This window comes from Bufo gargarizans, chromosome 2 (assembly GCF_014858855.1).
Source record: "Bufo gargarizans isolate SCDJY-AF-19 chromosome 2, ASM1485885v1, whole genome shotgun sequence".
NCBI lineage: Eukaryota > Metazoa > Chordata > Amphibia > Anura > Bufonidae > Bufo > Bufo gargarizans.
Window position 1 is genome coordinate 571,333,281 of NC_058081.1, and position 72,089 is coordinate 571,405,369.

At 45.2% G+C, this 72,089-nt stretch overlaps 1 protein-coding gene across 2 annotated transcripts; it reads left to right on the plus strand.

The window, feature by feature from the left end:
• The first annotated feature begins 1,023 nt into the window (after positions 1 to 1,023).
• On the plus strand, positions 1,024 to 55,424 carry IGSF9B (immunoglobulin superfamily member 9B). 2 transcript variants are annotated; one of them, XM_044278208.1, is made up of 20 exons: positions 1,024 to 1,239; positions 10,373 to 10,564; positions 10,650 to 10,796; positions 11,484 to 11,635; positions 17,816 to 17,933; positions 18,019 to 18,160; positions 18,378 to 18,523; positions 19,386 to 19,528; positions 20,088 to 20,228; positions 21,410 to 21,526; positions 24,459 to 24,609; positions 26,504 to 26,627; positions 27,449 to 27,624; positions 27,731 to 27,957; positions 31,810 to 31,894; positions 36,524 to 36,685; positions 43,264 to 43,309; positions 45,846 to 47,336; positions 52,834 to 52,940; positions 54,173 to 55,424. In XM_044278208.1, the coding sequence occupies exons 1-20, from the start codon at positions 1,176 to 1,178 to the stop codon at positions 54,388 to 54,390; spliced, it is 4,149 nt and encodes a 1,382-aa protein (XP_044134143.1). In that variant the 5' UTR covers positions 1,024 to 1,175; the 3' UTR covers positions 54,391 to 55,424. The 2 variants fall into 2 exon arrangements, with proteins under 2 accessions (XP_044134143.1, XP_044134144.1); XM_044278209.1 differs by having other exon boundaries at positions 26,504 to 26,615.
• Positions 55,425 to 72,089: the final 16,665 nt, after the last annotated feature.

The window sequence follows — 72,089 nt, forward strand, 5'->3', positions numbered from 1 at the left end:
CAAGGGGTAATGACAGGTGCCTGGCGGGTGGATGGGTAATGACAGAAACCCAGGTTGGGGGGATGGGACAGGGGGCCCAACTAGTGATAGTAACAAGGGGTAATGACAGGTGCCTGGTGGGTGGATGGGTAATGACAGGAGGCCTGGGAAGGGTTAATGTCAGAGGCCTGAGGGGAAAGGTAATGTGACAAGAGCCAGGAGTTTAGAGGGCTATGACGGGAGCCTAGAGAGGTGGGGCAATGCCAGGACATTGGGGGGGGGGGGGGGGGGGGGGGGGGACAGTAACCAGGAGAGTAGGGGACTGTAATGACAGGAGCCCAGAGTAATGACAGGAGGAGGTTATTGGGGGGGGGGGGGGGGAGCTGGTAATGAGGGTCATGACAGGAGGAGTTTGGTAATGAAAGGAGGGGAGGGGGGGGGGGGTGTAATGACAGGACCTTTATTTTTTTTTTATTTTTTTTTGGGGGGACAGGAGTTAGGGGAGTAGGGGACGGTTGCAATGACAGGAGCCCGGGTTGTCCAGGGGAAGGGGGAGGGGTGTGATGACAGGACCCTGCGGGATTCAGGAGTAAGATACAGTTGTAACGTTAGGAGCCCCGGGTGTATTGCTAGGAGGTAAGGAGCCGTGTGACGTCCGGGCGCTGTCCACCACAGTTGGTGCTGAAGCTCCGTCCCGGCTCCGGCGCTCTACCCCGAGTCACCCTTCTTCGGGACCGGTCTCTGTTCCAGGCTCCGCGGTTGCTATGCTAGCTCCTTGCGCATGATACTGCGGCTCTGCGTTCTCTACACGGCAACTCACCTTGAAACGGGAGCTCACGACGTCCACAGGTACCTCCCCGTCCACTGCCCGCCCACCATTTACAGCGTAGCAAATCATCTTCCATATTTCCAGGGTGCTGCCAATCAGATGTGACCTTTCCGGGGTGCAGCCAATCAACCCAGTCCGTGGGCGGTGCGAGAATGTAAAGAGCCGGGTTAGGCTGTGGCGCGGTCCTGGCTGTCCTGACCGTACTGCTGGGAGCGGAGAGGGGCTGGGATGGAGAACAGGCAGCGGGCCGGCGCCGAGGTATGATCCGGGGACCGGCAGGACGAGCGAGCAGTGGCGGACACGGCAGTGCGGGGCAGACGGAACGTGTGAGATATGAGGCGGCTCCCGAGCGGCGCTCTGCTCTACTATGATTCGCTATGTGCTCGCTCTGATGGCGAGTGTGACCGGCGCCGGGGGACTCGCTGCTCAAGGTGAGTGCAGCCCCGGGATGAGGCTGATGTGCCCGCACCGTCCCCGCTCTCCCCCTCTCTCTACCGCTGATTGTCTCCATTAGAAGGGAGGTGATGACCGGGGAGCCGTGACCGATAACCGGGGTTATGGAGGGGTCACCGGGTATAACCGGCAGAGGCAAGGTCATCACTGGCTCTTTCTGCAAACTGTCATCGTCCCAGAGAGCGGGGGAGGGGTCCGGGGTTCCCGGCGTCCCCATCACCCTGTGTCACCTCGATCAGTGCCAAAGAGGAGTCATCCCAGGTGTGATGGTGGAGGATGATTGGAGGTGATTGTAGTGATGATGGTGGCGGAAACTGAACAAGTGATGAAGGTGGACGAAGTTGATAATGAGGATGAAGGTGGAGGAGGTAGATAATGGGTGATCAGGATGGTGGTGATAGGGATGAAGGTGGAGGAGGTTGATGATGGTAGAGATGAAGGTGGAAGAGGTTAATAATGAATGATGCTGGAGGTAGTGATTATGTTGGAGGAGTTTGGTAATGAGTGATGGTGGTGAATGATAGTTGCAGTGATGATGAGGGAGAGGAATGATGAAGGATTACAATGATGGTGGCAGAGGATGCTGCTAATGATGGTAGTTGAGGACTACAGGTAATGGGTGATGATTATGTAGGAGGATGTTCCCAGTGGCAGATGATGGCGGACATATATTATCTTGGATGATGGTGGATGATGATGAGTGGTGGCGGAGGATGTTATGATAGCAGGGAGTGATGATGGTTGAGGTTCTCTGTAAGAAATGATGGTTCATGATGAGAGATGAGATGGGAACAGTGAGTGTGGATGATGTCATTACCATGTGTAACTTCACAAGAGCTTGAATCTGCAGAATGTCCCACTGACCCTGTGAGGGGCCTCTGTCAGTGTCACCTGACATCTACCAGTATTCAGCCAGAGGTGAGTGTGAGGAACATGTTGGGTGACATATGATAGGTGATGTGCCACCTGTCAGTGCAGGACATCCTTGTGAATGTCACATTTTCATGTCCTTGAGCCCAGATGTTAACTGTACTTGTCCCAGCTTGTCCTGGCACACAGCTGCTTCAGCCTTCTGACTTGTGATGTTGAGGTCTCTGTGAGGCGCAAAACAAATGTAACATAATGACAATGATCTAAGTTTTCAGAGCGGCATGTCACTGGATGTCACATCCGCGAGTATGTGCTGAGCTGGTGTTACAAAGTGCTAAGCTGAGGGTGCAGGATGGTGTGAAGCTGCGGTCACAGGGTGGATCTAATCTGGAGTCACAGAGTGGTTTGAAGCCGAGGTCAAAGGGTGGAACTGAGCTATGGTTGTGGGGATGGTGTAGAGCTGAGGTCACAGGTGGCACGGAGCTAAGGTTGTGGGGTGGTTTAGAGCTGAGGTCACAGGTGGCACGGAGATAGGGTTGTGGGGTGGTGTAGAGCTGAGGTCACAGGTGGCACGGAGTTAAGGTTGTGGGGTGGTGTAGAGCTGAGGTCACAGGTGGCACGGAGCTAAGGTTGTGGGGTGGTGTAGAGCTGAGGTCACAGGTGGCACGGAGCTAAGGTTGTGGGGTGGTGTAGAGCTGAGGTCACAGGTGGCACGGAGCTAAGATTGTGGGGTGGTGTAGAGCTGAGGTCACAGGTGGCACGGAGCTAAGGTTGTGGGGTGGTGAAGAGCTGAGGTCACAGGTGGCACACATCTGAGGTTACAAAGTGGTGTGAATCTGAGGTCACAGGGTGTCACAGAGCTGAGGTTGTGGCGTGGTGTAGAGCTGAGGTCACGGTGGCACCGTGCTAAGGTTGTGGGTTGGATCTAAACTGAGTTTGCAGGGTGGTTTGAAGTTGAGGTTACAGGATAGCAATTAGCTAAGGTTGCAGGGTAGTATAGAAATGAGGTGGCTGTTGAATAACTACCCCTTCTAGTAGTCTCTGATGTACATAATTTCTAGTGGGTTGCCCTTACCACATTATGTTCCCAACCATGGAGCTCAGATATTTGGCCCAGTGTGCAGAGGACTGAAGACTTTTATTGTCCAGTTGTGAGTTTCTTCCCAGGGACTTTTTATGTTTAGCCGCTTGTAGACACTTGTGAGGACTACTAGGTCTTATTAAAAGGAATTCCTTGCCCAAAGCTTGTACAGAAATGGGCAGTTCTGTCCCCTCAGTCCCGAGGCTTTATCCTGCAGAGTTTTGAAGGCCTCCACACTGTATCTTCACTGCCACCGGTGATGTGGACGCTGACACTCCCTTCCAGCCGCTTTCCCAGTTTCTGCCATCACTTTGTATCCGCTGCTTTTTAAACACCATTAAAATGTTCCCTGGCAGAGCAGCTCCCTGCAGCCTTCACCTCATTTCACCTCCTGTGAACACACTGACTGCTGCTTGCTTAAAGAGACAGAAAACTCATGATTCTGAAGATGGAGGATTAAAGTTCTTGTAGCAGTAATGTCTCTGTGACCTTGAGGATGGTTTGTGTGTGTCGAGTGTGAGCTCTGTAACATCATTTATCACTGTCAAAATCTTATGTGCCTTCTCTCTAAAAGCTCAAGTCTTAGTTTCTTAGTGCTGTGGGTCAAGGTTTCAAGGGCCTAGTAGGTTGGAGTGAGCCTCACAGTAGGAGACAGGAACATAGGATATTACAGAGGGTTTCTTCTTGAAGAACATGCCAGACATCATTTGTGTAATTTGAAAACTGGAAACCAGTAGGCTTTTCTAGCTGCTGTATTTAACTCCGATGGGACCACCACTACACACTCTAACCTGTGACTAGGAATGGCCATGTTTAGTAACAGCCAGGACCTACGGCTTGTCATAAAGACCTAGTAGCTAACCAGCCATTGCTAACCCACATTGACTGGTCCATTAGCACATCAGCGCCAAGTAGTGAACATGTAATACTCTACTGGCCTGGTGTCTACTGCTGACCTGCCAGAAATCATGTAGATTCAACCACCTGGTACTGAGGAGACTTTGCGTAACCTTTTTCTGATGTCCACTGGACCATGGGCTTCACTTGCTGTTTGCATTGTCCTTCTGTATCAGTCTCCTCATTCCTGGGATTTTAGAGGAATTATATCTCTTGTTTAACTCTGTTTTCAGTTATAGTAAACAACCTGGACTGGGTATGGCGGGTGTTTGGCAGATATTGAGGAGACACCACCCACACGACTGCCCACGCACACGCCTGTATTGATATGAAACATCTTGAAAGTTCTCACTAACACATTATCACTTTCCATCATGGGGCCAAGAATCAAGTGAGAAATTCTTCTCATTAAGTTATTGTTGTGACAGTGTTATCACTGAGGAATCTGAAACTGCAGACGTGAAGCTCCTTCAGAGTGTCTTATGTTACAGGAGGAATAAGGAGCCCCATTGTAGCCACAACCACTAAGGAGCAGCACAGGGTTAACACTGGGGGAGAATTAGCCGAGTCCATAGTATGAATGGCCCATATGTCATCACACAGCAGGCATTAAGAGTTGGGTACATACTGGTGATAAGTGTCCTCCTGCTTGAGAGCAGTAAGAGGGTTTACATTCAGCCCGGTCAGTGTCAGTCACTTTTCTCATCAGGCTGTGGGTTGTGCAGCTGTCTGGAGCATGCTGGTAGGCGGGCATGGGGCGCCAATTATTTACTACTGATGCCCAAATTTGGTCAGTTGGTTTGTAATGCATATCACATTTCACATATGTGTTATGTAGGGTAGCCTTATATTAGGACCTGTCTGTGGAGAGCTTTCAGGTGAGGCCAGTGAGGTTCAGCACCATAGACAGCTCCTAACTCATATCTGTGGATGAACCATGTATGGCTTCTGCAGAGTCTAGGCTTTTGGTCCTGGGTTCTACCATAGGCTATTTGTTTTCTCTCTGGATGTTTCCTTCATGGCTGACAATACCTTCTCTGGCACTGTGTGTGCTGGCTCATGTGCATGGAGAACTCATCTCTATTATAGGAAAGCTAGCATTGGAGGAGAACTGGATGTGCAGGTAATGTATTTTCTGCTGTGGTTTCCTGAAAACTGTGGCATCAGTGCCAATCCTGAGGAGAGCATCTGTGGGAGGTTGGGAGGTTCTTACACCTTCCTAGTAGAAGTGTCATACTTCTGCACTTGTGTGTTGTCCTGTGGTGGAATATGTGCAGACACACAACAGCCGCACATACACACCATATACAGGACCTACCCCAGCCGCACATACACACCATATACAGGACCTACCCCAGCCGCACATACACACCATATACAGGACCTACCCCAGCCGCACATACACACCATATACAGGACCTACCCAAGCTGCACATACACACCATATACAGGACCTACCCCAGCCACACATACACATCATATGCAGGACCTACCCCAGCCGCACATACATACCATATACAGGACCTACCCCAGTCGCACATACACACCATATACAGGACCTAACCCAGTTGCACATACACACCATATACAGGACCTACCCCAGCCGCACACACACCATATACAGGACCTACCCCAGCTTCACATACACACCATATACAGGACCTACCCCAGCCGCACACACACCATATACAGGACCTACCCCCAGCCCACATACACCCCAGCCACATACACACCATATACAGGACCTATCCCAGCCTTCACATACACACCATATACAGGACCTACCCCACCGCACATACACACCATATACAGGACCTACCTCAGTCGCACATACACACAATATACAGGACCTACCCCAGTCACACATACACACCATATACAGGACCTACCCCAGCCGCACACACACCATATACAGGACCTACCCCAGCTGCACATACACACCATATACAGGACCTACCCCGCTTCACATACACACCATATACAGGACCTACCCCAGCCACACATACACACCATATACAGGACCTACCCCAGCCACACATACACACCATATACAGGACCTATCCCCAGCCGCACATGCACACCATATACAGGACCTATCCCAGCCGCACATGCACACCATTATGCAGGACCTACCCCAGCCGCACATACCACCCATATACAGGACCTACCCCCAGCCACACATACACACCATATACAGGACCTACCCCAGCCGCACATACACACCATATACAGGACCTACCCCAGCCGCACATACACACCATATACAGGACCTACCCCAGCCGCACATACACACATATACAGGACCTACCCCAGCCGCACATACACACCATATACAGGACCTACCCCAGCCGCACATACACACCATATACAGGACCTACCCAAGCTGCACATACACACCATATACAGGACCTACCCCAGCCACACATACACATCATATGCAGGACCTACCCCAGCCGCACATACATACCATATACAGGACCTACCCCAGTCGCACATACACACCATATACAGGACCTAACCCAGTTGCACATACACAACATATACAGGACCTACCCCAGCCGCACACACACCATATACAGGACCTACCCCAGCTTCACATACACACCATATACAGGACCTACCCCAGCCGCACACACACCATATACAGGACCTACCCCAGCCACACATACACACCATATACAGGACCTACCCCAGCCGCACATACACACCATATACAGGACCTATCCCAGCTTCACATACACACCATATACAGGACCTACCCCAACCGCACATACACACCATATACAGGACCTACCTCAGTCGCACATACACACAATATACAGGACCTACCCCAGTCACACATACACACCATATACAGGACCTACCCCAGCCGCACACACACCATATACAGGACCTACCCCAGCTTCACATACACACCATATACAGGACCTACCCCAGCTTCACATACACACCATATACAGGACCTACCCCAGCCACACATACACACCATATACAGGACCTACCCCAGCCACACATACACACCATATACAGGACCTATCCCAGCCGCACATGCACACCATATACAGGACCTATCCCAGCCGCACATGCACACCATATGCAGGACCTACCCCAGCCGCACATACACACCATATACAGGACCTACCCCAGCCACACATACACACCATATACAGGACCTACCCCAGCCGCACATACACACCATATACAGGACCTACCCCAGCCGCAACATACCACACCATATACAGGACCTACCCCAGCCGCACATACACACCATATACAGGACCTACCCCAGCCGCACATACACACCATATACAGGACCTACCCCAGCCGCACATACACACCATATACAGGACCTACCCCAGCCGCACATACACCATATACAGGACCTACCCCAGCCGCACATACACCATATACAGGACCTACCCCAGGCGCACATACACACCATATACAGGACCTACCCCAGCCGCACATACACACCATATACAGTACAGATTCCACTCTGACACACACAGCTACATACAGTACATGGAGACCGGCAGCCACTCTCCCATAATGTGACAGCAGAGAACGCTGCTCTGGTGCTGACACAGGCTCCCACGATCTGGTTATGTCAGTGTTTGTCACTCGGGGTCACCCTACCTCCCCCATTGCTGCCTATTTCTTGTGTGTCAAAAATATCCGCTGATATCTCTCCCTAGAGCTAATGATGTCATCATCAGCCAATCAGATTGCTGGGAGACAGTGCAAGCTACAAACGCGGTGCTGTATGCAGGCTTCCTCATTAACATTAACCTCTTCATTGCTGCACATAGTCCACTGGATGTTAACTCCTTACCCCTCATGGAGGGGCTCTAATAAATGTTCCACTTTAATGCTCCGCATATTGCAGGCGTGCAGCGGAGGAGACGTTAGCTAATCCACCATTATCGCCTGCCGAGCATCACTTTAAGAAACAGGGGGAGAGCAGGAGGGTGCGCAGTCCATGGCTCTGCTGGGCTTTTTAACCATGTGTGTTCTAGGAACTATATAGAAGAAGGTCTGTGGTGGGTTGAGAGTGCCATGCCCTCCTGTATCCTGTTCTTTATGGAAAAGGTGGTGCAGGAGGCTGGACATTGCACCCTTATAATTTAACTGAGCCCCCAGAATCCTGCTTGTCATTACGGGGGGCATCTGGCTATGATTCTCTGATGACCAGAGCAACATACACGGGGGCCAGGACTGCACATAACCTGCCTCATACCATGGACCAGGTATGAGACAAGGTTTTAATATAGTTAACATAGAAGTATATGCCCCCTTCATTACTGGGTTCTGGGTTTCAGACCCCCCTCCCCCTTTACGACTGTTACATTGCATGGAAAGTAACATTTTATAAATGTTATTGCTATGTGTAAAGATATCTGTGTATATAAGTGTATGTGTATGTATGTGTGTTCCTGTGTATGTATGTGTGTGTGTGTGCATATACCTCTGTGTGTCTGCAGCTCTGTATACACATATGCGCATGTATATATTTCGATGTACAGTACAGACCAAAAGTTTGGACACACCGTCTCATTCAAAGAGTTTTCTTTATTTTCATGACTATTAAAATTGTAGATTCACACTGAAGGCATCAAAACTATGAATTAACGCATGTGGAATTATATACATAACAAAAAAGTGTGAGACAACTGAAAATATGTCATATTCTAGGTTCTTCAAAGTAGCCACCTTTTGCTTTGATTACTGCTTTGCACACTCTTGGCATTCTCTTGATGAGCTTCAAGAGGTAGTCACCTGAAATGGGTTTCACTTCACAGGCGTGCCCTGTCAGGTTTAATAAGTGGGATTTCTTGCCTTATAAATGGGGTTGGGACCTTCAGTTGTGTTGTGGAGAAGTCAGGTGGATACACAGCTGATAGTCCTACTGAATAGACTGTTAGAATTTGTATTATGGCAAGAAAAAAGCAGCTAAGAAAAACGAGTGGCCATCATTACTTTAAGAAATGAAGGCCAGTCAGTCCGAAAAATTGGGAAAACTTTGAAAGTGTCCCCAAGTGCAGTCACAAAAACCATCAAGCGCTACAAAGAAACTGGCTCACATGCGGACCGCCCCAGGAAAGGAAGACCAAGAGTCACCTCTGCTGCGGAGGATAAGTTCATCCGAGTCACCAGCCTCAGAAATCGCAGGTTAACAGCAGCTCAGATTAGAGACCAGGTCAATGCCACACAGAGTTCTAGCAGCAGACACATCTCTAGAACAACTGTTAAGAGGAGACTGTGTGAATCAGGCCTTCATGGAAGAATATCTGCTAGGAAACCACTGCTAAGGACAGGCAACAAGCAGAAGAGACTTGTTTGGGCTAAAGAACACAAGGAATGGACATTAGACCAGTGGAAATCTGTGCTTTGGTCTGATGAGTCCAAATTCGAGATCTTTGGTTCCAACCACCGTATCTTTGTGCGACGCAGAAAAGGTGAACGGATGGACTCTACATCCCTGGTTCCCACCGTGAAGCATGGAGGAGGAGGTGTGATGGTGTTTTGCTGGTGACACTGTTGGGGATTTATTCAAAATTGAAGGCATACTGAACCAGCATGGCTGCCACATCATCTTGCAGCGGCATGCTATTCCATCCGGTTTGCGTTTAGTTGGACCATCATTTATTTTTCAACAGGACAATGACCCCAAACACACCTCCAGGCTGTGTAAGGGCTATTTGACCATGAAGGAGAGTGATGGGGTGCTGCGCCAGATGACCTGGCCTCCACAGTCATCGGACCTGAACCCAATCGAGATGGTTTGGGGTGAGCTGGACCGCAGAGTGAAGGCAAAACGGCCAACAAGTGCTAAGCATCTCTGGGAACTCCTTCAAGACTGTTGGAAGACCATTTCAGGTGACTACCTCTTGAAGCTCATCAAGAGAATGCCAAGAGTGTGCAAAGCAGTAATCAAAGCAAAAGGTGGCTACTTTGAAGAACCTAGAATATAACATGTTTTCAGTTGTTTCACACTTTATTGTTATGTATATAACTCCACATGTGTTAATTCATAGTTTTGATGCCTTCAGTGTGAATCTACAATTTTCATAGTCATGAAAATAAAGAAAAATGTTTGAATGAGAAGGTGTGTCCAAACTTTTGGTCTGTACTGGAGGTTAGATTTGTGCTCTCCAGAAGGTAGACGTGCACAGTTATATCCTGTGTCCTTTCTGCTCCCGTTGTCTTCTGCTTGCTGTGGTCATCACTATGGGTGAAAATTCTTGGTTTCCATGTCTTTTCAGGTGGTTCAAGGGAAGAGCCACAGTTTGTGACAGCACGTGCTGGGGAGAGCGTGATCCTGGGGTGCAATGTCATCCACCCCCTCACTGCCCAGCCTCCTCCTTATGTGGTTGAATGGTTCAAGTTTGGTGTCCCCATCCCCATCTTCATAAAGTTTGGTTTCTACCCTCCTCACGTGGACCCAGAATATGCAGGTGAGTGAAGATAAAGTAGCTGAACCACCGCTGGTGACCTCATGTGACCCTCCAGTATTTGTGTCTCTTGTCTTTCTGCTGCCAGGCCGAGCCACCCTCCATGACAAGGCATCGCTGCGCATCGATCAGACTCGCTCGCAGGATCAGGGCTGGTACGAGTGCAAAGTGCTGATGCTGGAGCAGCAGTACGACACATTTCACAATGGCAGCTGGGTCCATCTCACGGTGAATGGTGAGGGAATATTGAGCCTTATCCTGCAGCTAGACCAAAGGTTCATGATGTTGGATCAAGTCATCTCGTGTACTGTTGGCATTTATCAGCCACCGCCATTGCGATGTGCACAGTGTCTCCTCGTTGTAGCGCTGTCAGCAGTCACTTGAGGTCTGGCCATTGAATAGGGGCAGTTAGGAGACTCAGGCTGGTCAGTCTTGAAAAGGATGACAGTTAAAGCCGCCCGGTACACCCGCTGTTTAGCTTTCCTGCTGTGTTCTTATGGCTGGTCATGTGCTCCCCACCCATCTGAACATGTTCTTAAATTCCCAATGATCCTCCAGTATCTTTCATTCAGGTGGATTATTGGCAGTGGTGTTACAGCTGTACCATTACTTGAGGTGGAAGCCCTCTTGGTTCTGAAAGGGGTGCAGAGAGGGTGTGGAGAAGGACAGCAGAGTCTTCAGGGGGATAGTGGATGTTTGGATCTTGAGGGCATAGTGGTATGTGGTAGCATATAAACATGCATGCTCAGCCAATCAAAGTATGCATGTTTACAAGGGAGATGCTTACTGGGCAAACTGTCCCATAGCTTAAAATAGTGAGAATGACAGCCATTACTCCCGGTAAGCTCCAAATGAGAGGTCCCCTGCCGAAAAATAACAGACTGTTTATAATTCACAATTTTTTTCACTTCTATCTCTTCAGCCCCTCCCACCTTCACAGAAACCCCCCCCCAATACCTTGAAGTGAAGGAGGGCAGCAGCGTCACACTAACTTGCACTGCATTTGGGAATCCAAAACCTACTGTCACATGGCTGCGAGAGGGTGAATTCCTTGGGGGAACCTCAAAATACCAGGTAATATTTCTAAAGGAGATGTGCTCTTTTGTTTTTAAAAGGAAGTGGGTCTGTGTAATATCTGTACCCCCAGCATACAGGATAGTTAGGGCCGGATGCGATGCAGGTGCGTTCAGGGAAAATTGTGCGAGTAGACGCGCAATTGCAGTCAGTTTTGACTGCGATTGTGTTCCGTTGTTCAGTTTTTTTCCACGCGTTTTGCCACGCATTTTGCCATGCGTTTTGCATGTGCTTGAGAAAAAACTGAATGTGGTACCCAGACCTGAAACTACGGGTTTGGGTTAGGTGTTGATTTTATTATTTTCCATTATAACATGGTTATAAGGGAAAATAATAGCATTCTATAATTAAGAATGCTAAGTATAATGTCAATTGAGGGTTAAAAAACAATAAAAACATAACTCACCTCATCCACTTGATTGCGCAGCCAGGATCTTCTTTGTTTTTCTTGAAGGACCTGCAAAAGGACCTTCGCTGACGTCACCGCGCTCACCATATATCTCATAATATATATTATAAATTAATAAAGCCCTTAGTTGGTAGCCAATTTATAATTTACATTTATAATATACTAGTGCCAAATGCCAATTTCCACACCATCCCCCCACCACTGACTTTATTAACCCCTATCAGACCTCAGATCAAACCTTTATTAACCCCTATCAGACCTCAGATGAATAAAACAAAAAAACTCCTCGCCTCTCCCTCTTCATCTCAGGGTCCGGGGTCCCGCTCCCCTGTGTTCTCTGGCCCGCGCTGCACTGTCACCTGACAGCGTGCAGCATCAGGTCATAGTGCGTGCGCTACGTCCTGACGCTGTACGGGGTCAGGACAGTGCAGCGCAGGCCCCATCAAAGATACACCCTGAATATCGGAAGCGCTTGCTGTGCTTCTTCCTAGCTCCCGGCACCCGATGCATACTAGTGCGCGCTTCCATAATGGAAGCGCGCACTAGTATTCACTTTAACTGCATTATCAGTATATATAGGCAAGGTTAGATACTGATAATGTACAAAATCCTGTATATCGGCCGATAATATTGGTACTTCCTATAATCGGTCGATTCCTACTAGCAACCATGCGTGAAAATCACACCAGATCCGCACTTGCTTGCAGATGCTTGCGATTTTCACACAGACCCATTCATTTCTATGAATAGAGAAAATGTGCGATTTTCACGCAACGCACAAGTGATGCGTGAAAATCACTGCTCATTCATTGAAGTGAATGGGTCTGGATTGACTGCGGGTGCAATGCGTTCTCCTCACGCATTGCACCCACGTGGAATTCTCGCCTGTGTGAAAGGGGCCCTTTCACACGAGCATGACTGATTAGGTCCGGATGCGTTCAGGGTGCGTTCAGTGAAACTAGCACCATTTTGCAAGCAAGTTCAGTCAGTTTTGTCTGCAATTGCGTTCAGTTGTTCAGTTTTTTTCTGCGTGAGTGCAATGCGTTTTGATGCGTTTTTGACGCGCGTGATAAAAAAACTGAAGATTTACAAACAACATCTCCTAGCAACCATCAGTGAAAAATGCATTCTGGATGCAATGTGTTTTTCATTGAAGCCCCGTTCACTTCTTTGGGGCCAGGGCTGCATGAAAAACGCAGAATATAGAACATGCTGCGTTTTTCACGCAACGCAGAATTAATGCGTGAAAAAAAGCTCATGTTCACAGACCCATTGAAATGAATAGGTCAGTATTCAGTGCGGGTGCTATGCGTTCACGTCACACATTGCACTCGTGTGGAAAACATTGCCCTTATAGAATGAATTGGCTTCAGTAAAAAATGCATTGCATCCACACGGAAAAAACTGAACGCAATCACAGACAAAACTGACTTAGCTTGCTTGCAAAATGGTGTGATTTTCACTGAACGCACCCTGAACACATCCGGACCTAATCTGTCACGCTCGTAGGGGGTAGGCGGGGCTTAGGGTGTGCTAGTTGGCGCTGACTGATTCACGCACATAACAAAACATATTAAAATATATAACACTATATAACGACTATATAAACTGACTAGGGTCTCTGCTGCACTGTACTGTATTTTTCGCCCTATAAGACGCACCTAGGTTTTAGAGTAGAACAATAGGAAAAAATATTTTTCATTACACCTCAGATCAGACCCCCAATGCCAGCCTCAGAACAATCCATCTATCAGCCCCTTGTGCCAGCCATCAGCCCCCCCTTATGCCAGCCATCAGCCCCCCTTATGCCAGCCATCAGCCCCCCCTTATACCAGCCATCAGCCCCCCCTTATGCCAGCCATCAGCCCCCCCTTATGCCAGCCATCAGCCCCCCTTATGCCAGCCATCAGCCCCCCCTTATGCCAACCATCAGCCCCCCCTTATGCCAACCATCAGCCCCCCCTTATGCCAACCATCAGCCCCCCCTTATGTCAGCCATCATCCCCCCCCTCATGTCAGCCATCATCCCCCCCCTCATGTCAGCCATCATCCCCCCCCTCATGTCAGCCATCATCCCCCCCCTCATGTCAGCCATCATCCCCCCCCCTCATGTCAGCCATCATCCCCCCCCTCATGTCAGCCATCATCCCCCCCCTCATGTCAGCCATCATCCCCCCCCTCATGTCAGCCATCATCCCCCCCCTCATGTCAGCCATCATCCCCCCCCTCATGTCAGCCATCATCCCCCCCCTCATGTCAGCCATCATAATCCCCCCCCCATGTCAGCCATCATAATCCCCCCCTCATGTCAGCCATCATAATCCCCCCCCTCATGTCAGCCATCATAATCCCCCCCCCCCTCATGTCAACCATCATAATCCCCCCCCCCTCATGTCAGCCATCATAATCCCCCCCCTCATGTCAGCCATCATAATCCCCCCCTCATGTCAGCCATCATAATCCCCCCCCTCATGTCAGCCATCATAATCCCCCCCCTCATGTCAGCCATCATAATCCCCCCCCTCATGTCAGCCATCATAATCCCCCCCCTCATGTCAGCCATCACCCCCCCTCATGTCAGCCATCACCCCCCCTCATGTCAGCCATCACCCCCCCTCATGTCAGCCATCACCCCCCCCTCATGTCAGCCATCACCCCCCCCCTCATGTCAGCCATCACCCCCCCCCTCATGTCAGCCATCACCCCCCCCCTCATGTCAGCCATCACCCCCCCCCCTCATGTCAGCCATCACCCCCCCCCCTCATGTCAGCCATCACCCCCCCTCATGTCAGCCATCACCCCCCCCCCTCATGTCAGCCATCACCCCCCCCCCTCATGTCAGCCATCACCCCCCCCCTCATGTCAGCCATCACCCCCCCCCTCATGTCAGCCATCACCCCTCCCCTCATGTCAGCCATCATCCCCTCCCCCTCATGTCAGCCATCATCCCCTCCCCCTCATGTCAGCCATCACCCCCCCCCCTCATGTCAGCCATCACCCCCCCCCCTCATGTCAGCCATCACCCCCCCCCCTCATGTCAGCCATCACCCCCCCCCCCTCATGTCAGCCATCACCCCCCCCCCTCATGTCAGCCATCACCCCCCCCCCTCATGTCAGCCATCACCCCCCCCTCATGTCAGCCATCACCCCCCCCCTCATGTCAGCCATCATCCCCTCCCCCTCATGTCAGCCATCATCCCCCCCCCCTCATGTCAGCCATCACCCCCCCCCTCATGTCAGCCATCACCCCCCCCCTCATGTCAGCCATCACCCCCCCCCTCATGTCAGCCATCACCCCCCCCCTCATGTCAGCCATCACCCCTCCCCTCATGTCAGCCATCATCCCCTCCCCCTCATGTCAGCCATCATCCCCTCCCCTCATGTCAGCCATCATCCCCTCCCCCTCATGTCAGCCATCATCCCCTCCCCCTCATGTCAGCCATCATCCCCTCCCCCTCATGTCAGCCATCATCCCCTCCCCCTCATGTCAGCCATCATCCCCTCCCCCTCATGTCAACCATCATCCCCTCCCCCTCATGTCAGCCATCATCCCCTCCCCCTCATGTCAGCCATCATCCCCTCCCCCTCATGTCAGCCATCATCCCCTCCCCCTCATGTCAGCCATCATCCCCTCCCCCTCATGTCAGCCATCATCCCCTCCCCCTCATGTCAGCCATCATCCCCTCCCCCTCATGTCAGCCATCATCCCCTCCCCCATGTCAGCCATCAGCCCTTATGTCAGCCCCCAGGGCAAATAAAATACAAAACAAAAAACACTTACCTCTCCTGCTCCTGGTCACCTTCGTGATCCTCTTCATCCTGCTGTCGGCTGTGTATCGCGGCGCATAGTTTGAGGTCACAGAGCAACCTCACGCTGTGCGCAGCCCTGCACAGCTGATAGCCGAGTACAGATCCTTCACCGCTTTCTGGTCCTTCTGTACTAATGAAGCGCTTCAATAATGGAAGTGCTTTATTAGTACCTCTTTAAAGACGGCACGGCCCGCTAGCAATCTTCCACGGCCCGGCGGTTGGGGACCGCTGGTGTAGTGTATTCACCCTCCTTGACTTTTTTTGTATTTTGGTGCCTCACAACCTGGAATTAACATGGATTGTTTGAGGATTTGCAGCATTTAATTTACAGAACATGCCCACAACTTTAAAGATGTTTTTTTTTTTTTTATTGTGAAGCAAACAACAAATAGAAGAAAATAACAGAAAAAGTCAATGTGCATAACTATTCACCCCCCTAAAGTCAAGACTCTGTAGAGCCACTTTTGCGGAAATCACAGCTCCAAGTCGCTTTGGATATGTCTATATGAGCTTGCCACATCTTACCGCTGGAATTTTTTGCCCATTCCTCCTTGCAAAACTGCTCCAGCTCCTTCAAGTTGGATGGTTTGTGCTTGTGAACAGCAATCTTTAAGTCTGACCACAGATTTTCTATTGGATTGAGAACGTGCCTTTTTGTTTTTAGCTGAAAGTAATGGCTTTCTTCTGGCCACTCTGCCATAAAGCCTAACTTTATGGAGCGTACGGCTTATTGTCGTCATATGTACAGATACTCCAGTCTCTGCTGTGGAACTCTGCAGCTCCTCCAGGGTTACCTTAGGTCTCTGTGCTGCCTCTCTGATTTATGCCCTCCTTGCCCAGTCCGTGAGTTGTGGTGGGCGGCCGTCTCTTGGCAGGTTTGCTGTTGTGCCATGTTCTTTCCATTTTGTTATGATAGATTCGATGGTGCTCCTGGGGATCATCAAAGATTTGGATATTTTTTGATAACCTAACCCTGACTTGTACTTTTCAGCAACATTGTCCCTTACTTGTTTGGAGAGTTCCTTGGCCTTCATGGCAGTGTTTGGTTAGTGATGCCTCTTGCTAAGGCTACTTTCACACTCGCGTTTGGTGCGGATCCGTCATGGATCTGCACAGACAGATCCGTTCAGATAATACAAACGTCTGCATCCGTTCAGAACAGATCCATTTGTATTATCTTTAACATAACCAAGACGGATCCGTCTTGAAGAATATTGAAAGTCAATGGAGGACAGATTTTGTCATAGAAAACGGATCCGTCCCCATTGACTTACATTTTGTGTCAGAATGGATCCGTTTGGCTCAGTTTCGTCAGACAGACACCAAAACGCTCCCTCTAAAGCGGAATGGAGACGGAACGGAGGCAAACTGATGCATTCTGAGCCGATCCTTTTCCATTCAGAATGCATTAGGGCACAACTGATCTGTTTTGGACCGCTTGTGAGAGCCCATGACAGATCTCACAAACAGAAAGCCAAAACGCCAGTGTGAAAGTAGCCTTAGGTGTTGCAGCCTCTGGGGTGTATATGTAGTGACAGATTATGTGACACTTAGATTGCACACAGGTGGACATCATTTCACTAATTATGTGACTTCTGAAGGTAATTTGTTTCACCAGAGCTTTTTATGGGCTCTCTAACAAAGGGGGTGAATACATACGCACATACCAATTTTCTGTTTTCTATTTCTAAGCAATAGTTTTATTTATATATTTTTCTCATTTCACTTCACCAACTTAGACTATTGTGTTCTGATCCCTCACATAAAATTCAGATTAACAAAACATTGAACGTAAGGCTGTAATGTAAAAAAACACGAAAAAAGTCAAGGGGGATGAATACTTTTGCAAGGCACTGTATACAGAATATGAGCGGATAATAAGAATTAAACCGGGCATACTGGACAAGAAGTTGTACTGTGCAGAGCTGGTGGTTAGACCTACTTTGTTCCCTATTATATAGGTGAATGATGGCAGTTTGACCATCTCTTCTATTGGGCGTGAAGACCGAGGCTCATACACCTGCCGTGCTACCAGTATTCAGGGGGAGGCTGTTCACAGTACTCGTCTATTAGTCCAAGGTAATGGTCCACTCACTGTGCTTTGTGCTCCCATGTGTCATGTGCTGTTTCGGGACGCTGAGGTAATGTTTGTTCCTGTCCCCAGGGTCACCGTTCATTGTTTCCCCTCCTGAGAACATCACGGTTAACATTTCCCAGGATGCTCTGTTCACCTGCCAGGCCGAGGCGTATCCAGGGAACCTCACCTACACCTGGCTCTGGCAGGAGGAAAATGTATTTTTTAAGAAGTAAGTAGAAGTGGGTGAGGGGCTTTAAACCCTTCATGTTCTGAGCCCTCGATGAAACAATGCAAATAATAAAATGTAACACACTGGGAGGGGGGGGGGGGGGGGGATTACGGCACCAGGACCTCCTGTGTTGATGACTCCTCAGCAGAGGAGCAGATATTTGCTGGCTGCTTCTGTTTTTTTTGTCATATTTTCTTTTTTTGCATCTGACATGCAGCGACCTGAAGATGAGGGTTCGGATTCTGATTGATGGAACACTCATCATATTCAGAGTCAAGCCCGAAGACGCTGGGAAGTACACCTGTGTGCCTAGCAACAGCCTGGGACACTCCCCATCAGCATCAGCTTATCTCACTGTCCAGTGTAAGTGCTACCCTGGTCTGGTTCTGTCTCGAGTGTGTAGATTGGGCCTGGATAAAGCGTCAGTGGACCCAAAACGGCCAGTAGTCATTTGCTATGCTTCCTGATGCACTTTGTTTTTCCAATAAAAGAATACACTGAAGACTGGTGAGTGCCGTGAAAAATGTTCTTTATTATATGGACTCTGTCTCAAGTGTGTAGATTGAGTGAGGGAGGGCGGTTGTTAGCGGTCAGTATTCGGCACCTAAGAGGAGCCTAAAGGCCAGTCTTAGGCTACATTCACATCTGCATTTCCCTTTCCGGTTTTGAGATCCGTCTGAGGATTTCAAAACTGGAGGAAAACGGTTCAGTTTTGTCCCCAATCATTGTTAGTGGGGACAAAACTGAACAAACCAGAATGAAGTGCACCAGACAATGGTTTTAGTGCCGTGTTGTTCATTTTAGAGATAATACAACCAGATCGTTCTGAAAGGATGCATTTTAGCTGATCCCCTGCCAGTTCCATCAGAAACACAGATGAGATCAAATGTGTCAGTTCAAATAAGGAGGGCGGGGGGAGGGAGGAGTCTCATAATCGGTTATAACAGGGATTTGGGAGGTCAAACAAAGAGGCCATTAGTGTCAGTCTCAAAGGTTTAGAGGGGTAAGAGTTGGGCACAGCAGTTGGACTTAGTAGTCGATCTCAGAGATGTCACTTCCTGCCTGGGAAGTTCCGGGGAACAGTTGCAGAAATTCTACAGTAAGTATTTTTTCCTAACTTGTTCATTTTTGACATTCCTTAAGCAGAAGATTTTAAGGAGCTAATTCCACAGTCAGTTCAGTTTAGTATCATTGTATGTACCATCCATGTTTATAACCCTTACAGACCCAGCACGAGTAGTCAACATGCCCCCCATCATCTACGTCCCGGTCGGTATTCATGGTCACATTCGCTGCCCTGTGGAGGCTGTGCCGCCTGTCACACATGTGAAATGGAATAAAGATGGCCGCCCCTTGCGGACAGATAAGGTGAGTAGTTCTGACTTCGGGTCCCACATGTACAATGGACTTTATTTTCATGTTGTCTTGCAGGAATAAGCCATGTGCAGAAATTAATTCAGACAAACATTGAGCTGATGAACATAATAAAAGGAGTGGCGAGTGGAAGCTTCTCTTGGGAACTTGTACTAGGAGGGTGGTACCTTCTTGGGGTGATTTGCACTAGGATGGTAGACGCTGCTGTTGTAGATTTAGGGGAATGTTGAGACTTCTTCTCTTGGGAGTTTGTACCTGGAGAGTAGAGGCTGCTCTGGAAGGTTTGTTGAGAGTATAGAGGCTGTTCCAGGGAGTTTGTATTGAGAGGAAGCTGTCCTTGGGGGGATTACTGTAAGCGTTGAGGCTCCGAGAGGTTTGTACTAGGAGAGTGGAGACTGCTGTGGGTGGTTTTGTGTGTACTGTGAGGGTGTTTCAAAGGGTTTGTACTGGGATGGTGGAGGTTTCTCTTGAGGCTTGCACTGAATGGATAGAAGCATTTCTGTGAGGTTTCAGTCCTTTCTAGATGTGGTCCTTACTGCTTTCCTGCTCTCAGTTGTCAGGCTGGAAGTTGCTGGAAGATGGATCTATTCACATTGAGGAGGCGACGGAAGAGTTGCTGGGCACCTACACCTGTGTGCCTTATAATGCGCTGGGGACCATGGGCCAGTCCCCTCCTGCTCGGCTGCTGCTGAAGGTGAGCTGCATCTAGATTCATCCACAACTTTTCATTTCAGTTTTGGTTTGGGAACAGTCTCGGGTCTTGCCATTCTTCTCATACAGGTATATTAGTAGGAGGAGAAGCTAGCTATTTCCTTTTTCACTGATGTCACCAGCAGTCCCTTTAACCTTTTTAGACCAGGGATCAGCATCCTCCGACACTCCAGATGTTCTGAAACTACAACTCCCAGAATGCTCCATTCACTTCTATGGGAGTTGGGATAACAGCCAGGCACGTTTGCCTGCTGGGAGTTGTAGTTTCACATCAGCTGGAGTGCCAAACGTTTCTGATCTCTGTTGTAGACTAAGAGCTGAAGACTATAAGAGTCTCATTGTGATTGGCTGCCAAGAAGAGATGAGAGAGGGAGAAAGAAGAGCTAAATAACTGAAAATGCAGCCTTCTGAGAGCTAATGCGTGACAGTAGTCACACAGCTAACTCTCTAAGGACAGATAATGAGGTAGAGTTACCTGCAGTCCTATGTAACACTACAGATTACATGCAATGATGTTCTCATGAATTAAGCCTAACGACAAACTCACTCTGATTCATCGGTACATTGAATGTACAAGTGAGGAAGATGCGTGAAGAATTGGCTGAGCCCCCTCCCTCCCTCTGATGTGAGAGGCTTATTGTTATATCAGTTATAATTGTGGAGATATCAGTGCACCTCCTTCCCAGTTCTACAGTCTTGCCTTAAAGGGGTTTTCTCATCTGAAACATTGGTGGCATATTACTAGAATACAGTATGCCACCAATGTCCGATAGGTGCAAGTCCCACTGATAGGACCCGTACCTTTCTCCTGAACAGGACCCCTAAAGTGAATGGAGAACAGCAGCCTATTCACAGCCGCTCTGTATTCAATTCTATGGGAGTTCCAAAAATAGTCAAGCTAATTCATAGATGTGAATGAATCAGTGGCTGCGCTTGCGCAGTGCGCTCTCCATTTATTTCTATGTGCACTTACTCACCTTTTTTCGTAACTCCCATAGAAATGAATGGAGATCAAACGTGGGACCCACACTTGTATCTGACTTTAATGGCATGTCCTAGCTATATGCCATCAAAGTCCCATATGAAACAATCTTGGTTTGCTCTATGTGAACTGAAGACCCTTCTAGTACACGAGTAATAATAACGCTGTTGTCTTGTCTTTAGGACCCGCCCTATTTTACGGTGCTGCCCGGCTGGGAGTATAGGCAAGAAGCTGGTAGGGAGCTGCTAATTCCTTGTGCCGCTGCTGGAGACCCCTTCCCCACCATCTCCTGGAGAAAGGTATATCTTCAGTCTGACTTTAAAGGGTTACAATGGGACCTACACAACATTTAGAATCTTTGCCCCTTTTATTTTGTCTGGCTGATAAAAGGTTGTCACAGCCCCACCCCTGTTAGCCATCGCTGAAACGTTCTACAGAAAAGCCAGCCCTTCTGCCCCCAGTTTCCCACCATCTTGTGCCAGTCACAGCGCAGCAGAGTTTTCATCACAGAATGAAGCCAGTGGGAAAGGAGGGGCGAGTAGGTCCCCCAGGGGCAATGCTTCATGTGTTACCTGCCCTCTGCCCCAGTTACCAGCCTTCCCCATCTTCTAGTTATTTATTCCTGTGACGTCGCCTTCCCTGACCCAGATATTATTTTAAGCATTGCAGTGAATTTAAAAGCAGATTCTCTGCCAACATTAGAGGGGCTGCGACAGCCAAAGCGCAGCATTCTGGGGGTTCCCTGTGAGGAGGAGGGGGGATGCTATGCTCGTAATGTGCACTCGCTTCCTAGCTGCTGATACTAGGATTTGCCTTCTTATGAGTGTCATCTTAATTTGTGAGTTGTCTTGGTCTCCTCCTTTTGTGACAGTGCCCATAGGGGTTGTCACCAAGCTTTTCACACATCCTGAATGGCATTAAAGTCTTTATTTAGTTACATTTCCATACACTTCTGATCCCCAGGTGTCTTGTCTGCATAAATATCAGTTTTACTGTAGTACTGACAATTACATGAACCAGGAAGATTGGTTTGACCAGCAGTATAGGTCCTTGTGTCATGGGGGAAACAGGGGCTGCTCAAGAGCATCTCCGAAGGAGGCGGAGTATGATCTGTGGAGTGCCTCTGGGATAGAGTGGTATGATCTATGGAGTGCTTCTGCAGGAGAAGGGTATGATCTATGGGGTCCTTGCGCGGAAGAGGGGTGTGATCTATGGAGTGCTTCTGGGGGAGAGGGGTATGATATATGAAGTGCTTCTGGGGGAGAGGGGTATGATATATGAAGTCCTTCTGGGGGATTGGGGTATGATTTTATGGAGTGCTTCTCCGAGGGTGCAGGGGTATGATCTATGGAGTCTTTCTGGGGGAGAGGGGTATGATCTAAGGAGTTCTTCTCTGACTGTTGAAGGGTATGATCGATGGAGTGCTTCTGGAGGAGAAGGATATGATCTATGGTGTGCTCTCTGGGGGAGAGGGGTATGATCTATGCAGTGCTTCTGGGGGAAAGGAGGACAATCTAGTGGGTGCTTCTGGGGGAGAAAGGTATGATCTATGGAGTCCTTCTGGGGGAAAGGGGTATGATCTAAGGAGTTTTTCTCTGAAGGTTGAGGGATATGATCTACTGTAAGGAGTGCTTCTGAAGCCGAGAGGGGAATGATCTATGGAGTGCTTCTGGGGGAGAAGGGTATGATCTAAGGAGTTTTTCTCTGAAGGTTGAGAGATATGATATATGGAGTGCTTCTGAAGCCAAAAGGGTATGATCTATGGAGTGCTTCTGGGGGAGAGGGGAATGATCTATGGAGTGTTTCTGGGGGAGAGGGGAATGATCTATGGAGTTTTTCTGAAGAAGAGGGGTATAATCTATGGTGTGCTTTTAGGGGAGAGGGGTATAATCTATGGTGTGCTTCTGGAGGAGAGGGGTATAATCTATGAAGTGCTTCTGGGGGAGAGGGGGAATGATCTATGGAGTGCTTCTGGAGACGAGGGGTATAATCTATGGAGTGTTTCTGAAGAAGAGGGGTATAATCTATGGAGTGTTTCTGAAGAAGAGGGGTATAATCTATGGAGTGCTTTTAGAGAAGAGGGGTATAATCTATGGTGTGCTTCTGGGGGAGAGGGGTATAATCTATGGTGTGCTTCTGGAGGAGAGGGGTATAATCTATGAAGTGCTTCTGGGGGAGAGGGGTATGATCTATGAAGTGCTTCTGGGGGAGAAGGGTATGATCTAAGGAGTTTTTCTCTGAAGGTTCAGAGATATGAGCTATGGAGTGCTTCTGAAGCCAAAAGGGTATGATCTATGGAGTGCTTCTGGGGGAGAGGGGAATGGTCTATGGAGTGCTTCTGAAAAAGAGGGGTATAATCTATGGAGTGCTTTTAGAGAAGAGGGGTATAATTTATGGAGGGCTTCTGGGGGAGAAGGGTATAATCTATAGATTGCTTCTGGAGGAGAGGTTTATGATCTATGGGAGGGCTTTTAGGGGTAGGGGGTAATATTTATGGGAGTACTAGTGGGATGAGAGGTTACAATCTCTATAGGAGTGCTTTAGAGGAGGGGGTGGGATCTTTGGGAGGGCTTTAGGGGAAGGCGTATGATCTGTGGGAGAGCTTCTGTGGGTAAGGCATATTATCTGTGGCAGGGATTATGGGGGGAGGGGGGATGATCTATAGAAGGGCTTTTGGGGATAATTATGGGAGTTCTGCTGGGAGGAGGGGTTATGAACTATTGGAGGGTTTTTGGGGTTAGAGATTATTATCTGTGCGAGTACTTTTGGAGGGAGTATTACCTATGGGAATGCTGCTGGGATGATCAAGATTTCTGAGGTGGTCAGAAGTATTATATGTGGCAGGGCTGCTATTGAGAACCACTTATTATCTACAGGTTATTCCACTTCCACCTAATACTGTGAACTATGGCTATTATTCCAGTACCCGTGCACATAGTGCTCTTGCATTTTTGCATGTTACACTCTCTGTGTTTTCACTAGGGCACCCTCTTGCAGTTTCATATGCTGTTCTAAGAGGAGCGCTCTCCTGCACTTTTGTATGTTACTCTCTATTTCCATGTTCTTAGTAGGGCACCCTCTTGCAGTTTTGTATGACACGCTCTTCCTGTTCTAAGTGGTGCACCCTCTTGCAGTTTTGTATGTTACCTGCTCTCTCTCTTTCTCTCTCTCTCTCTCTCTCTCTCTCTCTCTCTGCGTCAACTTGCAACTTTGTTCTATATTCTGTTCCAGGTTGGACGCCCCTCTTCCAGTAAGCACAGTGTGCTGCCCAGTGGCTCCTTACAGTTTAGATCTCTTAGTAAGGAAGATCATGGAGAATGGGAATGTGTGGCTAGTAATGTTGTAACAAGTATCACTGCCAGCGCCCACCTTACTGTAATTGGTAAGTGCACGCTACTTAAAGGGCCAGGCTAGTTTCCTGTAAATGAAGCTGAATTGTTGTATAATGAAAGGTTATGTAACATTTTAAAATACTTTGTGTTACAACTGTTCACCAAGATCTCTGCTTGCTGACAGTAAATAGGAACATCCCTGTTTTTACATATATCGTAGAAACTGAGAGCCTGACCACACTTTGTTCTGCTCACACAGTTGAGGGCTTGTTACAGTGTATCAGTACAGGCAATCCATACACAGCAGCAGCTCCAGTCTTTTTCTTGTCCTGGGTTCCAGGCAGATAGGGGGTGCTCTTTGCTTGCATGTGCCTTATATTCCCATTTTCCCTGCCTGGGCCCTGTAGCCTCTGCTTCCCTGCCTGCGCCCTGTAGCCTCTGCTTCCCTGCCTGCGCCCTGTAGCCTCTGCTTCCCTGCCTATACCCTGTAGCGCTCTTTGCTTGCATGTGCCTTATATTCTCATTTTCCATGCCTGGGCCCTGTAGCTTCTGTTTCCCTGCCTGCGTCCTGTAGCCTCTCCTTCCCTGGCTGCGCCCTGTAGTCTCCATTTCCTGCCTGTGCCCTGTTGCCTTTGCTTCCCTGCTTCTGCCCTATAGTGTCCATTTCCCTGCCTGTGCCCTGTAGCTCTCTCTGCTTGCATGTGCCCTATAGTCTCATTTTCCCTGCATGTCCACTGTAGCCTCCGTTTCCTTCCCGTGTCCTGTAGCCCTCTCTGCCTGCCTGGGCCCTGTAGCTTATGTCTCCCTGCCTTTGCCCTGTAGTCTCCATTTCCTACCTGTGTCCTGTAGTCCTCTTCCTGCCTGGGCCTTATAGTCTCTGTTTTCCTGCCTGTTCTCTGTAGCCTCTGTTTCTCTGCTTGCACCCTGTAGCCTCTGTTTCTCTGCTTGCACCCTGTAGCCTCTGTTTCTCTGCTTGCACCCTGTAGCCTCTGTTTCTCTGCTTGCACCCTGTAGCCTCCGTTTCCTTCCCATGTCCTGTAGCCCTCTATGCCTGCCTGGGCCCTGTAGCTTATGTCTCCCTGCCTTTGCCCTGTAGTCTCCATTTCCTACCTGTGTCCTGTAGTCCTCTTCCTGCCTGGGCCTTATAGTCTCTGTTTTCCTGCCTTTGCCCTGTAGCCTCTGTTTCTCTGCTTGCACTCTGTAGCCTCTGTTTCTCTGCTTGCACCCTGTAGCCTCTGTTTCTCTGCTTGCACCCTGTAGCCTCCGTTTCTCTGCTTGCACCCTGTAGACTCCGTTTCTCTGCTTGCACCCTGTAGCCTCCGTTTCTCTGCTTGCACCCTGTAGCCTCCGTTTCTCTGCTTGCACCCTGTAGCCTCCGTTTCTCTGCTTGCACCCTGTAGCCTCCGTTTCTCTGCTTGCACCCTGTAGCCTCCGTTTCTCTGCTTGCACCCTGTAGCCTCCGTTTCTCTGCTTGCACCCTGTAGCCTCCGTTTCTCTGCTTGCACCCTGTAGCCTCCGTTTCTCTGCTTGCACCCTGTAGCCTCTGTTTCTCTGCTTGCACCCTGTAGCCTCTGTTTCTCTGCTTGCACCCTGTAGCCTCTGTTTCTCTGCTTGCACCCTGTAGCCTCTGTTTCTCTGCTTGCACCCTGTAGCCTCTATTTCTCTTTGCACCCTGTAGCCTCTGTTTCTCTTTGCACCCTGTAGCCTCTGTTTCTCTTTGCACCCTGTAGCCTCTGTTTCTCTGCTTGCACCCTGTAGCCTCCGTTTCTCTGCTTGCACCCTGTAGCCTCCGTTTCCTACCTGTGCCCTGTTGTCCTCTCTGCTTGCCTGGGCCCTATAGTCTGTTTTCCTGCCTGGGCCCTGTAGCTGCCTCTGCTGTTCTTTTGTACACATTATAGTCCTTGTTCTGGGAGACTTGTGACACATATTGACCATATTTTCCAGGCACCAGTCCGCACGCTCCTTCCAGTATCCGAGTCCTGGTGTCTATGAACACAGCAAATGTGTCCTGGGATCCTGGTTATGACGGAGGATTCGAGCAGACATTCTCAGTTTGGTACGGCGCTCTGTGAGTCACCCTGCATGCTTTGCAGCTTTCTCTCCACTGTCTTGATGTGTCTTCCATATTCTGCTTGGGGACAAGGCCCTGATGTTGCTGTGCATTCCTCCCTGAACATACAGAGAGCTGTGTGTGTATATGTGTGTGTATATACATGCCCTGAGTATATACTGAATCACACATATATAGAATGCCTACACTTCTCCTTCTGTCTATCTGTGTGATACATTGATGGCTGCTGCAAACGTTACACTCTGTGTCTGTGAAGCAGACTTTATTGCAGCAGTCTATACTAGAAGGTAATGATGACGCTGCTGAAGTCTCATTCAGTTGTGTGCAAACCTATTGTAGATACTAGTCTTCTAGAGGTAAGGGTCCATTCACACGTCCGTAATTTGGGTCCGCATTCGTTCCGCAATTTGCGGACTCATTCACTTTCAATGGGCCTGGAACGGATGCGAATCCGCATTTTCGGCTTCCGCATCAGTTTTTTCGGGATCTGCAATTCCGTTCCTGAAAATAATAGAACGTGTCCTATTCTTGTCTGCAATTGCGGACCAGAAAAGGCATTTTGTATTATAGTGTCTGTGATGTGCGGTCCTCAAAACACTTACGGACGTGTGAATGGACCCTTAAACCAGCAGACCCAGGGGGGCTCTCATAAGGCTTAGGGGCTGGTCTTCATATGCAAGAATCTTTTTTGCACCCATATTATTGAGGGGTGCGGAGCTGTATACCTTCTGTTTGTACATTCAGCACTAGTAAGAATCTGTAAGGTCTGCCATGTTGTCCAGTAATTATTACATGTGTGTTCTGTGGCGTCTCTTAAGGATAAAACGCGCACAGTTCGGGCCTCATGACTGGGTCTCCATGCCAGTAGCCAGTGGCGCAACCTCACTTCTCATAAACTCTCTGGATCCGGAAACCGAATACCAGATCAGTGTTCTGGCGCAGAATAAGTTGGGGACGAGTTCGTTCAGTGAGGTGGTGACGGTGCGGACATTGGGTGAGGGTTTTTTTTTTTTTTCTTTTGTCCTTCTGTGGTTGTGGTTTATCCATTAACAACTATGTGATAAATGTTTTTATTTTTTATTTTTTACTTTGGTTTGAAGCCTTTCCCATCACAACCCCAGAGCCGCTGCTGTTTCTGACCTCACCCCGCTGTCTCATAGCCAATCGGACTCAGCAGGGTGTTCTTCTGTCCTGGCTACCACCCAGCAATCACAGCTTTCCACTTGATCGGTACATTATGGAGTTCCGCTTAGCCGAGCGGTGGGAGATCTTGGATGACTCAATCGCAGGAACTGAGACTGAGATACTGGCAAAGGAATTATCCCAGGTACGATGCTCAATAGGCGACACTCAGAATCACCAGGGTGCTCCAGAGCAAGAGACAACGCAGCACAAAAACTGGTGACAGAGTGTATCTCTGCAGCCTTGCCAGGCAAGTCCCTAACAAGTCTCCAATTATAATGCAGGGCTAGACTATGGGTACATGGCGATGTCGGGCGTGACACATGTCGCACATCCAAGTATGGCACTGTAGCAGGGCAGCCATAGAAAAGAATCAAGTCGCAGCGCAACTTGAACATTTGTTGCGACCACAGAATCGATAAAACAAATGCAGGGACGGCAAAGTGAGAGTCACCCTGCAAGTCCATTATTTTCTATGGCTGCCCTGCTACTCTGCGATAATTGCTCTAAATCAACGTGTAGCTGCTATACAGCAGTGGGTAGAGTCCAACGGACCAAACACACTCGTCTGAAAGCGGCCTACCAGTCACCACCTGTGGAAAATGGAGGAAACGTGGATGGCTTACATATGCTGTCCATTTTATTTTTTATTTCACTGACCTATTGACATGAATTGGGGAGTGTAGCAGAGTAATTGGATCACATTGACTGCAATATGTCAGTGTTCAGTCTGTGCTGTCCATTCTACACTAACATGACACAGAGACGTGAACATGGTTAGTGTGAATAGGCCCTAATAGTTATGCAGGTCGGGGGGATTTGATCATTGGACGACTTTCAAGGGTACAAACACATAAAGGGTCATTTATTAAGGAACTTACAACAATTTTATTTGGAAAAATAGTCCCTTTTTTAACCGGCCGAGTGACAATATTTAGTTGGTTTCACACCGTGTTAGGCCTAGTTCACGCGAACGTATGACTTTTATATTTTTTTAGGTCCGTTTTTCACGGATCCATTGTTCCGTTGTGTTTCCGTTTCCTTTCCATTTTTCCGTTCCGTTTTTCCATATGCCATGTACAGTATACAGTAATTACATAGAAAAAATTGGGCTGGGCATAACATTTTCAATAGATGGTTCGGAAAAAACGGAACGGATACGGAAGACATACGGATGCATTTCTGTATGTGTTCTGTTTTTTTTTGTGGACCCATTGACTTGAATGGAGCCACGGAACGTGATTTGCGGCCAAATATAGTACATGTTCTATCTTTCAATGGAACGGAAAAACGGAAATACAGAAACGGAATGCAGACTGAGTACATTCAGTTTTTTTTGCGGAACCATTGAAATGAATGGTTCCATATACAGACCGTATACGGAACACAAAAAAACGGCCCGTACACTCGCAAAAAAAACGTTCGTGTGAACTAGGCCTTGGCATGTGGGTGGGAAGGGAGTGGAGCGGGAGCATATCAGGGCCGGGACTCTGACCCCCGAAAATTTAGTAACATTAAAGGGTGTAAACATGCATAAATGTTGGAGAAAAACCATGCCAACCGGGGGCTGGCGTAGTTTTCTTGACAGACGCAAGGACTGCAGAGATGCACCTAATTTATGACAAGACACATGCCTCATCATAAATTAGACAAATCTAATGGCAGCGGAAACTAGTGATTTGAAAATCTAGAGCTGCAAAATCGACACCAAATCATGCAGATTTTTTGGCTTTTCTCAGTGCAGAAACACTGATTTGCCACAGATTTTACCCTCTGCACTGCAAAGGGTCAAATCCATGGACAATATCCATAAACATAATTTGATGTGCTGGGGAATTAAATCTGCAGAATGTCCATTTATGTCTGGATTTTACTGCGGAACATTTTCTGCAGCATGTAGCCTCTCCTTCCCTTTGATGCTACTGTAAATGCAGCAGATTTTCTGCATGCAATTCCACTGGGGAAAATCCGCATTTTTTGCGGGTCGGATAAGGACCTATTCACTGTCCACATCCGTATGTCCGTTCCATGGCATCCACAAAAATATATATCATGTCCTATTTCTCTCCGCATTATGGACAAGCATAGGACTGTTCTATTATAGGCCGGACGTTCTGTTCTGCATTTGACCTGTATCCGTGTTTTGCGGATCCGCAATTTGGGGGCTAATAATCTGCATGCAGCATATGTCCTAGGGGGAGTAAAACTGGGATAGTCACTTTTTGAGAAGGATCTGGGTGTATTAGTAGATCATAGACTAAATACCAGCATGCAATGCCAGTCAGCTGCCTGTAAGGCCAACAGAATTTCGTCTTGTATTAAGAGGTATGGACTCGCGGGACAGGGATGTAATATTGCCACTATGCAAAGCATTGGTGTGGCCTCACCTGGAATACACAGTTCAGTTTTGGGCACCAGTCCATTAAAAGGATTCCCTGGAGTTATAAAAAGTACAGAGGAGAGCAACTAAACTGATAAAGGGCCTAAGGGTCCATTCACACGTCCGCAAATGGGTCCGCATCCGTTCCGCAATTTTGCGGAACGGGTGTGGAACCATTCATTCTCTATGGGGACGGAATGGATGTGGACAGCACACAGTGTGCTGTCCGCATCCGCATTTGCGGAGCGCGGCCCCGATCTTTGGGTCCGCAGCTCCGCAAAAGATAGAACATGTCTGCGGACAAGAATAGGCATTTCTATAGGGGTGCCGGGGCGGGTGTGTTGTGGATCCTCAACACACCACGGACGTGTGAATGGAGCCTAAAGATCTTAGTTATGAGCAAAGATTAAACAAACTGAATTTGTTTAGCCTTTACGTCTAAGGGGGACATAATTAACCTGTACAGGAAGATGGACATTGATCCAGGGATCAATATAGCAGGATTACAGTTTGGACTTGATGGATTTTTGTCTTTTTCCAACCTTAACAACTATGTAACTTGCGGACCTCAAAACAGGCAACGGTCGTGTGCATGAGCCCTTATGTAGCAGGTGTAGGGAGTCTGAACATTGGGGGTTACTGTTTATGGGGTTAGGAGATATGCAGCTGCTGAGTTGCTTTGTGATGAGATCTGTTTGCTTCTCAGATCTTTCTCCTGCCTCGCACTCCAGGTATTGGTGGTGTCTTAAAGAGGACCTTTTACCCCTCCAGACAGGTCTGTTTTAGTAACTACTTGCATTCCCCATGCAATAACAATTCTGGAGCCTCTATTCTTATGGCTCTATCTTGTGCCATTCCTTTATTATTTCTACTAGACGTTATGAATGAATTGCTTGCAGTCTGCACTAAGGGTACAGATGGATGTTACTAGTCGAGGGTGTGCACAGTCTGACTCTAGCAGCACTCGATGGACAGAGTCAGACTCCAGTGTTGAGCGAACTTGTATTTTCAAGTTAAACTTATGGTCCGTGGTAGCGGAATCCATAACGGAATTCTTAGATAACACAAACCTTGGGTTTCAAGTTTGGCGTACAAGTTTGCTCATCGCTATCAGACACACTCGCCACTGGTAACACCCAGCAGAACCTATACTGCTGACTGGTGGCAATTGTTTTGTAAACTTCTAGTAGGAATAATACAGAAATGGCACAACATAGTCATAACAATGGATGCTCCAGAATTGGGGCAAGTAGTTACTAAGAGTGACAGGTCCTTTTTAAGCACTTTGCGACATCATTAAGTTCCTTTGCGCCAGTCCTGTTTGTTTTTTTGTATTGCTGCATTGTAATTGGCGATGTTAAGAGATAATCTACATTATTATCCTCGCCTGACATGACTGCAGGGACGTGCACTTTGTCCTTCTATATACCTCTGAGTATTGCAGAATCTGCAGGCATCTCTGTTCCTTACGTTTTTTCCAACATCCATCAGGTGAGCAATTACTCACATGCTGCTCTTCGTGTGAAACACATCCTGATGCTATCTCACGAAGCCCAGGTGAACCTCCGATCTTTTCCATTTCCTTCCTGCAGCTGTATCTTGTGCTTTTCTTTCTAGGATACCTGGTATGAGTTCCGGGTGTTGGCCGTCATGCAAGATCTCATCAGTGAGCCCAGTAACATCGCAGGAGTATCCAGTACAGGTACTAGAAGATAGAAGCCATCATGAGTCTCAGCAGGTTTTAGCAGTGCGCCCTCTGCTGGATACTTTCTGCTATTACATATGCTGCAGAACTTTAAAATCCCCTCTCATCACTCACGCAGAAGGCACAGAATGAATGTCCAGTGGTCCAGGTCTTGTCTCCTGTAGAGTTTAAGCCTTTATGATCAGCGTGGTCCGCTCTCCTGTACATTTAAAGCTCTTATGTGCAGTATTGTAAAATTATGTTAACACTATAATACTAGTAATCCTAAGTATATTAGTAGTTTTTCAGGTTCATGAATACCTCTTAATATTAAAGGGATTTTTCAGGACCTAAATATTGATGGTGATCAGTATCAGAGCAGTGGGGGTCCGACTCTATGCAACAATCAGCTTGATAGGAGGAGCCACATTGCAAGAATCTGAATGGGGTTGAGTTTACAGTATATTTTAAAGTCACTACACCAGGGATCAGCCGCCTCCGGCACTTCAGCTGTGGTGAAACTACAGCTCTCAACATGCTCCATTTGCTTCTATGAGAGTCCTGAGAACAACCAAGCAAATGTGCATGCTGGGAGTCGTAGTTTTACCAGAGCTGGAGTGCCGGAGGTTGCTGACCCCTGCACTACATAGTTTACAGAGCTGTGCTAGTTCCAGTGCAACGCCGCTTCTTCTATCAGCTGAGCTAAGGATAGGTCACCAATATTTAAAGGGTTTCAGCAGTTTTTCTTTCTTTATAGATCATCAGCATTTGATTTGCAAGGGTCCGACACCCGGGATCCCCGTCGATCAGCTGTTTGAGAAGGCAGTGGCGCTCCAGTAGCACCACGGCCTTCTCACTGTTTACCGCAGACCTAGTGACGTCACGACTAGTATCACTGGCCTGGGTGCTGCTCAGCTCTGTTCACTTGAGAAGGCTGGGGTGCTGTGGTCTTCTCAAACAGCTGATTGGTGGGCTTCTCGGGTGTCGGGCCCCTGCTTATCAGATGCTGATGCTCTATCCAGAGGATAGATCATCAGAAAGAAAAAAAAAAAAACTGCAGAACCCATTTAAGTCCCAGAAAACCCCTTTAACCCGTAGAGGACCCTTGGCGTACATGTACGGCTCTGGTGGACTTGACTTAAGGACCAGCACTGTACATGTACGGCGCCCGATCAGCGGCACAGACCCGCCAGTCACTGACAGATGGGCCCCTGCTGCATACGCAGGCAAAGCTGACCGCAGCATGCAGAGGGTTTGCGGAGGGTATGGGTGCTGTCACTCCAGCGCGGGGACCCGAAGGGAGAAGGCAGCCTAATGCCTTCCATAGGCATCGGGGCTTGCCTTCTACGGAAGCCTGTGAGAGCCAGCCCCTTAGGCTGGGTCTCACAGGCAGGCTCCATACATTTTCATAATCAGACCCCATACATTTTCAGACCCCATACATTTTCATAATAAAAAAAAGAGGTTTCTAGTAAAAAAAAATAAAAAAAAATAAAACAAATAAAATTGTAAAAAAAAAAGAGAAAAAAAAGAAAACCAGACATATGGGTATTGCCATGTCTGTAACGACCGGCTCTTTAAAAATATTCCATGATCCACCCCCTCACCTGAACGTTGTAGAAAAAATAAAATAAAAACCGCTAAAACAATCACTTTTTTGTCACCTAACATCACAAAAAGTGCAACACCAATCAATCAAAAAAGCGTATGCCCCCCAAAATAGTACCAATCAAACCGTCACCTCATCCCGCAAAAAATGATCCCCTAGATAAAACAATCAGGCAAAAAATAAAAAAAAATAACTCTCAGAATATGGAGACACTAAAACATGATTTTTTTTGTTTCAAAAATGCTTTTATTGTGTAAAAAGTGAGACCCTGCCTAAGACAATTGCCCAAAACATAAATAAAATATGGCTCTCAGAATATGGAGACACTAAGGCTACTTTCACACTTGCAGCAGAGAGCTCCAGCAAGCAGTTCCGTCGCCAGAACTGCCTGCCGGATCAGGCAAAACGTATGCCAACTGATGGCATTACGGTACTTTCACACTTGCGTTGCCTGAACTGCCTGCCTGATCAGGCAAACTGTATGCAAACGCATGTCATCAGCATCCTGATCAGTCTGGAAAATGTCTGATCAGTCAGAAAAATGCATTGCAATACCGGATCCGTTTTTCCGGTGTCATCAGGCAAAACGGATCCGGTATTTATTTTCTCATTTTTAAAGGTCTGCACAGGCGCAGACCGGAAGGACGCGTCCGGCATTCCGGTATTTTAAACTAATACATTCCTATGGAAAATAATTCATTCAGGCAAGTCTTCAGGTTTTTTTTCCGCCGGAGATAAAACCGTAGCATGCTACGGTTTTCTCTTTTGCCTGATCAGTCAAAATGACTGAACTGAAGACACCCTGATGCATCCTGAACGGATTACTCTCCATTCAGAATGCATGGGGATATGCCTGATCAGTTCTTTTCCGGTATAGAGCCCCTGTGACGGAACTCTATGCCGGAAAAGAAAAACGCTAATGTGAAAGAAGCCTAATCAGGATCATGATCAGTCTTAAAAATGCCTGATCAGGCAAAAAAATGCATTGAAATGCTGGATGCGTCTTTCCGGAGTCATCCGGCAAAACTGATCCTTTTTTCACCTTTTTTTCGGCCTGCGCATGTGCAGACCAGAAGGACGGATCCGGCATTCAGACAAGTCTTCCGGTTTCTTTTCGCCGGAGATAAAACCGTAGCATGCTACGGTTTTCTCTTTTGCCTGATCAGTCAAAATGACTGTACTGAAGACATCCTGATGCATCCTGAACGGATTACTCTCCATTCAGAATGCATGGGGATATACCTGCTCAGTTCTTTTCCGGTATAGAGCCCCTGTGACAGAATTCTATGCCGGAAGAGAAAAATGCTAGTGTGAAAGTACCCTTTGTTTCAAAAATGCTTTTATTGTGTAAAACCTAAATAAATAAAAAAGTATACATATTAGGTATTGCCGCGTCCGTAACAACCTGCTGTATAAAAATATCACATGAACTAACCCCTCAGGTCAACACCGTAAAAAAAAAAAAAAATCTGTGTCAAGCCATTTTTTGTCACCTTACATCCCAAAAAGTCTGATGCCCAATGATCAAAAAGTCTATGCACCCTTAAATAGTACCAATCAAACCATTATCTCATCCTGAAAAAAATGAGCCCCTACATAAGACAGTCACCCAAAAAATAAAAAACTATGGATTTCAGAATATGGAGACACTAAAAAATATTTAAAAACAAAAAAATGCTTTATTATGTAAAGCTGAAACAAACAACCCAAAAAGTTTTCATATTTGGTATTGTTGCATCCGTAACAACCTGCTCTATAAAAATAGCACATGATCTAACCTGTCAGATGAACATAAAAACTGTGCCAAAACAGTACCTCCCAAAAAGTGTAATATAGAGCAACCAATAATCATATGTACCCTAAAAGAGTACCAACAAAACTGCCACCTTATCCCGTAGTTTCCAAAATGGGGTCACTTTTTTGGAGTTTCTACTCTAGGGGTGCATCAGGGGGTCTTCAAATGTGACATGGCAACTTCAAATTATCTGAAAACCATAAAAAACTGTGTGCCCTTACAGCAGTTTATGATCATAAATGGGGTGTTCCTGTAAACTACAGAATCGGGGTAATAAATATTGAGTTTTCTTTGGCTGTTAACCCTTGCTTTGTTACTGGAAAAATGGATTAAAATAGAAAATCTGCCAAAAAAGTGAAATTCTGAAATTTCATCTACATTTTCCTTTAATTCTTGTGGAACACCTAAAGGGTTAAAAAGGTTGTAAAATCAGTTTTGAATACCTTGAGGGGTGTAGTTTCTAAAATGAGGCCATTTTTGGGTACATTCTATTATGTAAGCCCCAGAAATTGACTTCGGACCTGAACTGGTCCTTAAAAAGTGGGTTTTGGAAATTTTCTGAAAAATTTCAAGATCTGATTCGAGAATAATAAGCCTTCTAACATCCCCAAAAAATAAAATGACATTCACAAAATGATCCAAACATAAAGTAGACATATGGGAATTGTAAAGTAATAACTATTATATTAGGTGTCATTATCTGTTTTAAAAGCATTGAAATTTGGAAAGTTGAGCATTTTTCAAATTTTGGGGTAAATTTGGAATTATTAAAAAATATCAGAATAATAAATACATAAGTAAAAGCGTTCCAAAGTTATTACCACATAAAGTGACACATGTCAAATAAAAAAAAAACGGCCTGGTCCTTAAGGTGAAAAAATTGCAGGGTCCTGAAGGGGTTAAGGTTTTATGTTTTTCAACTGTTCCATATATGATGATGCACCTGGGAGGGCGTGATTATTTTTGTTGGCATCACTTGAGGTCCTGACTTTTGAACCACACTGAACACTAGCACTATAGAGGAGATTTATCAAACCTGGTGTAAAGGAAAACTATCTTGGTTGCTGATAGCAACCAATCAGATTTCACCTTTCATTTTTCAGAGCTCCTTTGGTAAAACAAAGCTGGAATGTGATTGGTTGCTATGGGCAACAAAGACAGTTTTCCTTTCCCCCAGTTTTGAGAAATCTCCCCATGTGTGTCTTGTGCTATACTTGACATAGATCTGGTCTCTGCCTTTCAGATGTGTTCCCCTCTCCAGAACTGAGTGATGAAGGTTTTGCTCGGCCAGTACTCGCCGGAATAGTTGCTACTATCTGTTTCCTGGCTGCTGCAGTTTTGTTCAGCACTTTGGCTGCTTGTGTGGTGAACCGACAGAGAAAACGCAAACTGAAAAGAAAAAAAGGTGAGTGGAGAATTCACAGGTCAAACTGTGAAAGTTCTGGTGACTGAGCTTTGCCTTCCAGCCCAACATTCCTAGAGGAGGAAATACTGCATCTATGATCTGTTACAAGTAATATCGTTGGCTGTTGCAGTCATGTGATGAATATTTTGTGCCCATATGCGCTCATTGTTAACGCACCCAGATAGCAATGTCAGATTTCAGCAAAACCCGGCATGCATTTAAATGATTACAGGTGTGGTCTGATTAGACACTTGTGGGGTCATTTATCGAACTGATGTAAAGTAGAACTGGTTTAGTTGCCCATAGCAACCAATCAGATTCCACCTTTCATTTTCCAAAGGAGCTGTGAAAGGTGGAATCTGATTGGTTGCTATAGACAACTAAACCAGTTCTACTTTACACCAGTTTGATAAATCTCCCCCTTGGTCTTGTCACAAGAGGGTGTTAAAGTGATCCCCTATAAAAAGAGTCTGAGGCTACTTTTGGGTATTGTGCCTCTTGGTGAGAGATTGTTGACTGGTATACATGCTTCTAAGATGAACTTGAAACCTTTCCCAGTTCATAGACTTTGAGAGGCAGCACATCATTGGTCTGAGAGAAGCAGGATGGTCATTTCAAATGAATTGCCTTCCATCTAGGCTGACCTAGATGGAACTACTGGCCTAGCTGTTGGAAGGTGCTGGGAGCAGTGGTTATGTGAGGGCACGCACACATGGCGAACAGGCCCTGGAGGGCCCAGACAGACCACTAGTAGAGAGTATTGTCTGATCCACTGACAAGTACGAGCAGTTCCCACAGTTTTGTTTTCACCATCCAGACACAGGTGGCACCTTCATTACACACCCCTTTCTCTTCTCGGCCCATTTCCAGACGCTTAGCAGAAGAAAATTTGGTGTCATGCTGCCCATTATGTTTTCTGCTATTGACAGCCAGCCACCATCATCTTTGTTTGTGGTGTCATGAAGGAGAAACCTGGACTGCTATAAACTAGGATTGTATCATCTGTAGCTACAAATCCAAGTTGTGTTTGGGATCTCATGACTGTTGGGTTTGAGTATGGCGGCCTAGGGGTAAGCGCTTCAATCCTGCCTTTACTTGAGTTACACACTACCCCATCTGCTGGTCTGATGATCTGGGGAGCCATCGCATATGACAGTCTGTCACTCCTAGTAGTGATACGAAGGACACTAACAGCTCAGTGAAATGTTCAGGACATCCTGCGACCACATGTGTTGATTCCCATGGCAGGGCTTGTAACTGGCATTTTTCAGCAGGATAATGCTCACCTACACACAGCAAGGGTTTACCAGGAATGTCTCCATCAGATTGCAACATTTCTTTGGCCTGTCCTGTCGCCTGATTTATCATCAGTTGAGCATTTATGGGACCCTATGGGACGCTAACTTCGGCAACCGACAAGTGTGCAGGATCTAAAGGCCCAGCTGCAACATCTGTAGCTAAATGTGCTTCTGGATACCATACAGAACCTGTATGTCTCCATGCCCAACCGTCTCTTATCTTTTATCTAGGCTACAGGCGGCCCAAGAGGATCCTAGAGCCTCCTTTCAATTGTACAGTTTTCACCCTTTCGCTCGAATATTGTAATCACTTACATATACAGTTGAGTCTCATTATTATGGCCACTTCCTACTATCGACATTGGCAGAGCACAGCTCATGAAGGAAGTCACGTGTGGTGAGCTGGCTTGGAGGGTATATAAGGTGTGTGATAGGCTGTCTGCACACATATCCATTGTTGCTGTCATGGGTAAAAGGGGTGATTTATTTATTTTATGTACTTATATAGTGCTGACATATTCCACAGCGCTTTAGACATTAGCATCAAGCTGTTTTCAATGTGTATGTCTTTTAAGTGTTGGAGGAAACCCTCGCAAGAGGGAGAACATACAAACTCCATGCAGATGTTGTCCTTGGACGGATTTAAACCTAGGACCCCAGAGCTGCAAGGCACCAGTGCTAACCACTGAACCACCGTGCCAGAGTTGCAAAAAGGGACAATTATTGACTTTTGGGCCAAGAGTGGCAGTATTTCTGAAACTGCGCAGTTTCGTGGCTATGAAGATGCGCAAGTGCGAACAGACACTGTATATAGTTCAGCAGCTCCCAAAATGAACCAGGGCCTACCAGACTTGTGTCTAAAGCAGGGGCCAGCAACCTCCAACACTCCATTCACTTCTATGGGAGTCCTAAGAACAGCCAAGCAAGTGTGCATGCTGGGAATTGTAGTTTCACAACAGCTGGAGTGCCGGAGGTTGCTGACCCCTGGTCTAAAGCAAAAGTTCAGCAAACTCTACTGTGTATTGGGCTCTGAAGCAGACAAAATGGTCACTGCACCTTTGCTAACAAAGTTACATTGGCAGAAAGGGCTTCCATTTTCATGGCAGTATCAGAATTGGACTTCCGCTGATTGGCAAATGGTTGCTTTCTCCGATGTGTTACATTTTCTGCTGCGTTGAATGGATAAATACTTAGTGTCAGACGAGAGACATCAGAGAACAAACATCCTGCAACCATTGGTGGAAGAACAGAAGCTGGTGGCGGCAGCGTTATGGTCTGGAGAATGTTTCTGTGGGACCACTCATCCATGTGGAAGGCACTCTCAACTGATTTGGGTATGAATCCATCCTTGCAGATCACGTACACCCATACATGCTGATTGTTTTCCCTGGGACCGATGGGATCTTCCAGCAAAACAATGTGACATGTCACATGTCTAGAAATGTCTGACATTGGTTGAGAGCATGACCAAGACTTCCAAGTACTACCCTTGCCCCATAATTCCCCAGACTTAACTATCAGTGGGACCACCTCGATTGTCGTGTTCACTCTGTGGATCCTCCTCCACACACCCTCCAGCAGCTGTGGGGTGCAATAAAGTCAATATGGCTCCAGATACCTCTGACAACTTACTAGGACATTACTGAGTCACTCCCAGCCCGTCTAGCTACTGTCCATGCTGCACATTGCAGTTACTTGGGATATTATCTGTTGGTCATAATAATATCACGTCTGATATCGCAGCTAACAGACTTGCGGCGCAGAGGGGAGGGAAGGAGAGTACCCTCTCACTAGGGAGAGGGAAGAGTGGTGACCCCTAACTCACCTAGCACTGGCACCTGGCTGCCCTGACGTCGCTAGACAGGCTGCTAACCCGTACGCCGATCAGGTTCCTTGTCCCTTACTTACCCTGAAATAAGCTCAGGGTAGTGAGTAGGGCAGTGGGAGCACTAGTCCTCACCACTAACACCTAGGGTAATAACAGGGAAAGGACCTAAAGGGAGACAGCAACAGGAGAGAATGAGATCCAACCGCTCCAGTTCCAACACCTCCACAGCAACTCCAACTCCACCAGAGGTCAGAATAGAAGATCTGGAAAGAAGGTCTATATCTGGCAACAAGGGAAGCAGAAAGGGGGAATATATAGTAGCTGGGAGTGGCTGACAGACAATAGCTGAAAGGAAAAGCTACAGATTCCTAACTGGGACAAAAAGGATTGCAAACTAAGCAGGAAAACCTGGACCGGAATCCATTTAGGTCATGCAGCGATCTCTTAAAACTGAGTAGCCAACTGCTGCAACCTTCTGACCCCAGACACAACAAGGTCAGCGATAGGTCGTGACAAATAATGTGACTTCACTGTGTACATCACCATTACATTCATACACAAAGCAACAGCTTATATACACATATAATTTACAGAGATTGCACACCTTATATTTTCTCTGAAAGCTTACACCCTGAAAATATAACTGTCCTACCTAGTAGTTATGACTGCCTTCATAGAATTATGTCATACACAGTGATTTTAAGAAGTGCTTGACTCAAAAGTTGGCAGCAAACTCTCTAGTCCTTCCCAAAAATATTTCATATTGGAAAGTTAACACTTACTCCACACATTTACACGCATGTGTCCTTCAGACATATCCCACATGTCAACATCTAGACACACACTTCCTCCAGACATATCCTCCTTGTCTATACCCGCACATAAGACTTAGTGCACATAAATACTTAAAACATATTCCACTTGTCTCTATATATCCACACATGTTCTTCAAACACATCCCACATGTCTGCATCTACACACACGCTTCCTTCAGACACATCCTACATGTCTACATCTACACATGTTTCCTTCAGACATTTCCCACACTATATGTCCTTTGCACATACCCCTCATGCCTACATGTACTTGACACGCACATACTCAACATTTTCATATCTAATTGCACATGTCCTTCATACATATCGCACATGGTCTTCACACAAACAATACCACATGTCGGTTTCTGCATGCACATGTCCCTCAAGCATACTGCACATGTCTACTGTATATCTACATGCATGTCTTAAAATAAAACACAAAAATAGGATTCTAAAGTCTGGTTATAAGATAGTTTGGAATGCGTAACATCATCAATATAAAAAGGATTAAAACATCTTTGTCATGTCAGGTTTATCTTAAAAGGGTCATTCAACACTGGGGTTCCTTTCTGTAGACCCCCCAGTGTAGCCAGACCCTCTGTGGGTCACATGATGCATGGGCAACACATCATTGCTGTGACCAGTCATTGGCTGCAGCAGCTCTATGACCGGATGTGGACGTGGGGACGTGATGGAGCTGCAACACAGCAGTATGATTCCTACTGCAGGTCTAGCCATGCTGGGGGGGGGGAGCAGTCTGCAGAAAAAGTCCACAGGTGTGAACAAGTGTGAAATGTTTTTTTTTTGAGGGAGAGGGGAATCACATAAAAAAAAAAAATCACATAACGTTAAAAAAATAAAAAACCATACTCGCCCTCACCGATTTTCCATCGCTGCTGTTCAGTGCCGGGACCAAGAAGTGAAGAGTAGCAGGAAATCGACCACCATGGCATCAGCGAGGTATCCGGTAAGGTAAATATGTTTTATTTTTTAAAAAAATGTATACCCTTGTTTTCTCTGCAAACCACCTTTTAAGAATCCGCTGTCGTGTGTGTACATTGAAATAACACTACATTTAGCCATTATGATTTGATAAGATTTGTATCCTTCAGTTCCACCCCTCTGCAGGTTCTATTTCTAATTGTCTGCTCCAGAAGGGGCAGAGACTCGCTTCTATGATGTCTTCCATAAACAGCACAAAGAGAGAGGAGATCCTGCTCCCCTATTTCTGTCACACGGATCAGCATCTCCCTGCACCTCCAATCCTGTCTCTCAGGCACTCAAAAGCAGCAGCAGTAGAGAGGACATTATACAACAGCTATGGGCAGTGTTTCTGTGAATGCAGCCCTGGGATGAGCTAGTAAAACATTTATACAAGCACCGGCCTTTGTGCATCTTTCTGTGCAACAGCTACTTCCTCCCTTCTGCTATCTCTCACGCAGTCCACACGGCCGCAGCATGGAGGGCATTCAGCAGTAAAAAGCTGTTCTATTGTGAATCCAGCACTGTTGTCACATACAGTAGTTGAACATTTACTGAAAGTAAGCAGTGTCCTGTGTGATTCTGTCTCTGCAGCAGCTCCCATTCTCCCACACTTAGAAGCAGCAGCAGAATGGAGAACAGTATACAGCACTGAAGTGTGCACTCAAATTGCCGAAAAAGAGGCCATGCAATATTTGGCCTTGATTCACAAATGAGTGCACATCCCATAAAACTAATCTACAGACACATACATCAAGCCTTGTATTAAAATACAATTTAAAGGGGTTGTCCCATGAAAAATATTGTACATTTTTCAAAGCACCACCTGGATCTGAATACCTTTCTAATTGCATGTAATTTACAGGTAATTTACTATAGCCTTTATTGAGTTACAGTTGTTGCTGAATAAAATATATCTGTATAACGTCACCTGCTTGTTGTTTTCCTCATCTCTCCGTCCACTTCAGTAACATTGCTGAGGTGGTCGCACATGCTCAGTCCTTCAGCTGCCACCAGCTCTAGCTACTATGACAGTTGTAGAGAGAGAGCTGCAGTGGAAAGGGCACAACGCTGTTTTTTTAATGCTGCAATATGGATGCTAGTTGCCGTCTGGATTGTGAAGTCAATAAATGGCCCAAAAGGGGCGATTACAAGTTGAATTGTGCACCTTCTCATTCCTTTTCTGGAAACTCCAACCCACATCTCCAGGAGATGTGAGAGAGAGATAATGTGCACAAAATCTGCTTATGGTCATATAAAGCCATACTGAGACAGGAGGAGGATCACAGACCCTTCTCTCCCTGCATGCTGCCAGCACTTCCCCGCTGGGTCCCCACTCCACCATCTTCTTTGTTTTAACGCCAAGATTCTTCTAGTTGCGATCTAGCCAGACTAGAGCCTTTTGTAATGTCTTTGTTTACTACTACTACTTCTTGGCGCCTGAAGTGCTTTCCTGTCTAGCATATAAGATTCATCCTTGGCAGGAAAAACTTTAAAACCGTTCCGTGGCAATCCTAAGCTTTTTTTTTTTTTCTATCATTCAGAACCGCCTCTTTAAAATTAAAATTTTTTGGAAGTCCTGACTCTGCCAGCTGAGATTGGACATATGTAATATGCTCTCTGTTAACATGTGCTTTGCTCCTGTTTCTGCAGATCCACCACTGTCCATTACACACTGCCGGAAAAGCATGGAGTCTCCGTAAGTAAAACTCTTACAATTATTCCTGCTTGACTGAATTTACTGAGATAATGCCCACATCTTAGCGACTAGCAATGTGTTCTTCTAAAGCTGGCCATCCACTAAAGATTTTGGACATCCAAAAAGGCAAATTTAATCAATTGGCTGCCATCTGTTGGTGCCTATTTGTGTCATCAGCAAGCATGACAACCTCCAAGCAAAGTTATAGGGTACAAATCACAGCACAGATCAAATGTCGTTTAACCTTACATTCTTTACAGACCGACCATGGATGACAACTTAATAATAAAATGGTTGTCTCGAATCCATGATGTATACCAAATGCTAGTTTTGCACATGACACCTGAACTTTTAGGCCCCTTTCACACAGGCAAGAATGCCACGTGGGTGCATTTTCACGCATCACTTTTTTTTTCATGCAACGCAGGCCCCATAGACATCAATGGGTCTGCGTGAAAATCGCAAGCATCCGCAAGCAAGTGCGGATGCGGTGCGATTTTTACGCATTGTTTGCTAGGAGATGATAGGGAGGAGCAACCCTATTAAAGTCTAATCACTGTAATATTTCCCCTTATAACATGGTTATAAGAGAAAATAATAGCATTCTTAATTCAGAATGCTTAGTAAAATGTGCCTTGAGGGGTTAAAAAGTAAAAAAAAATTAACTCACCTCATCCACTTGATCGCGCAGCCGACATCATCTTCTTTCAGGACCCGCAAAAGGACCTTTGATGACATAATCGCTTTCATCATGTGGTGAGCGTGGTGACGTCAGCGCAGGTCCTGCTAAATAAAGATAGAAAATCCTTCTATCTTTATTTAGCAGGACCTGCGCTGACGTCACAGCGCTCACCACGTGGTAAGCACGATTATGTCATCAAAGGTCCTTTGGCAGGTCCTGAAAGAAGAAGAAAGAAGACCATGCCGGCTGCGCGATCAAGTCGATGAGGTGAGTTAATTTTTTTTCATTTTTTAACCCCTCAATCCACATTTTAGGAAGCATTCTGTATTAAGAGTGATATTCTTTTTCCTTATAACCATGTTATAAGGGAAAATAATAAAATGACTAGAACACCTAACCCAAACCCGAACTTCAGTGAAGAAGTCCGGGTTCGGGTCTGGGTACCACATTCAGTTTTTTCTCACGTGCGTGCAAAACGCATTGCACCCGCACAATAATAACTGAACATCGGAACGCAATCACAGTCAAAACTCACTGTAATTGCATGCCTACTTGCGCGATTTTCCCGCAATGCACACGCGACTCATCCAGAGCAAATCCGGGACACCCGCGTGAAAGAGGCCTTAGTGTTAGGGCTCATTCACACAATCATTTTAGGTCCATGAAACATAGACCGACTGCGACTCCCCTGACCCAAAATGACTGCATCTTTATGATACAGTCAATTCTTGTCTGATTGCGAGTCTATTATACAGTATTCACATCATCATGTGAGTATACTACAATAGACCCCAATCAGATAGGAACTGGCTGCATCACAAATTACTATGATACGTCAGTTCGGGTCAGTGGACCTTCAGACAGTTTGACACATGGACCTTGTTTCTTGGACTGAGCGCAGTCACGTGAATCAGCCCTTAGAGAGAGAGTCCAGTAGAATCTACAGTATGTTATCTTTAATTACAGGCTATTCTGCTTGTCTTGTAGCACTAAATGCCCCTTTCCAGTAGAGCTCCTGCCTTGATCAGTCACAGAAACAACTAATGATCATTGTGTTGATCACATTGCTTTAGTTGTAGAGGCAAATGGATTCTGTAGGCTCAGTGGGCATTTTATGTTGCCACCAGTTAATGTCCTAGAGACTCGTAAGTTAGGCTACTTTCACACTGGCGTTTTGGCTTTCCGTTTGTGAGATCCATTCAGGGCTCTCACAAGCGGTCCAAAATGGACCAGTTTTGCCCTAATACATTCTGGATGGAAAAGGATCCGCTCAGAATGAATCAGTTCAGTCTCCATTCCGCTTTGGAGACGGACACCAAAACGCTACTTGCAGCGTTTTGGTGTCCGCCTGACGAAACTGAGCCAAACGTCCTCCATTGACTTTCCTCCGTCTTGGCTATGTTAAAGATAATACAAACGGATACGTTCTGAACGGATGGAGATGATTGTATTATCTGAACTGATCCGTCTGTGCAGATCCATGACAGATCCGCACCAAATGCGAGTGTGAAAGTAGCCTAAGAGTCAACATCTCATGACGTACCAGTGACTGTGTTCAATTTGCACATAAAAAGCTCTGTCAAGAGCCAAGAATTAAAGGAGATGTCCCCAACAGGGCAACACTTGTCCTTATGCTCTATTGGAGTATATGAACATCAAGTAAGGGTTCTCTATTAGACAGAATGGAAAACCATTGGAAGGAGCAGCTCAAAAAGAAGATGCAAGTAATTTTTAGAGAAGGCTATAAATGCAAGGTTTGATTGTTTGTTTGTTTTTTAATCATAACTACAGATGAGAAGATTTTACAGATGAATGTATTGTGTCCTATATGAGGCTCCATTTATTTCCTTTTAGGTTGTCTTCTGGAAAGGTCAGTCCAGAGAGTATTCGAACACTCCGTGCTCCATCAGAGTCTTCAGAGGATCAAGGTCTTCCACCAAAAAGGCCTCTGAGCCCAGGACGGGAAAAGGAGTTGTCGCTCTACAAGAAGACCAAACGTGCCATGACCAGCAAGAAGTATAGTGTCAGTCAGGCAGAAGCAGAAGTGACTACTCCTATTGAGTTAATCAGCAGAGGTCCAGATGGTCGGTTTGTTACAGGGGGCCCTGAGCAGGAACCGGCTTTGCGTACTCGAAGAATTCAAGGCTTTCCTTTTGCAGAAGAAACTGATATGTACCCAGAGTTTAGGCAATCGGATGAGGAGAATGACGAGCCATCTGGTTTAAAATCCCAGCTTACCCCATTGTCATCTAGCCAAGATTCCCCACTTCAGCCTCCTGCCTACAGTCCACGTTTTCAACATCAGTCTCCAGAAGGAAGGCAGCAGGCCTCTGGTCAATCAAGACCTGGTGGCTATCATCATGGTCATTTGTATGGTTACTTGAGCAGTAGTCCTCGGGATTCAGATCCACCTCCGCCTTTTTACATGCCAGAAGTCAGTCCACTCAGTTCTGTAATGTCCTCCCCACCTTTGCTTCCTGAAGGCTCTTTTCCACCTATCCCAGAAGAGAATGGAGAGAACAGCTCCACCAGTACTTTGCCTCTTACCCACACCCCAACTGGGGGACGCTCCCCAGAACAGTGGGGAGGCCCAGACTTCCCTTTTGGAGGTTTGGAAGCACCTCCATCTCCTTCCATGTTTGTCCAGCATAGGTATGAACCTAGTGAGATGAGGCGTCCTCTACCTCCACCCCCTCCAGCCCCCTTTCCTCGAGGACGTCCACCTCCCAGCTCACTACAGGTTCCATCTTATGCAGCCATCTTGCCTCTGGAACTGCATACAGGCTGGGCAGGAAGGTTACCTAGTCGCTGTCCACATCCTCCTCATCCAACCTCTTGGCAGGATGCAGCAATGCAGTTGGCTGCACAAAGCCAGCTACGGCACACTAGCCAAGGAATGGGGATCCCGGTGCTTCCTTACCCAGACATCCCTGAACCAGGGCCTTTTGGGTTGGATGCTCGATGGTTTGAAAGCCGGACGCGTCCACAGATGAGCCCCAGACAACATCGCAGGCTGGAGCCAGGCTTACATCAAGTGGTGCTGCAGCCTTCCCGCCTTTCGCCACTGACCCAAAGTCCCCTAAGCTCCAGACATGGATCCCCTGAGCTCAGTGCCAGAGCCAGGCCTCGTCCTGGTCTGCTTCCCCCACCACCAGACTGCTCTGGCATTGCCCTGCAGCCTCCAGGCTTTTTACACAAATCACCTCCTTCTTCTGGATCGCCAGCAAAGAGCAGCCACGACAGTCCTAGTTACCATCCTGTTCCACCTGACTCCTCCCCTCATGCAGATGGACGCAGGAGAGAAGAGCGAATACACGCAGAGACAGCGGTGCTGTGCACTGCAGGGTGAGTGTGATGTTGGGGTGCGGTACAAACTTGCTGCTCATGGGTGGGGTCCTTGACTTGCATTTTTCAGTACTGTAGGACCATTTAGGGTCCTAGGTAGATCCTAAGCAGGCTTTGTCCTAAATCTCTTCCCAGATGCTTTCTCTTTGAATGGGAACTAAGTAAAAAAAAAAAAAAAAAAAAAAAAGATAATTCAAAGGATGGCTCTTTATTAAAATGGTGAATGATGGTGCTGCCTTCACAGAGGTTGTTACTAGTACTCTACTATATATCTGGCTCTATAAACATCTTGGACTTTTCTACTGCTCTTGGCAGGTGACCTCCTGGGTGGCCTGGACCCTGTAATAGTGTAGAGTAAGTTCACAATGTTGTAGACATAGAATTCTGAAACCTTTAGTTCTCTTCTAATGCTTCTGCAACTGCTGACCAAGTGTCTGCTAAGACTTGATGCAGAGATGACCGTCGTGTCCCAGACCACACTTTTATTTTGCTAAAAACATTGCCACCTACTGAATGCGCACTGCTGACATGAGATGTATGAGGGTGCTTATATTGGGACTAGTCAGTTCATACTTCACAAGAAGTATCTCCCCGCGCTGTTCAGGAGGTTTGTACTTTCCAGACAGACTGCTTCCTGATGAAGATGATTTCCAGGCAAACGATGGACTAATGAGACCTTGTCACTACTCAAGGTTCACAGGCCTGTGTGTTACAGGGTAACCGCATGTTGTGCCGCACTGAGAGGATGTCACATTGTGAGTGGTTATTAATGGTGGGCTTGACATTACTCAGAGTAGAAGCCAATAACAGGGCAAAGTGCAATATAACAGGAGTGTCAATCCATGACAAGGTTGTGCTCCTTGATGTGACGCTAGGGGCGTCCATTTTCTGTGCCAATAAATGACATCAGTAATAAAGTGTGAAGTGCACATTGAATAAAACATGTTTGTGTTCTCTGGGTCTCTCCATTCTTTACATGGACATACCACCAGCATAGGACTGACAGTGACAGCTAAGAGCTGGAAACCTGTGGAAGATGTTATGTGTGGAGAGGATCCTGTTTCTGTCTGTCCTGTGATTTGTGACTGCTTTCAAGAGTTAATGTCTTGTACAAATAGGATCTGGGACGGCATTAGTTGCTGACATTTCCTGAACAGATGGACAGACACTGCTTCTAAAAAGATAGCACCTTATACCACAAGGCAGATAATCCAGATATCAAGTAGCTACACCTAATAATTTCAACATCATTACTTTTCTTCACCCTTTCCCATAAAGCTGTAGTTTAACAGTCAGTGATCTACTAAGGTATCCAGGATGTCATTATCAAAGGCTGGGTCTTTAGGCCTAAGATCTGCCTTACATCCGAGTGACTCATTGCTCAATGGTTGACACTGACAAACATTTTTGTAGGATGGGGGCAGCATGACATAAGAAACCCCATGAACCCCTACAATGCAGATTCCACTCCAAAGAAAGGACAGCAAAGGAAATTCCTTTGTGTGAGTCTTGGTCAACAAACCTGAAGAGTTTGTCTAAGTGCCTCATAATGTAGCTGCGAGAACATCACCAAGTCACTTGCAGAGATTGGCGCACAGAGGTCTCACCCAGCAGCAGGCGTAAAACCACCGTCATATGACATGTCCCATCCCTTCCCTCCAGTGTCTCAGTATAGTGGCAATGCCTTTTAACAATGTGTCGGTTGTCTTGTGTGTTGTGTTGTCTAAGGCATAGACATGACGGTTCAAGATTAGTGTCAGACCTTGATGTTTCTTATACGTATTTTGGATGCTTTTCACATTTGCAGGTGCACCAGAGCTTTTCTAATAGTTTCAGGTTTTCTTTCTATAACCTGTATCCCCAAGTGAAGCCCCTACCCCCTCGCTTGCTTTCCGTAGTGCTGCCCTTAGTAACTGTGTCTGTTTTTGATTGATCTCAGCTATCTGAGCAGTGTTGACGTCATGAACTCCTCCATCCAATAGGTAAGGGTGATCCATGTCCGAAGGGGGAAGAGGGAAGTGCAGGGTGGGCTCCTGGAGGGTGGGAGAACATTGGCGGTCCTTTACCACTGTTTATTAACCACAGTCTGCTTTAAAGGGGAACAGTGCACAATGCTCTGAGTAAGGCAACAAATTCAGAGTATACATGTCATTAACAAAAAAGTTTATCCGATTGTCTGGTGTTACAAGAAGCTTGCTATTTTGCACCAATTCAAGAAGGTATTGTGTAAACTCTAGAAGCTGACGGGCTGAGTTCTGTCTGTCCTCTTCTCAACAGCCATCCAAGCGGCAGTCAGGTGCACCACCTCAGATTGCCAATGGCATACTGTAGCTATAGTAGGTGCAGAAGTAGCAGTGACCCTAAGCAGCCCTATAAGTTACAAATTTATCACATGAACCACAAGATGCCTTCATGTTAGACAGAGCCAGATCTACACAAGTGTATTCCTCATTAACCTACCTTAGATTAAGTTACTTGTGCACAGCCCCTGATGTCATCAACTGAACAGGTTATCATCTTTAGGTAGTTTAATTATAACCCAGTAAACCTTTGCACCAGGGCTCAAGAGCTTCAAGCAGAACTTCCAGTTATCCAGTTCCATCGTTATCCTGAGTGGACATCAGTATGACTGCTGTAAGGTCTCAAACCACTCTGAGGCTATAGGCTTCCTCATGATAGTATTTAGGCCTCCTAAATCCATTGTTCATATTATACACTATGGAAACGAAAGAGAGTAAAGTCCCCTTATTCATGGAGGAACCTTTCTGCAGGAGTGGCCATGCACTGACATTTCAACAACCAGCTTCTGCAGAGATAAAAAGACCACAAAAGACCACCTTCATTAATTCTCTGAAATAAGATTGCCTTCCACATCTCCCTGTACTTTGCATTCATAAGCTTTCCAAGGTTGTTGATAACAAGATCCTGTTACATTCCCATTAGATCCATTTATTCTGATTTTGGACAGGTCTTATACAGTGGAAACCTTTTATATCTAATGCCATTTTGTGATAGATAAGAGCTGTATCATACCTGGGGCATGTGAGAATGAGTCACACTTATCATTTATGTTCCACACATGGAAGTCAGAAAACCTTGTATTTTGTGAGATGTCATGGAAATATATGAAGGAACATCTCAAGTTGCTGTCTTTTGGTGACTACATCACTGCTACAGACTGCATTATTATATGTATACTATCTCAGTCTACAAAGCATCTGCCACACATGCCAGACAAGTCTTTTTGGGGAATTTAACACACCCTACACTCCAGAATTCTGCCTTTTAAAAAGTTGCAAAAACACTCTTGTAAAAAGCTGCATAGAAACGTAGCATTTCTAGACAAAGGTATTAGGTTTAAAGATTCCCCAAATTTGACAAATGTTAATGATAGATTTGGTGCAAAGTACTTTAACACAAGCAAAACTGACTACAAATATTATCCTCAAGATAAATCCCCCCCATTAAATCTTGGTGGTTCCATAAGCTGCACCCTCTATAGAGAGCAGGCTCATTGTCAGAAAAAAGGATTCCATATTTGGGTGGTGCTGAGCAAAGGGTTTCTTTCTGGGTGCCAGGTTCCCCGTTAAAGGAGACCAGTGCATCTCCTATGCATGATAAAGCTTTGTTCTAATGCTGTGACTGTAGCAACCTCCTCCTCCGTCTTCCTCCTTCCCTGTCATGGTGACACCCTCATGCAGTCAGCCATTCCAGTAGTACTGTACAACCTACTGCCTCCAAGCCGTCTTCCCTTCCTCATGGCCGGTAGTAAAGCTTTTCCTCTCCGTGTGTCATCACTACAGTCTCGTCCATCCGTAACGAGTCTATTTTAACATCCACAGTTGCCTCTTCAACTCCAGTGTCCTCTGTTTGTCCTAACTCTTCAGTGATTCCATCATTCACTTGTTATATTTTAGTGGTAGAAGTGAATCAATTTATGCAGTGAAGATTTAATAACCTGAAAAATAGTTTTTCTTTGCATTGCTGAGAAGACCCCTGGCACGAACCCTTGTAGATGAGATGTTGACCTTGGGTCTGATCATTCATGTTCTAAGACATCTTAGTGAGACGCCGAACTACAGGGCAGCAGTGGCAAATGGCGTTTCATTAGTTAAATTTCCCAGGAAACATTGCCTGAAGACCCCCTGCCTCCCTGGCATTTTCCTTGTTCCAATGGTGGTCCATCAGTCTCTGTAGTATCTTCATTTTTTAGCGCTGTATTTCATGATTATAAGGCTCTGTCTGTACAATATCGGTCTCGCTCTTAGACAATATCTTCGATACTGAGATACACATTAAGCATCACATGCATTACCTTCTCACTTAGTCATTGCATTATTTCATTCTTAATAATAGACACTTCAAAAAATCCTTTCATAAATCTTGAAAGCCGCAGTGACTGTTATGATCATCAGCCAAAGCTTCTGTAGCATTGGGTCACCACAAATCTGTCTACATCCAGTCTTGTTCTCTAAGCTTCAGATCATAGACCACTCATGTGCCTGTAGATAGATGACCATTGTTACAGTAGTAAGCACACTTCCATACATTGTATCCATGAATCCTTAATTCAGATGCACATTTGTCCATTTATATTGTTACTCCCTGGCAAACCAAAGGAACATCAGAACAAGCTCTACGTTGATTAGGAGGGTACATTTCTAGCCTTCGACAGTCAGCAAATATAACATGTTGAGCATTAGAGCACTCCTCTTATATCCAGTCAGTGCTTTGGGACTTTAATAGGCCAGATAGCACCACAAGTGTCCCCTGCCATGATGCATAGATAAAACTTTGTGCTGTACCTACTGGCAAAAATGTTCAAGACTCATATGACCACCATGCAAACGTATTTGAAAAGAGGCAGTGTCCTAAAAGGCAGCGTGATATTGTGGGCATTGAGATGTCCTGATGCTGCAGCTGATCCACTGAAACAAAACTCTCTTAAACTTGGATTTACTGGATTTACACAACCAGATGGAGCAGGCAATTACTGGAGAGGAAGTGTTCCTTCCCAAAAACTGCCTGTCTATCAGTGGAGGTGAAGAGCTGTGTTTACATGCACCGATCACCTCCACTCGTCCCTGTACTGAATCATTGTTTAGACCGCACAATTTGCTGCCCAAGGTTGTTTTACCCGATGAACAAGTTTTTCATTCATTCATCGGGTGATCTGTGGCACCTTTGTATGAATGTTCATCCCCGATAATCTGCCCAACTATCGGGCAGAGTAAAGCCACCTTAAGGCAATAAAGTCACGCTTTATTGCCCTTGACTTGTACTGTATCAGCAATCAGCAGAGACAGGTATAATAGTCCCCTTCCCTTACACATGCATCTATGGTTTAATTCTGAGGCAGGATTAGGCAAACTGGCTTTCCAGGGTTTTATGAATTACCCAGCATGCTTTATAGGTCGGTACCTGGCAGATAGTATGGAGGCAATGGCTGACCTTTGCAATGTGTTTAACCTCTTTTTTCCTTTCCTCTCATCTGTAGGCTTGGGTTAGCTGCTGTACCTGAGAGGTCAGAAGTTGTGAGAGATGATCGTGTTCATAAGCCCAAAAAGTCCACCAAGGGCAGATCTAAATCCCAGAAGCACTCTGGTAAGAATGCTGTTCCCTGATCCCAGATGTGCATGTGCTTACCTATCCTAGGATCTCAAAGAACCACACAAATAATCTTTCCTCGAAAAACCCTACCATTTATTGGCTCCAGACCAAATTCTAGTAACGCACAGAGCTTGGAATGTGGTCCAGAGGCTGGATGGATAAGAGTCTTTATGGTTATAGCCCGGTCTGTACAGAACTACTTTGTGTCAACCAGAATACCAAGGTGCCAGACTGTCAGTCGAGTTGAGAAGAAAGATTTAGTTATCTATTATTAAAAATTTTAAAGTTGGTGCTCAGTATAAATTCGTGTTTATGCTTCACTTTCTTTTGTGGAAATAGAAGTGGATTTATTTCTAGATACAGGGGGTTGCAAAGACTAAAGGGTCAGGGCCATGAGTTTATGCCGCTATGGACAGTGTGGTCATTCTGCAAGGATACAAAAGGCGAAGGGTGCATGTGCCAATAAATCTCCTGACATCTACATTAAATGTATCCATAGGCCTGCATATGCCAACAGTGGGCAAAATATTGTCCTTTTGGCCTCTTGAACTGGTATTTTTTATTTTAGTTTTTACTTTATAAAATAAAATGGTCAACTACGCTATTCTATACAGAGGCTTCCAGTGAAAAACAGTTTGTTTGTTTTTTCAGGCTGGGTTTCCATGTTCCTCAAAAAAACACAGTTCACTATTTTTTGATACAGTGAATTCAAAAAGAGGAGAAGACTCGGTACTTCATATTTTCCACTTTTCCACAGTTTCCTCTCTTTATAATTCACTCCTGGCTTTGGCTTCATACTGCATGAAAAAACCTGAACATGGAATCCTAGACTTAAGGGGGCCATACACATTAGATAGAACTTGGTTGATGGTTGAACAGCAGTTAACAATCCTCTAGTGCATAATTGTTTCACAGACACTGCCATACACAATTTATTCCACAATGGCCGTTACAGTTGTTCAGACTGCCCATACATGTTCAATGAAACTGGGTGAAGGCTCTTTCTGGTAATGTTCTTTTGTCCACAAACAGCTGACCTTTCAGACAATAATGGTCTATCATCGGTTGGCTAAAACAATCGTTTGTTGGAAAATTTCCACTGACAAATGTTTGTTTTGTTTGAAACAGTCCATAAACTGTTTGTGGGTGCCTTAAGTGTTGAAAGCATGATTCTGTTATATCTCTGCTGGGTCGTAAGAGATTAATACAGGTTGTGTTGTCTCTAGCAGATGGATCCACCTCACAGGTTCACCAGCCAGCCCCAGCCATGTACATGGACACTCGCTGCATCCGTAGGAAGAAACGCTCAGCTCGACAAGACCCCTTCTTCCGTCTCTCTGCTCTGAGGGACGAGCTCTGTCACCGTTCACTGTCTGATGATCGGGCTGCCATCCTGACCAGCACAGAGCCCGAGGACTCCAGCGGCCATGCCACTCTTCTGTGACCATCTTTGGAGACAGGCCTGGTTTAGGCTCTTTCTGTCTCTTGGTGCTGCCACTCCCTGCCCTCCCTTTTAAATGACTTATACACTAAAGCGTGAGCAGCGAGTTGTGCGTTCATTGCCTACCTCACCAACCCTGTGTGTGCCGGGTATATGCTCACGCCTCACACCTCGGAGCAATGTACAGTGTTAAGACTGCTAGATCTGAAGATACATGCATAGGTCACAGCTCAGCAATACATGTGGTGTGACCACATCTCCACCCTGCTAGAGGCTACAGCCTGGTATCTATGGAGCATCATACATGTCATTGCACACCTAACATGCCATGTATGTATGTTGCTAGAGAATGTTTAATCGTGTAGGACAAATGGTCTTATTTTATGAAGAGGAAATTGACACCACTAAAGGCTACATCCATTTACTACTTTCTAATTTGTACTACCTAAATGAAAAGCTAATAGTACTACCACCCTGAGCTGTGGAGTGTAAGTGTATCTGTGCAGACATGTGCCCTGTGCACCATTTGCTAAGAACAAGTCTTTAAATTAAAAGAGTGAAGGAGGGTCATTCTGGTGTTTTGTGCCTTAGAGACATGAGGCACAAGTAAGGGCAGTACAAGTTACCTGTCAGTGAATGTGGCTTTTTGGTGTTCACTTTTCTCTTTGTTATGGGCTGCTAAAAGCTTCATTTGTGGGGTTCAAGATCTGATACCTTCCAAGGTAGTTAATCCAACTAAAGCTACCAAATTTTCTTCTTTGTGGTTACTTAATAAATGTAGAAAGTCCAATGTAATACACAGGATGAAAAGTAATGTAGAGTAACAGATTGCAGGAGAGTAATGGAGCATAACACAGAGCAAAGGAGAGTATTGTAAAGTAACTTTGAGTGAAGGATAATAATGTAGAGTAAAGGAGAATAATAGAGTGTAAGAGAATCAGACTCAGAGTAACAGAGGGGAGGAATAATGTTGAGTTCATGCAGAGTAAGGCCTCATGCACACCACCGTTGTTCTATTCCGTTCCGAAAAATGGGGTTCCGTGATCCGTTTCTGTTTTTGTTTCCATATGTCTTCCTTTATTTTTGGAGGATCACCAGACATGAAGGAAAGTAAAAAAAAGTCTAAGTCAAGTTTGCCATGCAAATGATAGTAAAAAAACGGACGCGGATGACAATCTTGTGTGCATCCGCGTTTTTTCACTGACCTATTGACTTGACAAGAATAGGACAGGTTATATTTTTTTTACAGACCACGGAACGGAGCAACCGCAAAACGGAGCACGGAATGGAGCAACTGCAAAACGAACACAGCTGTGTACATGAGGCCTTACTCTGCTCTGTGAGGCCTCATGCACACAGCTGTGTTCGTTTTGCGGTCGGCAAAATATGGATATGGTCAGAAACCATGAGTTTCGTGTGTTTTTGACATCCGTGTGTCCGTTCCGCAAGTGATAGAACATGTCCTATAGTTGTTTACAAAGTGCAGACCCATTGAGCCCAGTGGGTCCGCAACAAAAGGCAGAACACACATGGGCTGCATCCGTATTTCGCGGATCCGTGGTTTGCAGACCACAAAACAGGCACAGTCATGTGCATGAGGCCTTAACTAGAGTAGCAGAACGAACTAGAGAAATGCAGACTACCATCAACTGAAGGAGAGTAAAGTAACATAGAATGAAGGAGAGTAATGTAGAGTAGCAGAGTAAGGGCTTGTTCACACGGCCATTGTGGTTCCGTGGCTGTATTGCGGCCCGCATACGGCAGGTCCGCAATACACAGGCATCGGCCGTGTGCACTCCGCATCACGGATGCAGACCCATTCACTTAGAGATGCAATCACGGAGATGCAGAACAGAAGCACAGATCGGAACCCCACGGAAGCACTACAGAGTGCTTCTGTGGTCTTTCTGTCCGTGCCTCCACACCGCAAAAAAATAGAACTTGCTCTATTTTTTTTTGCGGGGCGGGCAGATCACTGACCCAGTCAAGTTGAATGGGTCTCGATCCGTCCCGGCCGCCACACGGACATTGCCCGTGCATTGGGGCTGCAAATTGCGGTCCCCAGTGCACGGACCGGAACCACAACAGCCGTGTGAATAAGCCCTAATAGAGATTGTCAAGTAGTGCAGAGTAACAGAGCCAAGGAGAGTTATTAGCAGTGAAGGTGAGTGATGTACAGTAAAATAGAAGGAAAGACAGTAATGCAGAGTAACAAAAGTGATGGAGGAACATTTTGAACAAGGGTAAACTGGCTCCTTACTATTGCAACAGACCGTGAAGGAGAGTAATACAGTAACAGTGATGAGAGTAGCAGAGGAGAGTGATATAGAGTAACAGAGTGAAGGAAAGTAATGTGGAGAGTTTTAGAGTAAGGGCTCATGCACACGAACATATTTATTTTCTGTATTTGTTCTGTTTATTTTTATTTTTTGCAGCGGACTGCAAAATACATATGTTCGTGTGCATAAGCCCCAATAAAAAGTGAGAAAGAGAAAAATTCTGAGTAACAGTAGGTAGAGGGTAAATAAGAGTAATGTAGCGAAACTCTGACTTCGTTCCAGCTGAGGAACAGACTGTACCCGGCATAGCCAGATACCACCGTGCACCACCAGATCCCCATTCACTGTAATGGGATCCTGACGCTTTCTGGCAAATATGCCAGCTTTCAGCCAGACAAAAAATGTGTGTTTTATTTTTTGTCTGACCGAAAGCCGGCATATATACTGGATAAAGAGAATTCCGGCAGTCTGTTCTTCAACTACAACAGGTCCTGTGCTTTGGGCCCACTCCTGGTTTCAGGTAACAAACACTGATGCAAAACACGGATGTGTGAATAAGGCCTAATGTAGATTGAAGGAAAGTAATGTAGAGTAAAAGAGAGTAAGGGCCCCAAAGCAATTCTGATGAACGAGTGCCATTCATCGATGTAGCATGTCAGTTGGCACTCATTTAGTACATTTACATGTACTGATCATCATACCGTACAGGGCGAACATACAGTTTGCATATTGTCAGCAGGACAACCCCTGTTTATACGATGTGCTGCCGACAACGATGATTCTGTGCCCACATAAAAGATGCTGTCAATGACCGCAGATCGCTGGATATGTTGATGTCGGGTAATGATCGGAAAGAACGTTTGTTCTGCTGATCATCGGGCCACATTTTGTAGCAGCAGTGGAGGAGAATAGTGTGGAGAGCTGGAGAATAAGGGCTAGGGTTTCATAGTAACGTAAAGGGACTGAGCGTGACCTGGAGGGTTCAAGAGTAATGCAGGGGGTTGGAGAGTTGAGGTAAAATAGTGTTGTTTGCATTTTAAGCAATAATTTCCATGTTTTCGGAAACAGCTGCCGATGGTTTTGTAGTATTTCACCACTCCATTGTGTCATTTGCTGTAGCATTTAATAAGTGGCAGCTTCTTTCTCATGAATGACATCATGGTGTCTGCTGTAGGTAACATTACCCGTCATAGTGCCAATGATAAGAGCAGACACATGACAGAAGACAGCCCTGTGCACCACCACACAATCTGCGTCTTTTCATCCATTGGTTGATAATGTATAGCCACCATCCCACATACATGGAGACTGAACTTCTGCTGCACTATGTTACCACGATGACCATCAGTTAAAGGTGCTTTATAGTAGCAGATTTCTACAGGACTTTTGTGGGTCTATAGAATATAGCAATATGTTTGTTTTGCTTTTTCTTTTTTTTTCCATATATATATATATATATATATATATATATATTGGGTAAAGGATAAGGGTGCATTCAATTTCCCATGATGAGCTCCTGAACTGTCTTTTTTCTAGATTTACAATTTGTAGAGTTCTGCACGGCAGGATGATAGTGGCAATAATACAACATCCAGAGAGCAGATCTGTAAGAGACAGGCTTCCTGGGAAATTGATTATGTTAATTGGAGATCTTACGATATGTGAGGGGAGAATAAACAGTAATTTAACCTGTCCATCAAGTCCTAACTTTCAGAGCTGTGTGACCTGAGGAGGCATCATATTGTACCCCACTGGATCAAAAGAAAAGTGTGGTACCATTTTAGCTATTAGAAAATAGGTTTATTACTGTTATTAAGAGAAACAATATCAGAGTTTTGCAGCTTTTAATGGGTAAGAAAATATAAGGAATTCTGTTACATAGCAAGCTTTTGAGACAATGTCATCCTATGCCTGACAAAGGGACCTGAGTTGTCTGGAAAGCTTGCTGTGTAACATTTTTTTGTTAGCCATTAAAAGCAATCATACCTGCAAGACTCTTTATTTTGGGCAACCAGTTTGGAGCTTGTGGTCATTATGTGTCCATTGTACCTGGTGGTCATCACACAGAGTAGCCAAATCATTTAGGCCCTCTGGAGCTTATGGTCATTGTGTGGTCATTGTACTTGGTAGTCACCAGACAGAATAGTCTCATCATTACCTCCGTCTAGAAATTTAGGTCATTATGTTTTTATTGCCTGGTGGTCACCACACAGAGAAGTTTCATTACTCAGTTCCTATGAAGCTTGTACTAACTAGTGTATGTGTTCATTGTACTTGGTGGTCACCAGACAGTAGTCTCATTATTCAGTACCTCAAAAGGTTGGTTCTTCCAGCTTTACAGTGCAGGATGCTGACTATGGACTGTGAGAAGAGCATGACATTTTTTAAATAGAATGTAAATTTGTATTGAATGCCATTCTAGCCAATGAGAAGGACAGGTTGAGCCACATGGCACAACTAGGATATAAACGGTTATCAGTTATTGCAGGCCACTTAACCTGATATGTTATGGGACCTTGTATCCTTACTTATAGGACTTTGACTAAGTAGCCATCTCTGTAGGGATTGTTGTGGAGAAGTGTTTCATAGTCACCTGCATCTTTTGTCTCATGAGAGAGTTTGGACTCCTAGGCACACTGAAAAGTAGTGGAAAGAGTCAAGAAGACCAGTCTTCTTTATCAAGGATGCATAGATGAGGTTCTTATTATAGATGTGGTTTTACTAGAACCACAATCTGGGAAATATTGGAGGGTACCCACATTTCACAGTAGCCTGGTAGCACATTGACCCTAAGGCTGATGGTGCTTCCTACCATCTCCCACCTTACCTAGGTAAAAGCTGGCATCACACTCCATATGTCTGCTAGAGTGGGAATGCCACTGAGTGTTTTAGGTCAGCAGACTTATGTGCTTTTACCTATCGAACAATAAGGGAGTAGCTAGTAACAGCTCAGCAAGAAGAGCTTTCCATCTTGTAGTTCTTTGTGAGGACACTGTCTGAAGAGATGGTGCTGTGTTAGAGTATTGTACCATGAAGCGACTTTCATGCCATACTCACAGTGGATAGAAATGGTATAGGGTCATAAGGCAAATTAGGTTGTAGGATCCATCAGCTTTCCTAGATAAGCAGCAAAACAAAAGCATATTATAAGGGTCAAAAGTGGCAGGGCTGGATAACAAATCTCCCTGTTACAGTCCACTGTATTTGTAATTTCATTAAACCGGTTTCCTGTTATGGATCTTGGGGTTACATAAATGTTTCTTCATTGGTTGATAACCCCAGTGAGCTTGTCCAGTAAGTGTTAGGTTATTCCACATGAAGAAGCCCATAATGTTTGAAGCAGAGATGGCAGCTGCAGAATTGTATTATATGTAAAGAGATGTTTGGCCAGATTCCTGTAAATGGAGAACTATATTGAGGTTGATTGTCCCAAGCTAGGTTCCTGCTCTAGATCATAGATCTGTAGGTAGAGTTGAGAAGAGAGGTTCCAGTGTTTGCTTTCTGTACAGCACTTTGTAAGTCCTAAGGGCTCTGTATTCTGGTGTGTAGGCTCTTGGTGAACAGATCTGTCTCAACCTGTAGTTCTGCTACATTCAAGAGAATTTTCACAGTGAACTGCAGCCCTTAAAGGATATGCATACGCTTTCTTGGCACAGAACTGTATTATATGGTTTAGGTGTGCCCTTCTGAGTTCTGCAAATTTTAAGAACAAGTGACATATTTGGCAGAAAACCACAGGAAGCCATCAGCAGAAATCCAAGGAAAAAAAGGGTCAAGGCCCGTAAGTGTTTGAATCTTACACACACTATATGCTGTAAATGTTTACTCCTATGTTCTACACCAATGGAAATGTGGCCAGGGCCCGGCTGGGGGCTCCCTTCTGTGGGAACAGTTTGGTGTACATGTGACCGATCGCGATTATAGAAAATTGTTCTCGGGTTTAGATCTTTGGATTTCTTGGAGGAATCAGGAATGTTTTTTTCGTGTTGTGCATAACTTATTTGTTACTGTATCTTTGGAGCAGTTTCTTTTCTATGGCAAGATGTATTCTCATACGGTTTCTGTGCAGATATACAATTCTACATATACAAATAACATATATAAAGATATATATATATATATATAGAAATATATAGTAAAAGAGAGCAGAAAGTCTATATATATACATAGATAGATATGTTTTATTTTTTTATGGAGCTGCTAGTAGCCACAAGCTTGATGTGGATACAATTTTAAACGGATGCTGTGGAAATAGTCATCCAATAATAATTTAGTGGTTTTCTGCATCGGGATGGCAATCTGACCTCCCCAGCTGGGAAAGGGTCATTGGTGCTATAGATTTTTGGTCATAGTTTAGACATCTTGGTGCAGTTTCCTAGCCAGATAGGTATTAACAATGTGTGGTCTTTGGATTATAACTGTCTTTACTATACTGTGTATGCCTCCAACCAAGAACCGACTTGGAGGTTAGCTGCAGGGCTATTCAATGACATTGGTGCACAATGAGTCTGAAAGGTACAGATTCCTATTTACCTTTTGGCAAAACTTGTGGATAAAAAAATGGTGCTCATATACCAATGAAAATAATGTGAGATCAAATTATTTTTGGCCACCATATGGCCATGGATACCAAACCTGTGGTGGTTGTTTGGCTAGTAGCTTTACTAATGTTCTCTTGCCTATTAAATGACGTGAAACCTCAAAATACTGTTCTGTCTGTAACAAGCCAAGGATGATGTGCTAGGTGCTGCTCAGATTGAAGAAACAATTGAGAATGTACAATGAAGGACATTTTTATCATAGGGTTGGAAAGGTCACAAGACAGGCAGGAGATGTTTGTAAGAAGCACACTGAGGTCCCATTAGTTCTAACAACTATTCTTTGATCCATGATTGTCTTTCCAGTGATCAGGATGTGTTTAGTATCTATGGGATAGACCTGCATGTTAAACCCCTGAGAAGGGGGATTCTCTGTAGGAAGCCTTGCCCCTTCAGTGCCTTATTGCCATCAGAAGCACATATGCCATCTTAAAACAGACCTGTTCAAGCCTAAGCTTGTAGTACACATGAGGTGGGGACTGTTCATCTGGTGCTTGTGTTTGGTTTTCCTGGTAAAGTTTTGTTGAAGGGTGCAATGTACACATAGTTACATCTTATCAGAAGCAAAACGAATCATTGATTGCACTAGTGATTTCTTATTTGAAACTAGAGAGATGTTTCACATAACAGAAATAGAGCATATGTCCTTCAAGTTCCCACAGATAACTCTCGTGAGTCTCAGCACTGCAAACATTGAGGAGCAAACACCACTTGTGGCTCAACTTCAGGGTGGCACCTTGTAAAGCCCTGCCATGTTTTCTTGGATATGTTCATAGTTATCTGGATCACTTACAACCAACACATCTCTAGCACATGAAGAGTTTTCCATCACTCACTTTATAGAAAACCACAAAGATTAGTGCATAGTTCAGTTAGTTCATAGTTTTCATTTCAATAATGATTTCAGTGAAATTTAGTGAAATGAATGTTGTGTTCTGTTCATATCACATTCACAGTATTTTGCAATCTGCCTATACATGCCACATAACCCAATGCAGGTACACGACTGAATAATGATTTTTTTTGCAAGTGCCCCAAGCCTTCCCCCATAAACAGAAGATTATTTAACTCTATGCTGCCCATATGTCCATGTTCTGGTCCCTGCACCACCGCCGTGACGTGCTGCTTGTGGCCACATCAGTCATTGGCTGCAGCGGAGCATTTGACCATGACCATGCTGTGGTGGATGTAAACACTGTGTGGGGACTGGAACATGAGCATGCAGGAGGGAGCGTGGAGGACCCGAGTGGCAGGGAGCAGTGAAGCATTAATCCTCTGTTTACAGAGGATGGCTGGGGGCCCTTGGTAAAAAGTCATTATCCTCAGATAAACCCTTTAAGTACAAACCTAGCCAAACATATGTGAAAAGACTCTACTGTCATTCTGTTGGCTGTAGGAGTTGATGGCTTTAGAAGTTAATGAGAACTTAACACTTCCTTCCAGACATATACGCTGTCAGTAAAAATGCAAAGCTTAAAAAATAAATAATAATAATAACCCAGTTCCTATCATAGAGCACACCTGACAGGGACATACAGCCATGTGCAGAATGAGGAGAACTTCCTGGGGAGAAAGATTGTGTTGCTCTGGATCAGTGGTAGACCAGGGCGGATTGGGAACTTAAAGGGATTCTGTCACCAGGATTTACCCTATAGAGATATTTATATGTGCCCATCAGTCTCCTTGTTTTGTATTAAATGATCCCACTCTTACTGCTCTAACTGTCTTTTATTCTTCCAAAAAGCGATTTTATAGATATGTAAATTACCTTGCTAAGGAGCCCAAGGGGTTGTACAACAATCCGTTGGAGCCCAGCACCGCCTACCAGTTAATTTATTCACTGCACTTGCCCTGACGTCATTCCTTCCAAGCGCCATAATCTCGTGTGCGCAGGGAGTCGGCACATGCGCAGTTGGATCGACAAAGCCTGTGCCAGTAGTCCGCACGGGCGCAGACTACTGTGTACACTGCGCCTGCGCGAGATTACGGTGCTTGGAAGGAATGACGTCAGGGCAAGTGCAGTGAATAAATTAACTGTCAGGCGGTGCTGTGCTCCGGAAAGATGGGCACGGCTGGTCTCCAACGGATCGTTGGACAACCCCTTGGGCTCCGTAGCAAGGTAATTTACATATCTATAAAATTGCTTTTTGGAAGAATAAAAGACACGCAGAGCAGTAAGTGTGGGATCATTTAATACAAAACAAGGAGACTGATGGGCACATATAAATATCTCTATAGGGTAAATCCTGTTGACAGAATCCCTTTAAAGTGGTCCTGGAAAAAATAGTGGCACCATTTTGTAGTCTGGTTCAAATTGATGGAAGGCAGGGCCAACACAAGTAGGCAGGTTTAGCAATACCATATTGTGGCACTTTGTACCACCCCAACAGAGCCAAATGCAACAGTCCATCACAAAATACAGCGCGGCAGCACAAAAAACATCCCCAAAAACCTCCACTGGCCGGCTGTGAGGAGGGCTCAGGCGGCCCCCTGGGCCTCGGCCCACCAGGAAATTTCCTTGTAAGGTCTATGGCCAATCTGCCCTTGGTAGCAGATCATGAAACATACCAGCCCCACCACTGTAGTCATGCTGCTAGCATTACTTGCAGTTGTAGCCCACTGTCTTGTGAGCAGTAGGTTAGTGACAGTCCCTTATGGTTATTTTATGGCTTATTGGGTGTGATCCAGTGACATTACAAATACACAAATCAGCTGCCCAAGGAGAAGTTTGGTATTTTTCTTACAGGTGAAAAGGATGCTCCTCTGCCGATATCTTACATTCAGTTATTAGTCTATCAGTAAATTCATTGTATGAACAAGTTCCCTCCTTTAAAGTGGATGGGAGTGTTCTAGAATGAGAGAATGAAGCTCTTTAACAATTGGAGGTTTCTATTGCAGTAACGTCATATTAGGAATCTTCCAGTGCTCTGATTTCCATGGTTCTTTCCAATATTAGGTAGCTAATGAAATAAACTCTTCCCTGGTGATTTATGGGATCTACCACATCACCAGTTTCTTACCTGCAGCTTTACTTAATTCCTCTGGAAGTATAAAGATGGCTATGATTGCAACTATTTGTAATTCAAGTTCAAGGAACATGGAGAAGCCACCAGAGAAATTGTCATTGGAAGGAATTTATTAAAGGCACTGTGGTGTAGAAGAATCACAAATGTTTGCACAAGCCCTGGTTTGGTCAAAAATGTACAACTGTTTTCCCTTTTATGCCACACTGATAACTTTTGGAAAAAGTGGTCAGAAAGAGTCGGGGCCTATGTGGGCTGACAAATTTAAGATGCCACAAGTAACACCTAAAATCTGTACCAGCTCCATGCTGGCTTAGATATCAGATTCTGTCACATGGATCTGCTGAGATACAGCAAAATTATTAAGAGGCGTTAGAAACACCAGTCTTAATAAATTCCTCCCACTGTATAATAGGAGATTCCTTTTAAGCCTGTGCAGGGGATGTGGTGAGTTCATGAAGAAGGTAGTTTAGGCTACTTTCACACTTGCGTTCGGGGCTCCGCTTGTGAGTTCCGTTTGAAGGCTCTCACAAGCGGCCCCCGAATGGATCAGTACGGCCTCAATGCATTCTGAGGGGACGCGGATCCGCTCAGAATGCCTCAGTCTGGCACCGTTTGACCTCCGCTCAGCAGGCGGACACCCAAATGCTGCTTGCAGCGTTCGGATGTCCGCCTGGCCGTGCGGAGCCAAACGGATCCGTCCAGACTTACAATGTAAGTCAATGGGGACGGATCCGTTTGAAGTTGAAACAATATGGTGCAATTTCAAAGGGATCCGTCCCCCATTGACTTTCAATGCAAAGTCTGGACGGATCAGTCTGACTAACTTTCAGACTTAAATTTTTTTCTGAAAGATAATGCAGACGGATCCGTTCTGAACGGATCCCATAGTTTGCATTATAGGAGCGGATCCGTCTGTGCAGACACCAGATGGATACGCTCCAAATGCAAGTGTGAAAGTAGCCTTAATTGGTCATTTAAAGGAGACTTACCAGAATGAATTACGTTACATGTACTTTAAACACGTGAAGATTTTGTATGAATTCAAATCAGCATTCACATTAATATTTACTCCCTGCTTGTCCGACATTATGTGTACATGTGTGAACATTGATGAATTTGGGGATTTGCTTTCAAACCAGGTCTCCATGACAGTACTGCACTTGACAGGAATCAGAAGTAGACTTGTTAGTCTTCAGAATCTCTCAGTAATTCAAGCTTTGGACCTAGAACCAGATAAGATCTAAGCAGAGAAAAAAAGAGATTCAAGGGAATCTGTCATCAGTTTTATGGTGTCCGTTAGCTAATCATTTGGTCACTTTCTTTAATTGTCCCAGACATTTCGCTAACATCTTGTATTGAATAGCTAATGCTAATGAGTCCTCATATTCATGAGCCCCTGGCTATCTCCACCCACCTGCCACTGATTGCATTCAGAAAAATCCTGTCCATTAGCGACACGAGGGGCGTGGAGAGCAGGAGCTCATGAATATCAGGACTCATTCTCATGTGCTGGACCTGTTAGGACTTACAAATTAGGGCAGCATAAAATTGGTGACATTCCCTTTAATGTTTTTACAGTTACATTGTCCCCTAAAGGCTCTCTCGTAGGTTTGTTCTAGTCCTTTAAATAACCCATGTTATCCGCTTATAGTCCGGAAATAATGGTACATAGCCGCCATGCGCCCCATACTAATAAATTTAATGTTGTTTCAGCCATTATTGGTATTTTTCTACTGAGTCTCAGAAGCTGAAACCCAGAATCTAGAAATCTTCTGCTTATGCGTGAAACATTCTTGTGGTTCACTAAAGGGTAAGTTAGAATTTTGTCACCGTCGTCCGAGCGATGACCACCTCACATGTAGACATTGGGAAGAGCATCTACAGGTCATTTTCAATAAATATTTGTACAAGTGAATGCATATTTAATGAAACAAAGAGAACAAATAAAGATATGAAATCTGTTTTATATTTCTTCTTCTCTGGTCATTTCCTTTAACATACAACAGTCCTAAGAATGATGGTGGCAGATTTAAGACCATAAAACCATCTGGTGACTATTGGGGAAGGGGATGGTGCTGAGAACCATATTCCCACTTTTGTCTCAAATTTGTATACAATCATAACAATCCACATGCTGTGATCCAAAAATACAAAGAGAAGTGTGGTGCTGTGACCCGTTTTATCTTCATTACACAAGTTCCAGATTTCGCTGAGGGACATGCTGACTATGCGTGTGGAGTTGTATGAGGATTGTGATGTTGCAGAGGAGGAGGCCGACTGGATGGCACAAGGGGAGGTACTAGGATCGAGTGAAGAGGTAGACTTGGGCTCTTGCAGGAGGTGAGCTTGGGCTCCTGGAACCATATTGCAGATTTTATTCCAGGAGTATACACCATATACCACTGTGAAACCTGCCCCAAACAACCTGGCCTGTGCATAAAATATTGTCTCACAGTTTACTAGATGGGGTATTTTGGAAGTTGTTTTCTGTGTTTTGGCACATCAACACCTCTACAAGCCTGAAAAACATCATAATAAAAAGGTGGCCATAAAATACATAAGGTGCTCCTTTTTCATTGGCCTGTGTTTGAGTCAAGTACTGTAGCATACTAGTGCTAAAAACTAAAGAACCAGGGAAACAAATATTGAGTTGTATTTCTCTGTTAACAATTATTTTGTTACAGAAAACAATTGCAGAGATTTACTAAGCCAAAAAAGTGGCTTTAAAAAGTCACAAATAAAATTTGTGCCATAATTTGCAACTCTTTGTTCTTCTTGACACTTTTCTAAAGTGGTGAGAAAGGGGCTTAGTGGGAAGAGTTGGGTTTATGGTAATTTACAGAATAAAATGCACCAAACGGATATGCCACTGACTATACTAGCTAGTCATACAAGCAGATATTAAAAGCTGAGACTTTTGCCAATATATTCCTGTCAGGAACCCATCGGAGCCCATCATGCACCGGCATCCTCCATTGTATGCATTTTTTGCTAGGGATGGTCGTTTGCTGCAGTCCACATGTGGTGGGACTGCTCCCCCAATGAGAAACACGCTACACTGTTTGGGGTTTGAGCAGTTCCCCCATATTTGCCACTATATTTCTATGATTTTGTTTTATATGTATTGAATGTGCCTTTACCTGACATTTAACATTCTTCTGCACCTGGTAGCCTCCATCACATGGTCTGATATGGGTGTGGCTTACAGTCTTGCTTTATTCACATTGCATTAGTTGTCCTGCTATGCTGTTGTGTGGAAGCTTGGCTGTGAGCTGCATTTCATCACCTTCAGACCGTGTTCACACCATAGTTAGCATAGTGGTAGGACCCTTGCCATGCTGAGAGACTGTGACGTGGTGCATGATGGGCTCTGATGTGTTCCTGACAGGAATATATTGGCAAAAGTCTCAGCTTTTAATATCTGCTTGTATGACTAGCTAGTATAGTCAGTGGCATATCCGTTTGGTGCATTTTTTTCTGTGATTTATATAGTTAGATTTTCATCCGCAGAATGCTCCGTTTTGTGTAGGATGCCTTGGTGGTGCATGTGGACCGCGCCGGCATCCTCCATTATATGCATTTTTTGCTGGGTATGGTTGTTTGCTGCGGTCCACATGCAGTGGGACTGCTCCCCCAATGAGAAACACGCTACAGTGATTGGGGTTTGAGCAGCTCCCCCATATTTGCCACTATATTTCTGTGATTTAGTTTTACAGTAATTTACACCGCAAACTGGCATAAATTATAGCTCAAGTCTATAACAGCCCGTACCTGGTATAGATTTGAGTTTCTGGCACACAAAGAAGCCTATAAAAAAAAGTAGTAAGGTGGCTCTCCCAAACACTGCAATGGAATAGGTGCTCTAATCAATTCCACTCCCCTAGTCGTTATAGAATTTATAGTAAAAGAGTGATAGGCACATACCATATGGAATCGCAGGGGACGTAAGGTGTTCAGATATCAAACAGATTTCTTTTGTATATAACACACTAATAAAAGTAATCAAAAGTTTAAAATATATAGAATATAAATAAAAATGGAATATAAATGCTATAAAAATAATGGGATATGTGAGTCTGTTCCGTTGATGTTCCTATTACACCGTACAACAATAATTTTGCTACTGAGAAAAAAACTTGATTTATACTAAAATGAGCAAACTGATTCCAAATTTAAACTTGGAATTTCCCTGACACGTCTAGATTTTAAGTTATCCATGCAAAGTCTATTCAGTTATAATATTAATGCATTATATTGGAGATATTCCAATGGACATGCCCAGACCTGTTCGGACGCACTCAGGCGGATGTCAACAGTAAGTATATAAGGCAAGCTGGACAGATTTTGATAAAGTGATCTGTTATAGTGCTATCAGTTTTGAAACTTAAGATGGATAAACGTAAATGTGTTAACGATCCAGACAATTTCTGCTACATATGTGGCAAATACACTACTTATGATCAGCGCAAGAATCTGACAAAGCGAGTGCGTCTTGCAGCTTGGGTTGCATTTGTGCTAGTAGTGCAGAACTTTCTTGGGAACAGACGAGCTGCAAACTATGCTGAAATAGTAGACAGCATGCTTACAGCTTATGAACAACTTGGCTGCCGAATGTCATTGAAAGCGCATTTCTTAGGCTACTTTCACACTTGCGTTCAGAGCGCATCCGTCTGAGACGGATCCGCTCATATAATGCAGACAATGGATCCGTTCAGAACGGATCCGTCTGCATTATATTGTAAAATAAATTGTGTGAAAGTAGCCGCAGACGGATCCGTCCAGACTTTACATTGAAAGTCAAAGGGGGACGGATCGGTTTGAAAATTGCACCATATTGTGTCACCTTCAAACGGATCCGCCCGTATTGACTTCCATTGTAAGTCTGGACGCTGGAATCCCAACATGATGGGGAACTGCTGGTTTTTGTAACTGGAAAATATGACCGTTCACAAATGCAAAAGCAAAAGCAGATGCCTGAAGCACTTTTAACAGTACTGGGCCTTGCTCAAGTAAGACTTTTAAACTGAAAAACTAGACTTTCCGAAATTTTGTTATTCCATTACATTTTCATACACTGTTTACTTTGATGTAGATCAGGTAATTGTTGAAGTAAAACTCGTTCTGTTCAAAATCATTCAATGCTTTCCAAGTGCTTCATTCATTTAGGCATACTTATGCATAGCAAAATTTTGTGATGTTTTACAACAAATCTGACTTCGGATTTGTAATCCACACACTCGATTTAGTATAGGACAATGTTTTTTGCCCAGTAGCAGACTAAAAGTTTTTTTTTGTTCTGTGGTGTTTCGAATACTATATAAATTAAGGACGTATTGTACCTAGAAAAAAAGCATATTATATTTGTGTCGCCACCTATACCTTAGTTGAACATGAGGGACGTATGTCTTTTTTCAACCGTATTAACTATGTAATTGTGTAATATACATATAGATCCAAATGTTGTTATGTTTTTACATAAATGCGGTGCAGTAAACCATAGGAATGGATATCTGACGAATAGAATAAAGGTTATTTCAGAGGAATCCTGGATCGCATATAATGTTTATTTATAAAATGATCCACTATATTTATAATGTATATCCACTGAAACATATAGCGACTATAAAATATTAATCCTGGACCGAAATTAATCAAATTAATTATGATGGTTTTACAACCTAAAATTCAGTTCATCGCAGACATTATGTTATTGTATACCATACCATATAAAATTTGTGAAACTGCAATTTACGATAATTATGTACACTAAACTCTATTGTGCATATCGCATATGGATGTATATTAGTTCAGAGGTGCAGAAAATAGGTGGATATACAGTACAGACCAAAAGTTTGGACACACCTCATTCAAAGAGTTTTCTTTATTTTCATGACTATGAAAATTGCAGATTCACACTGAAGGCAGCAAAACTATGAATTAACACATGTGGAATTATATACATAACAAAAAAGTGTGAAACAATTGAAAATATGTCATATTCTAGGTTCTTCAAAGTAGCCACCTTTTGCTCTGATTACTGCTTTGCACACTCTTGGCATTCTCTTGATGAGCTTCAAGAGGTAGTCACCTGAAATGGTTTTCACTTCACAGGTGTGCCCTGTCAGGTTTAATAAGTGGGATTTCTTGCCTTATAAATGGGGTTGGGACCATCAGTTGCGTTGTGGAGAAGTCAGGTGGATAAACAGCTGATAGTCCTACTGAATAGACTGTTAGAATTTGTATTATGGCAAGAAAAAAGCAGCTAAGTAAAGAAAAACGAGTGGCCATCATTACTTTAAGAAATGAAGGTCAGTCAGTCCGAAAAATTGGGAAAACATTGAAAGTGTCCCCAAGTGCAGTCACAAAAACCATCAAGCGCAACAAAGAAACTGGCTCACATGCGGACCGCCCCAGGAAAGGAAGACCAAGAGTCACCTCTGCTGCGGAGGATAAGTTCATCCGAGTCACCAGCCTCAGAAATCGCAGGTTAACAGCAGCTCAGATTAGAGACCAGGTCAATGCCACACAGAGTTCTAGCAGCAGACACATCTCTAGAACAACTGTTAAGAGGAGACTGTGTGAATCAGGCCTTCATGGTAGAATATTTGCTAGGAAACCACTGCTAAGGACAGGCAACAAGCAGAAGAGACTTGTTTGGGCTAAAGAACACAAGGAATGGACATTAGACCAGTGGAAATCTGTGCTTTGGTCTGATGAGTCCAAATTTGAGATCTTTGGTTCCAACCACCGTGTCTTTGTGCGACGCAGAAAAGGTGAACGGATAGACTCTACATGCCTGGTTGCCACCGTGAAGCATGGAGGAGGAGGTGTGATGGTGTGGGGTACTTTGCTGGTGACACTGTTGGGGATTTATTCAAAATTGAAGGCATACTGAACCAGCATGGCTACCACAGCATCTTGCAGTGGCATGCTATTCCATCCGGTTTGCGTTTAGTTGGACCATCATTTATTTTTCAACAGGACAATGACCCCAAATACACCTCCAGGCTGTGTAAGGGCTATTTGACCATGAAGGAGAGTGATGGGGTGCTGCGCCAGATGACCTGGCCTCCACAGTCACCGGACCTGAACCCAATCGAGATGGTTTGGGGTGAGCTGGACCACCGAGTGAAGGCAAAAGGGCCAACAAGTGCTAAGCATCTCTGGAAACTCCTTAAAGACTGTTGGAAGACCATTTCAGGTGACTACCTCTTGAAGCTCATCAAGAGAATGCCAAGAGTGTGCAAAGCAGTAATCAAAGCAAAAGGTGGCTACTTTGAAGAACCTAGAATATGACATATTTTCAGTTGTTTCACACTTTTTTGTTATGTATATAATTCCACATGTGTTAATTCATAGTTTTGATGCCTTCAGTGTGAATCTACAATTTTCATAGTCATGAAAATAAAGAAAAGTCTTTGAATGAGAAGGTGTGTCCAAACTTTTGGTCTGTACTGTATATCTGCAAGTTCATCTATTATAAGTTGTAAAAATGCAAGTGACAGTTCAGACTATGCAGTCAGTATAACAGACTATTTGCTGGTAAGTATCGCGTCTATGTCCATAGGAATATTTTAAAAAGCGCTTTCTCTCTGTGCGTGCACCGTCACACACAATTGTTTGTTACTCATGGTTAGGTGCGGGGATAAGGAATTCAGTGCCTACCGTGGCGTCCCACATGGTCTCCAGCACATGTAGATCCTCCCTCGCCGTTGAATAAAGCACAGCTAGATTTACCCACAATTATTTTTATTTCGAATATGAATTTTATTTACAGATACAGAGTACTGCCATGGGCA

Excerpts from the sequence above, each read along its gene's own strand:
- IGSF9B (XM_044278208.1), top strand. The coding sequence starts at position 1,176 with ATGATTCGCTATGTGCTCGCTCTGATGGCGAGTGTGACCGGCGCCGGG. Across the intron at positions 20,229-21,409 it reads CTGCTCGGCTGCTGCTGAAG|GACCCGCCCTATTTTACGGT; the intron begins GTGAGCTGCATC and ends TCTTGTCTTTAG. Across the intron at positions 27,958-31,809 it reads TGGCAAAGGAATTATCCCAG|GATACCTGGTATGAGTTCCG; the intron begins GTACGATGCTCA and ends TTTTCTTTCTAG.